This window comes from Lolium rigidum, chromosome 2 (assembly GCF_022539505.1).
Source record: "Lolium rigidum isolate FL_2022 chromosome 2, APGP_CSIRO_Lrig_0.1, whole genome shotgun sequence".
NCBI lineage: Eukaryota > Viridiplantae > Streptophyta > Magnoliopsida > Poales > Poaceae > Lolium > Lolium rigidum.
In genome coordinates this window covers 185,224,456-185,291,436 of record NC_061509.1, presented here as the reverse complement: position 1 = coordinate 185,291,436, position 66,981 = coordinate 185,224,456, and the positions used below count along the sequence as shown (strand labels likewise).

Here is a 66,981-nt window from a genome sequence, read left to right as displayed (position 1 = left end):
TCTTGCAAGCATATGAATAAGTTCATAAGAGACCACATACCACGGTACGAGTAAAGAGTACTTGTCAAGAGACGAGGTTGAACAAGGTATAGAGTGATACCGATGATCAAACCTCGGACAAGTAAAATATCGCGTGACAAAGGGAATTGGTATCATATGTGAATGGTTCATTCGATCACTAAAGTCATCGTTGAATATGTGGGAGCCATTATGGATCTCCGAGATCCCGCTATTGGTTATTGGTCGGAGTGAGTACTCAACCATGTCCGCATAGTTCACGAACCGTAGGGTGACACACTTAAAGTTGGATGTTGAAATGGTAGAACTTGAATATGGAATGGAGTTCGAATATTTGTTCGTAGTCCCGGATGAGATCCCGAACATCACGAGGAGTTCCGGAATGGTCCGGAGAATAAGATTCATATATGGCAGGTTCTAGATGGTTCTAGAAAAGTCCGGAAGAAATCACCATGGAAAGTAGAGTCCCGGAGGGACTCCACCTTGCATGACCAGCCAACCCTAAAGGGGAGGAGTCCAAGGTGGACTCCCCTAGGGTGGCCGGCCAACCCACCTCAAGGAAAGGTGGGAGTCCCACCTTGGGTAGGACTCCCTCCTTGAGTAGGTTTCCCACATATGGGAGGTTTTAGTGTTGGGGTCTTATTCGAAGACTTGGACTATAACTCTTGGTGCTTCCACCTATATAATGAGGGGCATAGGAGAGGGGGCTGACCACTTCAAGCCTCAGCCTTGGCCGCACCCCTTAGAGGGCCGGCGCCCAACCCCCCTCTCTCCCCAAACCCTAGCGGTCTCTCTCCTCCACCACTGACATGGGCATACCCTTCGGGTATCCATTATTAGTATACCTGGCTCGGCCCAATATGGAGAAGACCAAATATGGAGAAGGCCCAACAAGGCAACCCGAAGAAGTAGTCGACTAGGACTCTTGTAAAACCCTAGGCTGGTTGCATATATAAAGCTAGCCAGGGCACCCGAAAGAAGGAGGAGAACAGATAGACATAATATAGACAACATAGCTCCGCCTATGGCGGCACCCTGTAAACACATCTATGATCATATACTGGATTGCTAGCAGCACGTAGGGATCCTCCACCGAGGGGACCCGAAGCTGGGTACGTCGTGTGCCTAATCTCGTCCCCGGAATCTCCATCGTCGCTCTCTCCCGAAACCCTAGTCTACAATACGTAGGCATTGCCGAGTAGTACAACTTGAGCCTATGCCTAGGTGCAAGCACCTGCTCATAGGCTCGGGGGCTACTCTTATCGAGAGTAGTGTTCACCCTCCCGACAAGAAAAAGGAAAAATTGTGGAGTCAATAACAAGCAAGTTGAGCCTACACCCAAGTGCAAACACTTGGCTGTAGCCTCGGGGGCTACTCCCATCGGGAGCGCTGGTCGCGCACCCAATAGAAAAATAACTTCGACGACATCTACGACAATTAAGGTTTGTAGACTCAACTCGATTCTACAACTCGAGTGGAGCCTACTCCCATCGGGAGCACATGGATTTCATCAAGTTTTCCAGAAATATAGTTAAGTTCTTCATCGAGTAGTACAACTTGAGTCTATGCCCAAGTGCAAGCACTTGCCCATAGACTCGGGGGCTACTCCCATCGGGAGCGCTGCCGCGCACCCGATAGAAAATTAACTTCGAGAATCGTCGACATCATCTACGCTACACATGATCTACGGCATGGACCTCGCCTTGTATTTTCTTCGACTTCGGAGATTGTTATGCTTGGAGTTTCTACGCAAGTCTGCGACTTCCCTATAAACTCGGGGGCTACTGACATGGGCATACCCTTCGGGTATCCATTATTAGTATACCTGGCTCGGCCCAATATGGAGAAGACCAAATATGGAGAAGGCCCAACAAGGCAACCCGAAGAAGTAGTCGACTAGGACTCTTGTAAAACCCTAGGCTGGTTGCATATATAAAGCTAGCCGAGGCACCCGAAAGAAGGAGGAGAACGGATAGACATAATATAGACAACATAGCTCCGCCTATGGCGGCACCCCGTAAACACATCTATGATCATATACTCGGATTGCTAGCAAGCACGTAGGGATCCTCCACCGAGGGGACCCGAAGCTGGGTACGTCGTGTGCCTAATCTCGTCCCCGGAATCTCCATCGTCGCTCTCTCCCGAAACCCTAGTCTACAATACGTAGGCATTGCCGAGGTGATCCCTCGTCAACCACATCCCGCACGCTTAAGCGAAGCTCCGCCGGATTTCTCCACCACCACCGACACCACGCCGTCGTGCTGTCGGATTCAAGAGGAGCTACTACTTCCGCTGCCCGCTGGAACGGGGAGGTGGACGTCGTCTTCATCAACAACCGAATGTGTGACCGAGTACGGAGGTGCTGCCCGTTCGTGGCGCCGGAACCGATCGTGATCAAGATCTTCTACGCGCTTTTGCAAGCGGCAAGTGAACGTCTACCGCAGCAACAAGAGCCTCATCTTGTAGGCTTTGGAATCTCTTCAAGGGTGAGACTCGATACCCCCTCGTTGCTACCGTCTTCTAGATTGCATCTTGGCTTGGATTGCGTGTTTGCGGTAGGAAATTTTTTGTTTTCTATGCAACGTTATCCTACAAAAGGTACCTCCAGCAGCTGAATCCAATAAATTCCGCGAAGAAAAAATTTAGTCCTGCATAGAAGGTTTGGATGATCATCCAAGTAGTCAGTCCATGGGTTGGGCAATTTTTAACCAAAGATTTCATTCTTTCCCAAGCTTGAGCAACATGTTCATTATCCAATTGTTTAAAATTCATTATGCTACTCCTCAAAGATATAATTTTAGCAGGGGGATAATATCTACCAATAAAAGCATCCTTGCATTTAGTCCAGGAATCAATACTATTCTTAGGCGAGAGATAGCAACCAATCTTTAGCTCTTCCTCTTAATGAGAAAGGAAACAATTTCAATTTAATAATGTCACCATCTACATCTTTATACTTTTGCATTTCACACAATTCAACAAAATTATTAAGATGGGCAAGCAGCATCATCGGAACTAACACCGGAAAATTGCTCTCGCATAACAAGATTCGAGTAAAGCGGGTTTAATTTCAAAGAATTCTGCTGTAGTAGCGAGTGGAGCAATAGGTGAGCATAAGAAATCATTATTATTTGTGGTTGTGAAGTCACACAACTTAGTATTTTCAGGGGTGGCCATTTTAGCAGTAGTAAATAAAGCAAACTAGATAAAATAAATGCAAGTAAACTATTTTTTTTTTGTGTTTTTGATATAGCAAACAAGATAGTAAATAAAATAAAACTAGCAACTAATTTTTTTTTTTTGTGTTTTGATATAATGCAGCAAACAAAGTAGTAAATAAAATAAAGCAAGACAAAAACAAAGTAAAGAGGTTGGGAAGTGGAGACTCCCCTTGCAGCGTGTCTTGATCTCCCCGGCAACGGCGCCAGAAATTTGCTTGATGCGTGTAATTGACACGTCCGTTGGGAACCCCAAGAGGAAGGTGTGATGCGCACATCGGCAAGTTTCCCTCGGTTAGAAACCAAGGTTTAATCGAACCGGTAGGAGTCAAGAAGCACGTTGAAGGTTGATGGCGGCGGGATGTAGTGCGGCGCAACACCGGAGATTCCGGCGCCAACGTGGAACCTGCACAACACAACCAAAGTACTTTGCCCCAACGAAACAGTGAGGTTGTCAATCTCACCGGCTTGCTGTAACAAAGGATTAACCGTATTGTGTGGAAGATGATTGTTTGCAAGAAAACAGTAAAACAAGTATTGCAGCAGATTTGTATTTTAGTATAAAAGAATGGACCGGGGTCCACAGTTCACTAGAGGTGTATCTCCCATAAGATAAAAGCATGTTGGGTGAACAAATTACAGTCGGGCAATTGACAAATAGAGAGGGCATAACAATGCACATACATGTCATGATAAATATAGTGAGATTTAATTGGGCATTACGACAAAGTACATAGACCGCCATCCAGCTGCATCTATGCCTAAAAAGTCCACCTTCGAGGTTATCATCCGAACCCCTTCCGGTATTAAGTTGTAAAACAACGAGACAATTGCATTAAGTATGGTGCGTAATGTAATCAACAACTACATCCTTAGACATAGCATCAATGTTTTATCCCTAGTGGCAACGAGCAATCCACAACCTTAGAACTTTCACGTCACTCGTCCCGGATATCAATGGAGGCATGAACCCACTATCGAGCATAAATACTCCCTCTTGGAGTTAAGAGCAAAAACTTGGCCGAGCCTCTACTAATAACGGAGAGCATGCAAGATCATAAACAACACATAGGTAATAACTTGATAATTAACATGACATAGTATTCTCTATCCATCGGATCCCGACAAACACAACATATAGTATTATAGATAGATGATCTTGATCATGTTAGGCAGCTCACAAGATCCAACAATGAAGCATAATGAGGAGAAGACAACCATCTAGCTACTGCTATGGACCCATAGTCCAGGGGTGAACTACTCACTCATCACTCCGGAGGCGACCATGGCGGTGAAGAGTCCTCCGGGAGATGAATCCCCTCTCCGGCAGGGGGCCGGAGGAGATCTCCAGAATCCCCCGAGATGGGATTGGCGGCGGCGGCGTCTCAGTAAGGTTTTCCGTATCGTGGCTCTCGGTACTGGGGGTTTCGCGACGGAGGCTTTAAGTAGGCGGAAGGGCAACGCGGGGGGCCACACGAGGGCCCCACACCACAGGTCGGCGCGGCCAGGGCACGGGCCGCGCCGCCCTATGGTGGCGGCGCCTCGTGGCCCCACTTCGACTCCTCTTCGGTCTTCCGGAAGCTTCGTGGCAAAATAGGACCCTGGGCGTTGATTTCGTCCAATTCCGAGAATATTTCGTTACTAGGATTTCTGAAACCAAAAACAGCAGAAAACAGCAACTGGCTCTTCGTCATCTTGTTAATAGGTTAGTTCCAGAAAATGCACGAATATGACATAAAGTGTGCATAAAACATGTAGATATCATCAATAATGTGGCATGGAACATAAGAAATTATCGATACGTCGGAGACGTATCACATATATGAGCATCTTGTCAAGTTTTATTCTTGTCAAATTTCTAATATTAAAGCATTCTTCAAAATATTAAAGGACTCAAGACAATCATAATAAAAATAAAAAGGAATATCCTTTTGCACAATATTATTAAGAGGCTTTCATATTTTAGAGAAATCTTTAATAAACCTTCTATAGAAACCAGCATGACCAAGAAAGTTTCTAATACCTCTTATATCCCTAGGATATGGTAGCTTCTCTATTGCTTCAATCTTGGCTCTATCCACTTCAATGCCTCTACATGAAACACGATGTCCAAGAACAACACCTTCTAAAACCATAAAGTGGCACTTCTCCCAATTCAATAATAAATGTTGGTCCTCACACTTCTGCGGAACCGTGTTGAGGTTGTGCAAGAAATTATCGAAAGAGGTATCATAAACAGAAATACCATCCATGAATATTTCCATAATCTTTTCAATATAATCAGCAAATATAGCATGCATGCATCTTTGAAATATAGCAGACGCATTACATAGACCAAAAGGCAATCTTCTATGAGCATACCAAAAGGACAAGTAAAAGTTGTCTTTCCTTGATCATCCTTATGGACAGGTATAAATCACGTGTCACTTATATAGCATGCAAGCTTCAACCATACGTCGAGGTTAAATTTTATCGTGAGTCGAATAAAACTACAAAAACGTCCCATGTGGAGGACACTGATACCTTATACATCGATGTTAATATGAGAGGGATTTTGCTGGTGTTGTGCATGGAGTTGATCATATCGTGAAAGATCAAGCCGCCTATTCACACGACTTTAGTGTCTCGCTAGTTATAACTTATATCATGTAGTACCAAATTTTCGGGGTGATCACGCTACTATTTTGATCAAGATGTCAGGAACCCTCAAGGAGGAGGCTGATGCAGTTGATCTGAATGAAGAACCGTTACATGTATATGCTGAAGATCTTGTTGAGAACATGCACAGGGAATTGAACCTCACGTGTTATTTTTTTTCCTTTGGTGCCACAACAATCTAAGGACGAAGATGTATAAAAGATTTGATGATACTTGTTGAGAACATGTTGGGGCTAGTACCAGCAGAGCAAAATCCACGACCGACCACGCCGCCATCGCACGATGGCTGAGTAGGCGATCATCCTTTGCCGACACAACCACCGGCACAAGTTGATGACCATGTCAGCGACACTAGCATGAACACGATCCTCAAGCTGAAGCTCTGGCCATGGTGATGCGTACGACTGAGATCGTTGCAGTCAAGTTGCACGAGTTCATATTGGCGACGACATTGGACACGCGAAGATATTAATTCAGACATTGTTTGGAAAGCATGGGACTCCCGGGGTGCTTTGGGCCTTTGGCGTCCTCCCATGAACCCATCGGCTCTGCCGAGTGCTGATCGCTGACGGCCACCTGGTGGTCTCCAGGACCTGCCTGTTTCACTGAAACGTGGGCCCGTCATTAAATGGTCAACGGGTGCTCACGAATCAACCTCGGTTTCGACGCAAAGTGCACGCAAACGTCGCACGGAAGCATTGACTGACAGGTGGGCCGTCGCGGTCCGACCTACTCCAAGTGCCACGGATGTGACAAATCACCCTCTCTCTCCCTCTTCCACTGCCACGCAGACCCCACCTGTCAGCTCGGTCTCTCCCCCAACCTTCGCAGCTCTGCTCCGCGCACCCCGATCGGGCCCACGCGGCATCGTCTTCCCCAATTCCTTCTCTTCTCTTCATCGGCGATGGTTTGATCGGATCCACCACCCCAGATCCAGCGCCGCCATGGCCGACCACTCCGACTCCGACTCCTCCCCCAAGTCCTCTTCCTCCTCCTCCTCCGCTCGCCGCCGCTCTCCGCCGCGCGTCCGGGCGCACTCCGACGAGGGTGGCAGCAGCGACGGCGTCCTCGTCGAGCTCCCCTCACAGGTATCATCACCACCGCCCGCTCCGCCGTATCCATTTCGATACTTGGGTCCGCACGCACGAAACGGCTTACGGAAGCTCCTGCCTCTGCTCCCGTGCAGGAAGCGCGGAGCCCCGGCGCGGACCCAGACGCCGGCATCTTCGTCAGCATGCCCGCCGACGACGCCACCAGCGGCGAGACCTTCGAGGACGCGCCCGACGACCTCAACACCGGCGGCTTCCGCACCGCCCGCTCGCTCGACGAATCCATCGCCGTCATCGACTACCCCGACGAGTCCAGCGCCGCTGCCGAGTGCCGCAAGTACAAGGTACCTGCCGCCCTTGCCTCTCACGCCAGTTCACTTTCACGTTATTTCCGTACGAATCGCAAGGTGATGTGAACCGGGTCTTCGTTCAGGAAGAGAGGGAGGTGTTCGCGCGGGACACAGCGGCGCTCCGGAGAATGCTGCAGGGCCTAGTAGGGCAGGATGCGTCAAGCTCCTTGCACGCGGAGGATCCCGACGAGAGGGTGCTGGCGTCGCCCACGCCGCTGCACTCCATGCTCGACGATTGCTCGAGGCTCGTGCTCGAACTCAACTCGGTGGCGCGCGCAAGGGAGCAGGAGGTCGACAGCCTACGTTCTAGGGCCGCGGAGGCAGATGTCTCCAGGGTGGTTGTGGACGCGTACCTTGGTTCGTGGAGGGAGGTGTCGGAGCTAGCAATTGCCCGAATGGTCGCATCGGTTGATGCCGTGGTTGGGAAAGAAGCCATCGGTTCCGAGGGCGCTGATCAGGACGGGATATCTGTCTTCGAACGGAAGACTTTGCTGCTAACAGAGCGGTACAGGCAGGTCGTACTGGGCATCGAGCAACTTGAGCAGGTTTTAGCAGCGGTTAAGCCTGATTTTGTTTCCGTGGGCCAGTGTGACCATGCCACCATCTTAGGTATTGTTTCCGAGGAATTGGTCAGTAGCAAGAGAAATGAGGCAGATTTCATGCATAAGCTCAACACTTTCGGAGAAGAAAACAAGGCTCTTAGTGAAGAGCTTGAGAAAGTGAAAGCTGCTCGAGATGCAGCAAATGCTCAAGCGGGCAAAGCAAAGGCAGAGTTTGAGCAGATGGAGCATAAGTTCTCGACAACTAAGGAGAAGCTCAGCATGGCTGTCACAAAGGGCAAGTCCTTGGTGCAGCATCGTGATTCCTTGAAGCAGATGCTGGCTGAAAAGACAGGTGAGCTGGAGCGGTGCACAGTGGAGTTGCAACAGAGGTCTGATGCCTTGCAAGCAGCCGAGGGCAGAATCGAGGAGCTCAAGGTGTTGCTAGATGAAAAGTCGGCCGAACAGGAGAAATGTTTGGATGAGCTTAGAGAAACATATAGTGCGTGGGAAGCTGCCAAGGCAAGCATCGAGCAACTGAATGAAGAAAACACTTCACTTGCTTCTGTTCAGGCCTCCCTTTCACTAAGTGATGGGGTTCTTCAACGCATTGAAGAGGTAATGTCAGAGGCAACATTTCCAGAGGATTTACTTTCTTTGGAGGTGACTGATAGACTGGAATGGTTGGTTGAACAAAAGAAAATTGCTGATATGATCTTCTCGGAGCACCGCAAAGTTAAAGACATCCTCGGCTCGGTTGACTTTCCACACTCAGTCTTAACTGGTGAACTTGATTCACAAATCACTTGGCTAGTCAACTCGTTGAGCCAGGCCAAAGGTGATGTAGTGCGGATACAGAACGAATCTTCTGAAATTCTTCACAGACTGTCCGCACATGAATCAAAACTGGTCTCAATGCACGAGGAAATTGACCGCCTGACCATAGTTCTACTGGAAGAGAAACAGGAAAAGGACATACTTGTAAATGAACATTCTGAATTAATGTCCCTACACAATGCAGCTGTTGATAAATTATCTGTTATCTCATCCCAGAATACTGAGCTTGTAAAGGCATTTGCAGTGGTTTCTGATGTTGAATTGGGGGTCAATGAGCCCCTGGAGAGTGCCAAATTAGTAGACCAGTGCCTAAGCAACATCCAACGAAGAGAAAAATCCTCTCCTATTGATTGCGAAAGTTTTGAGAAGTTGCGAACACTAGTGTATACCTTAGATCAGGAATTAACTCTATGTAAGATAATTCTTGAAGAAGACATGACTGATAGATCTGAGAGGATGAGACTATCTGGTGAACTACAAAAAATGAAAGAGGCGATGTATGGTTTGAAGAATGAAAAGGACTCGTTACAGAAGGAGTTTGAACGGGTGGAGGAAAGATCATCTTTGCTTAGAGAGAAGCTGTCAATGGCCGTGAAAAAGGGGAAAGGTTTGGTACAGGAGCGTGAGGGACTCAAGCAAGTTGTGGATACGAAGAACTCTGAGATAGAGAAGCTAAAAAATGCTCTTGATGAAAAGATCTCTGAAACGGAGAATGTAAAACGTGCTTTGGATAGGAATAACTACGAGATAGAGAAGCTGCAACATGCTCTGGGTGAAAACAACTTTGAGTTAGAGAAGCTAAAACAAGTTCTGGATGAAAATAACTCTGAAACAGAGAATCTAAAACAGGCTTTGGATGTAAAGAACTCTGAATCAGATAAGCTAAAACGAGATCTGGAAGCAAGGAACACAGAAATGGAGAATTTGAAATATGAGATAGTGTCAAGAGAATCTGCAAATACGGATCTCAGAGAACAGATTGAGAATCTATCTTCTCAGGTTACACATTTTGAAAGGCTGCAGTTAGACATTATTTCTCTTAGTGAGGAAAAGGATAAAGTAGAAAGAATGTTGGAAGAAGCTGAAGTTTCCCGGGGCATTCTAGTTGATTCAATATCAAACATTGCTATTCCTGTTGATCACCTCTTTGAGGATCCTGTGGAGAAAATAAGCCAGATTGCCCAATACATCATGGAATCACAGTCTGCTAAGGATCATGTGGCACTTGAGCTAGACAGAGCAAATGAGCAAGTTACCATGCAAGCTGGCAGGCTTTCTGATTCCCTTTCTACTATAAAGATGTTAGAAGATGAGTTAAGTAAAGCGAAGGACTATGTTTCTTCTACTTCTGAAGAGAAACACCAAATACAATTGCAGACTGCTGCTGTAGAGAAGGAGTTGGAGAAAACAAATGAGGAACTGGCTCATAATGCCAACAAACTAGAAGATGCCAACACTGCTATTAACTCACTGCAAGATGCATTGTCACAAGCTAAAACAGATCTCACTATTCTTAGTGCTGAGAAGAATGAAGCTGAAGCCAAACATGAAATGGAAACCAGCGTTCTTAATGCTAAGCTGGCCGAATGTTTGGAAGAGTTGGATAAAAGTCATGGAAGCTTACAAACTCGTTCAACTGAACAATATGGTTACCTTGAAAAACTTAGCACACTTGTAATGGATAATAGTATTGTACCATTGATGGTAGAAGAATTTGGAAAGAATATCTGCAGCTTGAGAGATATGAGCCTTACACTGAAGAGTATGCATGAACAACTCGCTGCAATGGGGATCCAGATTGATCCAGTTATGGAGGTAAATTGTTTTTATGATTATATAATATTTGTTGAGAATAGTTTTTCTTAGTTTCATATGTTGTAATTCATTTAGTATTTTATCAAACATACTGGTGTTCTAGCATTACTGTTCAGTCAGGACCCTGGTACCTACAATAATACAGTTATTGTGGTATTGGACTTAGTTGGGTGCTTCCCTTGTCCCTGCAGAAAAATGCTTCATTTGTCATTATAGTTACAGCTCTGTACATGTTTATAGCGTAGCTACATTGTTGTATTGGTGCCATCAAATTTGTAAAATAGCTCTTATCTATGTAACCAATGGACTAGATTGCTGGATGACTTCTCATTTTGACCTGCCACCATGTCGTGTCTTGCCTTGTTAGTAAAATAGCTAAGGAAAATAGAAGAAGAATGTACCTATGTTCTAGCTACTCAGTTCAATTTCTTGTAGTACTTTGAATACCGGTCCACAGTTCTGCATGCGACCAAAGAAGTGTGTGGTATTTCTCTCACTTCCTTCCTTTGCGCGTGCGTCTCTCCTATTCAAGTTTTTGCCTTACTTGGTATTGGAATTCTTTGTCAAGTACAAAGATTGTGCTTAATTTACCTCATTATTCTCAAATATAACCTGACCATTTAATATACTCATAAGCAGGATCCAGAGTTTGGCACACTTTTCTCTCTTACGGACTACGATAACTTTGTTGCTGAAAGAATGCTTGTGAGCAAAACTACAATGGGGAATATTGATGACACTTCATCCTTGAGTACTATTGTTGAACAGTTGAGCAATCAAGCTGAACATTTCTCTGGTTTTTATAAAGATTTGGCAGGCTACATGAATAGCAATATTATACTGCTGCGCCGTGCTCTGCAGTCGGCAAACAACAACTTTTCTCGTACTTTAGAAGAGCACGGCCGCTTGAAGATTGAATTGGGGAACAAGGACACTCAGAACAGATCTCAAGAAGCTGAATTGCTTTCGCTGCAAACAGAGCTCAGGGCAATGTCATCAAAATGTATTTATTGCACTGAAGAGATTCAAATTATTTTTAATGGCGTGCTTGATCTAGGCTATGCAATAGAGTTGGCAACAGGCAACTCCAGCATTGTACCAAAAGTAGAAGGAACTTTTTCTGTTTTGAAGGATGAAGATTCTGGTGATTATACAAAGGTGGTGGACAGTTTACTATCTTCAGTGAACAAACTGAAGTCAGAGTCTCAGAGGTTATCTGAGCTTAAAGGCTTAGTGATAACTTTGTTTGATGAGTTGAAAATGAGACTGAAGCAAGCTGAGGAAGCTGCTGAAACTGCTTCAAGTGATAACCACTTGTATGTGAAAAGAGTATGTGAGCTGGAGAAAGATCTCAAAACAGCACATGATGAGTGTAGTGCAATGGAAATTAGGATTCAGGAATACCAGGAAAGGGAGGATGTGTTGAAGGCAAGAGAGCTAGAGTTGCTGTCACTTGATCACACTCAAACTACAGTAGAAAGAGGTATGTTCCAATGAAACTGTTAAGACATTTATGTATGGGCAACTTTTGTTCCGAACTTGTTTTTTTACTTATGGTGTTCTTGCCTTAACAGGTATAACTGATGAAATTTCAAAGGATCAGCTGGAGGCAATTGTTGAAAAAATAAATAAACTAAATATACCGTCAGGCGAGTCACGTTTGCATAGGGAAGTGGCTACCTTCTCTAGTCCCATTGACAAACTCTTCTTTCTTATTGATGAAGTTGATGCACTTCAACGCGAGGTGGAGACCTTAAGATACGAAAATGAAGATTTACAGTTAAATCTTGAATCCCATGCTCGTGAAAATGAGCAGCTAAAGGAGGTTTGCAGAAACACTGACTCAAATCGTAGGGAGTTGGAATCAAAAAGCAGCGAACTGCTTGAGGTAACAGTCAGTATGGAGCGAATGATTCAGCGGTTAGGATATCTATCTGGAAAAGATGCGCTGGAAGATAACAAACCTACAAGCACCCAATCACTCTTATCAAAGCTGGAAAAACTAATAATCGCCTCAAGTATGGAATCTGGGAATGCCAAGTCTGTAAAACAGGAGCTGGGAGCAAAGTTGCAGGCCAGGGAAAAAACAGTTGATGATTTATCAGCAAAAGTTAAGATGCTTGAGGACTTGTATCATTCTCGGCTTGTGCAGCCAGAAATTAGTAAAGACAGAGAATTTGAAGCATCTTCCTCAGCAATTGGTTCAGACATATCTGAGATTGAAGATTTGGTAAACCCTATTTGTCTTGTGCTTTACATTTTATGCAATGAGATATGTCAATGATGTTCAAATGTTTTTATTTTATACTTTTATAGTAATACTGCTGATCTTTCATTCTGATTTGCCTGGCCATGGATATTATGCTTTCATTCTTGTTATGGTGTTTCTCATATTAGTAATTGTATATAACAGCAGGAGCTCTGTTTTGCATATCAGCACATATCTTGGCAGGTGTATAAAAATTGCATATACACTGGTTGTAAAAATATTTTTTATTCTCTGTAGGGACCAATGGGGAAGGCATCAATATCATCTGCCCCTAGCGCCGCACATGCTAGAGTAATGCGAAAGGGGTCATCCGACCATCTTGTTCTGAATATGGGAACAGAGTCTGAACGACTAATTGCTGCGGATGATTCGGATGACAAAGGTAGCATTAGCCTATATTTTGAGTTATTTCGGTTAAAGCTTTTATGTGTTAATGACAGTGCCACATTTGTTGTTTTGAAGGGCGTATTAAATCACTGCATGCGTCTGGCTTGATTCCAGCACAAGGAAAGCACATCGCTGACAGAGTTGATGGCATCTGGTAAGCTATTTCCAGATCAGCAAGTAGTGCTAATAAAACTCAGATGGTGTTTGGGAGAACCAAAAGGCATAGCTTTGCAATGTATTCGAACTTTTGTCTTTTCTTTCATTTTCGTTTTAATAATATTCAAGTACAAAGATATGTGTTTCCTCTTCCTTTTTTCTTCGTTTTCTTAACACAAACTCAATCTGAGTTTGGAGTTTTATCTGGATTTATCATGAACCAAATAACTTGCACAATTGCACCTAGCTATTAGATGCAGTAGATATTACTGCACTCTCTGGAAAGAACAGTTATGTTCAGATCTGCGCCACCTCAGATTTATTCCAAGAGGGGAAACAAAGAACCTTTTGCTACATACATTATCCTGGTTGTTTGTTTCTCATCACTGACGACTCTCATGGCTGTGTTGGAATGACAGTACTGCATATTACATATACACAAGTTGTTGATTTTATTCTTATCTGCCTTGTATTGTATCTTACTGCAGGGTCTCAGGGAGCCAAATTCTGATGAACCGGCCACGAGCAAGGCTAGGACTCTTGGTGTATTGGGTCTTCCTGCACTTGTGGTTGGTAGGCAGCATCTTGTGACACTGCTTGTGGATAACCACCCCCCTCATAGCATAATTGTAAAATAGCATCTATACAAAGGTTTACCTATTGTTTTCTTCTTTTACCATAGAAATGCCATTCTTTCCATCTCCTGCCCCCTTCTCAAATTTGTGCTCGAGCAGTATGTGCTGTCCGGAACAGGATGTAATATGTGCAGTAGATAACAATGCCATTCTTTGTTACGCTGGAGAAGCGAATTTGACCATGCGAGTTTATCGTGTTTCCTTTGTGAAGCATGATGTTGAACTGGCTATATAGTTGGAAATGTTACTGACCGAATTGTATGTAAGGCTTTGATGACTCAAGCTTGTTTTCTTGTTTACCATTGTTCATGGAGATGTGTTCTATTTGGCTGGAATTCAACTAATTATGCGGTGACTAAACCGATATCCATTTTGTCTCTGACAAAACTCTCTAAACAACATGAAGGTGCATCATCACTGATGACCTATCCAACATTTTTTTGTAAGTTGAGGGAAGGACGTAAGGAATGTATCATCACTTATGACCTATCCAGCATTTTCTTTAAATAGTTAAGGGAAGGACGTAAGGGCATTTCTGCAGCATGGTCAAAATGTTTTGGTCCGCGTAGACAGGGGGGGCGTTGTTTTTTGGTCCAGCCACACGGACTGACCCATTCCTAGCCCAAATATATGCCAGAAATGTGGTCGTGCGCACAAAAGGATGGTGCCTCCCGTAATGCGAGAGGACATGCCGCCGTGCTAGAACCACTGTCGGGGAGGTGCTGCTACTGCCCGGACCTGTGGGGCAACCCCGCCTATGACCCAACCATCCCATGTGGGACATGTGGCTCGGGTTGGAGCACGACCTATGGGTTGTGGCGCCGCGCCTGCTTCGTAGGCGACACACTGAAGGAGTCCCCCCCCCCCCCCACAAGGAGCAGGAGAACGACGACGAAGTGCGCGGCGAGGAACCGTGCAACGACACGAAGGACTACAAGGCACTCGTCAGGCTCGGGTTGTAGGCGGCAACCGTCGAGGAGGAGGACGCCCCGGGCTGCAACCGTACGAGCTATAGCCGAGGATGAGGTCCCCAAGGTCGCCCTCGAGCAGTTCGAGTTGGAGGAGCTCGACAGGTGGGACGGGCTCACGAAGATCATTCGACGTCGACTTGGCACAACAACGTCATCTCGCGGCTCCGGTGTGGGTGGCATTAGCGCTAGCGTTTGCCACCTAGTCCAAGCATGGCATGTGCCACCAAGGCCACGCTTCGTTGGAACTGGAGCCACCTGGAACGGTGGTTCACCCTGGACCCAAACGGACCATTAGAGGACACTACGCCAAATTCGGTCCACGCGCCATCCTAGGAGAAAAACAAATAGATCTCTGAAATCGGTCGGTTGCTAAGTCTAGAGAAGAGGGTGGACCAGACACATATATAGCAATGTCGCGTATTGGCCCTAATGCGCCATTAGTACTGGGGCTACCAGAGGAGCACCTGATCGTGGTGGGCCACTGCGCTATATAGCATAGCACACCACTACCACCTTGCGCCACCACTGCTAGGGATATTACGACTAAGCCTTTTTCTAGTAGTGTAAAGATGATGTAAGGCATCGTCAGGATTTAGAAAACTTAGGAATGAAAATCATTTGCTTCGAGAGATACCGAAGAATACTCGGTTTGGATAAAGTAACTTTTGAGGTTTTATTTAGACTTTCGAACAAAACACCCGAAAAGGTTTCCTTTTTTGTTTAGATTGTTTTACAATGTCTTCTAGATGGTGATGCGGGGCTACACCCTGCTCTATCCTTACTCCGGTGGGTGTGTCTAGCGTCAACGAAGGCCACATGGAGTCATGTGTCGAGGAGATCTCCTGGCATCTGATCGATATTTGTGTTCGTTGGTATGGTTGTACATCAGTCTCTTTCGATCAATGGTTGTCATCATTGCGATAGTTGCAACTTTGGTGCGCTGGTTCTTTGGGATTTTAGCACGATGATTTTTCTTCTACTACAACAAATTTACTACGAAAAGGTTTATCCTGCTCCGGTGATGAATGAGCGGAGGCAGCGGTGCGCCTTGGGCTCGCGCTAGTGTTGTGGTTGGGGGTCTAAAGGGCTATTTGTAGCTCTTTTTTTAATACTTCTGACATTTTTATACCACTTTTAATTATTATTATTACTAATAGATTGGTGGAATTTGGCAAAATAAAAACAAATCTGTCTGTATTTTTCTTTTGACAGTAAAACAAATCTGTTTGTAAAACACACACACACTTCAAACTCTGGTACCGATAGGCTGTATTTTTAATACTTCTGACACTACTCTGTATTTCTGTAGCTCCAAAAGGACCAAAACCCCCCGCAACCCCTCGAACGCTCTCGTCCTCGCCTGTTCCCACTTCTCTCCCCTTTGCTTCTCATGGCAGCCAACGCCGCGGCCGCGGCCTCCCCGGAGGGCGGAGGCGGAGGCGCGCGCCTGGAAGCCGTAGCCATGGACAAGGTGGCGGAGGCGGCCGACGCAGTCGCCGCAGCGTCCACCGCCGGCGAGGTGGTCCGCGCGATCCACGCCGTCGCCGTCCTCCTCTTCCCCGTGGACTCCGCCACCGTCGCTGGTGAGGCTCCGAATCCTAACCCCCCTCAACCCCATCCCCATCTCTCAGTTGCGCCCTCCAGAGGCCTCTGACGCGCTCTCTTCCGCGTGCGCTCCCCTGCAGGTACCGTGGACGAGCCCTTCAGAAGCCAGGTGGGACCCCAAGCCTCAGTTTCATTCATTCGATCACAATTTTTTTGAGGGTTTCGGTTGATTCTGTTGCTGGGAAGCACGGTAGGAGGGTCTATGGAGAATTGGGAGGCCCTCTCTGTGTTTTCACTTGCAATCGGGTAGGATTGTAACTGTAGGAATGCTAGTTTTATGCTTCTAACCATGAGGCTGTCTATTACAAATCAGGATAGAACGGAAAATACAGTTCGCCTGGAGAAATAAGAGATAGCATAAGACGAATTTAGCAAGCTAGCAATACCTTTGCACCAAGCTTAAATGACTGAGAGCTATTATAGGGACTGTTCTAAGCTATATGTAAGAATTAAGGAAGTCGAATGTACAATCTAGGTTTGACTTCAGAAAAATGACTCTGGAAGGAATTACTTCCTTAAAATATTGGAGCATTCATAATTTCTTTCAATAGATAGGTATAAACAAACCTGAGAACATGAATGGTCATATAGAGGGCAAGCAAATTGCAAGATCTGTGAAGCGCCGAACTACTAGTTTTAGGTTATATGTTTATATTATTAATTCATAAAAGTCTGACTGTCTCTGAATGTAGTTATTTTTTTCTGTTTTCATTATATATATTTTTATTTAAACATAATCCACACGAGGTCTAAAAAAGATTGCTTCGGGGAGATGTTATCGTATGCATTTAATGCTTTATAGACCTGAGTCCTTGGTAATGCACACATTACAGAGGACTAGGTTGCATATTTGAGAGAGAGAAAATCAGAGTTCTAGCCTTATAGGCCATGATAGAGCTGGGGTGATGCATCTATTTTCTCTGTTTTCAGATTACCAGTGTTGTCAGCCTCACCCATGATGAAAGGGAGTCTTGGAGGCGCGCTTTTTATCATGGCCCAGCATTTCCTACCATGTCTAAGATATTACTTGGCAGTAAGCTCACTCCTCAAACCTCTCACTGTATGCATATACATTATTACTGAGGTATTTGACACGCATAATGTCCTCATTTGCACATAAGTACTCAGTCTCGTAAACATACACCATTAATGTCATCTGCGAACTGTGTCATACAATCATTTTTTATCTGTTCGACTCATCAGTGTCATGTGTATATGCATTGCTTGACTAGTGATTGTGCCATTAATCAAAACCTGAACCTGGAACTCATAGAGTCTGTTAAAAAGTTATGGTCATAAAATACTATTAAATTATTTCATGCTCAGGTCCATCCTAAAATCATCTATATATATTCACTATACCGTGGGTGGCAGGCAAGAGTGAAGAGAGATTTGCAGCAGAAGTGTTTAGTATTTACTGGATTATACTCGTCGTGTCACATCTGTTTATAATGAAAGAATGCATGTTTGCTCATGTCACTAAAATAGGAGGACTTGGGTAATCTAACGTTCTTTGCCAACTAGTTTTTCATATCGACCCTTTCTTTTTTATATGCTTATTATGTTCTCATAGATTATTATAGTGTTCAGCGGTACCTCATTCACTAAGCTTCTTGCAGTTTGCTAGTCCCATGCAAATGGTTTCTGTTTATAATCCTACTTTTGCACTTTGTTTGTCCAGATATTGCTTTGAAGTGGCTACGGCAGATCCGCAGCTCTACGAGAAAAGAAATCTACGATTCATTTTTTGTCAGAGGTCCTCCTACTGAAGTGATTCAGGCTCTTGTTCCAGCTTTATCTCAAAATGAAGGCTCTAAGGAGGATCATAACATTTTCTGTTTGAACATTGAAAGGTCTATTCTTAAGCAACCCTCTACTTATGATATGTCATCACACCTGAATCTTGTGTCAGTTAAACTGTTTTGGTCTGGACAATTATCAAGCTTTTTTTATTAGACATCAGATAACCCCAACAATTCTCTCTTAGAGCAAGTCCAACAGCACCCTTATAACCACCCCTATACCAAATATAGGGAAGAAATAAGAAAAATATGGCTCCAACAGCTCCCCTATAGCCTCCCCTAAATATTGGTGTCCCCAACTCAACCCCCCTCTCTCCCCTATGCATTGGGGTTGTGGAGGTGCCCCCTATACATGCCCCAATCCATGTTTATGTCTTGTTATAAATCTTACATGTGGGCTCTACATTATTAAAATATATGTGAATATGACATTGGGGAGGAATTATAGGGGAGCTGTTGGAAAGAAGAAAAATATAGGGGAGGAATCTTTTTAGGGGTGTCCCCTACATGAAGATATAGGGAAGAAAATGTAGGGGTGCTGTTGGACTTGCTCTAAGAGCAAGTCCAACAGCACCCTTATAACCACCCCTATACCAAATATAGGGAAGAAATAAGAAAAATATGGCTCCAACAGCTCCCCTATAGCCTCCCCTAAATATTGGTGTCCCCAACTCAACCCCCCTCTCTCCCCTATGCATTGGGGTTGTGGAGGTGCCCCCTATACATGCCCCAACCCATGTTTATGTCTTGTTATAAATCTTACATGTGGGCTCTACATTATTAAAATATATGTGAATATGACATTGGGGAGGAATTATAGGGGAGCTGTTGGAAAGAAGAAAAATATAGGGGAGGAATCTTTTTAGGGGTGTCCCCTACATGAAGATATAGGGAAGAAAATGTAGGGGTGCTGTTGGACTTGCTCTTAGCACACACAAATCTTGCATGACAGTTCAACACTTGAACTATGTAAGTCTTAACTAGTACTCCCGCCGTTCCTGAAAGTAAGGCCTATAAATTTTTTCAAAAGTCAAAACAGTGTAAAGTTTGACCAAGTTTTTAGAAAAAGGTCAAAGTTTACGTCCTTTGACTTCCGAAGAAATTTATAGGCCTTATTTCTGACGAACGGAGGGGGTATCATGCCTTCTTTTTTCTCCTGATGGTTGGTTTGTATTTTTACTGAATCACTATGCTTCAGCCATGTGGTGCCAAACAATTCAGCATGCAGAGTTTTGTGCAGATCCTATCTTGCACTTCCGAGTATTGTATTTTATGTAGCTATAGCAGAAGCAACATGGGAACATTTTCTGATAATCTATTATCAGGGAAGGTTGCTGAGGAAGAGGAGATAACACAATATAACCAAACAAAAAAAGTATACAGATGCAGATCACACTTCATACTCAACCTGTTCTCTTCTACTTGTCATTTAAGAATGTGCACAACTACAGCTAGACATAAAGTATTTGGATTTGTGAGATGAAAATTACTATGTTAGATATTTTCATCAAAAGCATGCTATATTGGTTAATTTTGCTAGCAATAATTAGAAAAAACATTGGCCAAAGATGTGTGGAGACTATTGATGTCCAAAGTTGTCCAGTTAAAAATAAAAAGGGAGGTAATCGCTTATATGATATCTTAATATATTTAACTGGTCGTTTCAAGTTGGCTCTTGAAAGCTGCTGAACGATTTAGCGGAGCTAAGGGGCATATGTGGTAAGGACAGATGGAAGTGTGGAACAATTGAATGGAGACAACATAGTGTCATGAAGAGCAATTGATTGCACAATTCAACAATCTGTAATTATTATTTTAACTCCTAAAGTTAACCAAGATTAGTTTCTGATGTATGAACTCCTTGAAGTTTGTTCCTATGGTATTTCTCCAACTATAATCTTAAGCAAGAAAATATTGTAAAAGTAAAAAGCAGGCCACTCTATATCTCTTTGACCACTCGTCTACCCCATAAGACAATACTTGATGCATTCCTGCTAGTTGTTTTTGCTTTGTTATTGATATTTTTATGATTTTCCCTTCATTGTAGGATATTAGTTCTATGCTTGATTGAGAATAAGGGGGTGTGCCAGATTGTTGAAGAGTTTACCTTTTCCAATAAGCAAGATGATGGCATTCTCAACCCAGAAAAATCGACTTTCATCTCAAGGGTTGCACAATTACTTGCATCTATTCCAGATAAAGCAACAATGGGAGCCGCATCTGCTCTTACATCATCGTATCCTTGTTGTATCTGCTGTATATCTTCAAGTCTAAATTAAATCACTCAGGGTTCTTCCCTGCTTAATTTTCTCATTCCATCCTTCTAGCATGTTTCAATGTGAGTGGGTCGCAAGTATAGAATGGTCTAAATGCGGGTTTGGTTAGGGGGTGGGGGAAGGACTTAATTAATTAATTTTCTCCATTATTTGGCACAATATTCACTTGAAATTTGAAGTCCTTAACACAAGCAAGATCATTCTTCAAGAGTGTTGTCAGCCAACTTCTTGTTCGAGCTGAAGAAGCAGCTATCGAGTCATCTGCTGACAAAGATGGCAATGAACAGGGTGTGCTAAGTCCCGTGTTCCTCTTTGTGGGTCAAGTGCTATCGCGTATTAGCCGTCGTGGGTCTACTGGTGAGATCTCATCTCTCAGAATGCAAATTCATGTGCGCTGTTGACTTGCTTATTCTTGAAATTTACATTTACAAATTCTCAAATCATTTCGACAAACAGTGTGCCCAATTCTGGTTGTGACAGTAATGATTCTGCCATGTCGTTTGGTAGGATACAATAATTGTAGTACATTCAACTCCTTATGCTTCAGGTTGGCATCTTGATTCTGCATTTATGTGATCTACTACTATGGCTTGGATGAGGAGGCAGCTTCTTTTCCACTCTTTGTAATGCTTTTGACATGGATATGATTACTACCACTACAATCGGTTGGTTGATTTGATTTAAAAGTAAATTTCAGTTTACACTCGGTTCCTGTTTTTAGCTGTTGTCTGCAATCCCAATTTCTTCGAAGTTGACCAGACTTGGGCCAATGGATTGGATCTCCTGATAGTTAGCATATCAAGTACCTGGTCCACAACAATTTATATTTCATAAGATTTTTACCCTTTTTTTACTATCGTTATGGCACATAAAAGGCATCAGGATCTTCATGTCTGATAAGACACATTGATCTTTTCAGGCGTTTTAGTTGCTGAATTGATTCCTATGATCCGTAATCATTTACAGAGATGTGTCGCATCAGATCGTAAGACGATAATTCCTGACATGGTCAAGAATGTTTCTCAGTCTCGATTTTGGTTCAATGTGGTTGAAGCATTGAGAGATCAACATTCTATTGAAAGATTGACTGAAGAGATGTTGCTCCAACTCGCATCACAACATATAAGTGATGAAGAAGCTTACTGGATTTTGTGGACGCTGTTTAATCAGAGTATCATGCATATGACTGTTATGAGGTGAGATAGTACCTATGACCACTTTAATTGTACTAAATACTGTAAGTGCTTGTTCTAGCTTAGCTACTTCCTTAGTCCACTGTCTATTTGGCATGCTATGTTACTATGTGAAAGGAAGTATACTTGAAAAGGCTTCCTTGGCCAGGATTTAGTTCACAAATTTCCAATTTGACAAGTATGCAAACCAGTATTTGTCACTGCAGGGTTCCCTTTTTCTCTCTGTGAAGATTGTTGTGTGGATGCTGACTAGTACTCCCTCTGTCCCATAATATAGGATGTTAGTATATTGGTTGTAATAAGATCTTATATTATGGGACGGGGGGGAGTACATGTTAATCTGCCCGGTATGTGTTCATTAAATTTGTTGAATGCGTTGTATGTGGTTTAGTTGTCAATGGTTACAGATTATTTTGTGATGATGTCTTTTGCATGCCATCATTGCCATATGGTTCAGCGTTGCATGTTCAGGTAACATCCAATAAGCTTGTCCGTGATATGTTTGGTGTCTGCCACGATGTTCCTTCATGGAATGGTGGACATGTAAGGTATAGATGTTGAAGACAGATATCTAGGAAAAGCATGGATGTATAAGCATAAGTTATAGATGTCTAAGCATAAAGTAATATTTGCTCATATCAAGGATCTAACATTTGCTTCGATTGGAAAGCTATATTTTCTTGATATGTTGTCATGTCTAAGGCTCCAAGCTCTTCTTTTTTCTAATTTTCTTTAGTCTGCATGTTAGGTGATAAGGCAATTAATATTGTTCAGGCCCTTTAAAAAAAATAATTTACTGTTGCTGTTTTACTATGATGGACAAACACATGGTCCATGTATGTTCAACTATTATTAGATCGTCCAAACCTGCATGACTTTGAAAGCAATTTATTAAATTGCTTCTTTCTTATAAATTATACCCTTTTCTTTTGCTTAACATAAATTTTGCTGTGCTTCAGGGCAATGTTTATTGACAAATTTTTGCTCTGGAAAACATTTCCTTTATGCTGCCTGAGATGGATTCTTCACTATGCTGTCTTTGAGTTTCCACCAAATTCAGTCATGGAAACTCAGATTCAAAAGACATCAAACTTCATAGTTACATTGCAAACCTTAGTTAGTATTTGGTCCAAGAAAGAGTTTGTTCAGTCATATTCAGTGGAGCAACAAGCTTGTATCCTTTGAGGCACTTAAAACTATATTGTTCATTTTTTTTTAAATGTATATTGTTCATTTATCAATGCAAGTTATCATCTGGCATTCTTCTCCTTAAGCAATATGCAGATATCACTGCAGCAATAGGGTTATGTTTGGAGAACATGTCAAAAAGAGAATTAGAGATGACTAAAGATGTATTGAATTGTATTCTTCAAGGAGTAACCTGTAAGTACTTCTCTTGCCTTGCATCAGCTTACCAGAATGCGGTTAGCAGTTTAGCACAATCATAATATCTATTCAATGAATGTTGTTTTGATTATAGGTAGGTTAGAGAGCCCAATTGATTTAGTCCGGAAGATGGCCAGTGCCGTTGCATTGACATTTTCTAAAATTGTTGATCCGAAAAATCCTCTTTACCTTGATGACGACTGTTCTGAGAATGTTGACTGGGAGTTCGGGGTTCTTTCCCCAAAGAGGATCAAAGCTCCTTCACATGATGTAGAACTTGGAAGCAAATCAAAACCATGTTCACGTGATGAGAACAGGAGAAATGCTGGTGAGAAAAAGGCAAAGGCTATCAGGCATGATATTTCAGACAACAGAGTAAAAATCGTAGAGATCAAATCATTAGATTCTGATGAAATGTCTGGTGCTGCTACAAATTTTGAGGAACACTGTGATGAGGAAAGCATGGACATTGATGCTTCCAGTGATTCCTCGCTGGAGCCATATGATCTATCAGATGATGACACAGATTTGCAGAAGAATTTCACACATCTAAGTGATCTTGCTGCTGCACTACGAAAACCTGACGATCTGGATGGTGTAAGTTTCCACTTACTGTTACGAATACTTCATACAAAACTACTGCACAATCCTGACCTTTTTTTTTTTGTCTTCACAAGGTTGAAAGAGCTCTTAGTTCTGCTGAAAAACTTGTGAGAGCATCACCTGATGAATTGCGCCACAACGCAGGCGACCTTGTTCAAGCACTGGTGCATGTACGTTGTTCTGATGCTGCAATGGAAGGCGAGGAAGATTCTGCTGAAGAAAAGCGACAGAAGGCATTAGTCGCCTTGCTGGTAACCAACCCATTTGAATCATTAGATGTTCTGACCAAATTGCTATATTCATCGAGTGTGGATATAAGTCAGCGTATTTTAGTTATCGATGTTATGACTGAGGCAGCGCAGGAGCTTGCTGAAACTAAAATTATAAATAAACAACAGCGGCATGGGAACTTAATTTCTGATACTTCCCCGTCCTGGTTGGTTCCTAGTGACAGAGGACCTCTTGGCGCAAGCCCTTGGAGAGAGGTCTCAGAACCAGGATCACTTTTGAGTTGGTCACACCGTTATGAAAGAGAAGTTCCATCTAGATCAGGTCAGGTTAAATCAGGAAAATCTCGCAAATGGGGTCTCAGGAAAGCAAAAGATTTGCAGGTGGAGGGGTCAAAAAACAAATTTCCTTTGTATGCTGCTGCATTTATGCTCCCTGTTATGCAAGGATATGACAAAAGAAGACATGGGGTGGACCTGCTCAATCGGGACTTTGTTGTCCTCGGTAAATTGATATACATGCTTGGTGTCTGTATGAAGTGCATGGCCATGCATCCGGAAGCATCAGCTCTTGCCCCAGCTCTTCTGGATATGATAGGATCTAGGTATTCCATGTCAGGATAAATATTTTCGCTGTTAGGGACCTTATGTGGTAACGAATTGTCGTTGACATGATTTTTTTTTCTTCAGGGAGATTTCGCAGCATGCTGAAGCATATGTGAGAAGGTCTGTGTTGTTTGCAGCTTCTTGTATATTGATTGCTTTGCACCCGTCGTATGTGGCATCCATTCTTATAGAAGGCAACCGGGACATTTCTACTGGTTTAGAATGGATACGCACATGGGCCTTGCAAATTGCTGAAGCTGATCCTGATACAGAGTGCACATCGGTGAGTACTCCTACCATCTTGCAGAATGAATCAGTTCTTGGTCTCTTCTACGCCATCTGTATTAGCCATGATAGGATAATAAGCACATAGCAAGCGTTATATGTAAATTGACCATTATTGTACAATATTTGATTTTTGACTGCACAAATATCTCTGATAATGTAAACTAAGCTAACTACTAGTTCGTCTGCTATTAACCTTGTATTGTCTCAGTCTTTTTACTTGCTAAGTAGGAGTAGCTAACCATCTTTATATTCGCCGGGTACTGTTCTCTCGGTAATGTGTGAAGATAAACCAATTACTGATATGTTTGATATGCAGTTACTCTTTCCACTTGTTACTAAATATTGACTCCCCATGTTTGTTTCCTAGATGGCCATGAACTGCCTGCGACTACACTCCGAGATGGTCCTTCAGACATCACGCTCTTTGGAATCTGCGGAACATTCGAAGGCTGGCACCAGGGCCCTATCTTCTAAGCTTGATAACATTATAATACCATTTGCAAACATGATGTAGTGGTAAAATTGTAAAGCGAATTTTGCTCATTTGTATTAGTACACGTACTACAACTTTTTTGTTTGTTTAGGGTGTATACTAGAGCAGCGAATTCTGCCTAGAGGGTTTATGCCTTTTCTCTAGCTAGCTATTAACTTTTATAGGGAAATAGGGTTTATGTCTCAAACTAGAGCAGTAGCGCCTGGTCTTGGACTTCCATACTCTTTAACCTTATATGGTCAGTTCAGTTGGTCTAGAATGTTGTCCACGATTTTGAGCGTAGACTGTCTTTTTGAAAACTGTTGAGCCTAACCTGTTCCACATTGGTATGAAATCTTTTCAATATACGAGTATTAAATAAAACTGTGATAAAATCTTGTACTCCATGTACATTTAGTTATTTCAAAAGCATAACACATACATTTTCCACATATTTAGAATACTACCTCCATGCATAAATAGACGTCTAAGATTCGTCTAAATCTAATGTATCTAGATGCTATCTCGTGTTTAAATACATCCAGAGATTTAGACAAACCTCGGAGATCTATTTATAGACGGATGGAGTATTTCAGTAGTTCTTTTTAATCCTTTGCCCTCTTCCTCTCGTGAGAGGCAGCGGCGACGCTGGACTCCTTCCAATCTTCGGCTAGGGCGTTGGGCCTGGTTCCATCTCCCTCCGCTTGCCGCTCTGGTGGCGGCATGAGGAAGGGGGGACCTCGTTCCTCCGTTCTGGCTGAGTAGTTAGGGTTAGGTTTTGTCTTCCATGGTGCATCGCCCGAACGAATAAATCTGCCTTGATTCTACTCCCACACTGGTGATGACCTCTTGGGCGGTGTCTCGGGGTTGATGGCAACGTGTGTTGTTCAGTCCTCCAGATCGGCATCATGGTCTTCTCGCCGGTCTTCAGATCTAGCAAGATCTAGTGGTCTGTTCAAGCGGGGATGGCGTGGCAACGGTGGCATCCTTGTGGTGGACTTGTGTCCTCATGCTCTGTCATTGCGATGGCGCTCGCTCCAGCGGCGGAGCGGAGCTCCGAAGGGTTTTCAGGACTGTAATTTGCAGTTGCGATAACTAGAAGATGGTGAATCTTGTGCTAGGTTTGTGGTTGGAGGCAGACAAATCTGGATTCCTTCTCCGACACCGTCGCGCGAGGGTGCAAGATCTGGAGCTCGATGCTGATTCTTTCAACGGCAATGGCTCTACCTTTGGCAGGCTACCTTGGAGATCCGCAAAGCTGCTGGACATCGATGGAGCCGTATCGAGCTCGGGTGAAGAGGTAGTCCGTCCACCTTTCCTTGGGTGGTTGCTACGGTGATGCCAGAGGTTGAGTGACAGACATTCGTATTTTGCTCAAGGGTTGTTTCTTCGGCCAGGATTGTAATTTTCTTTTCTGGCCGAGGGTCTAGGGTTCTCCTATCCTTTCAGTTCTACCATGTCGATGTTTACGTGGCTTGTAATTTGAGTATTTGTATTTTATAAATAATACACGTATTACCTAAAAAATCCAAATATGTTTAATCGTAATTGCATTACGAATTCCTTTAGATTTCAACAAATAGCATATATCAATGTGAAATATAGGTCTCTCACACGGACAGGAGTTAAGCTCTGCCACGAACCGGAAGTCACACGGGCACGGTGCCGGCAGCGCGGCCTTCCCGGCTATTGATCACGACGCGTTACAATAGGTCGGTTGGTTGAAGTAGAAAAGGCCGACGCGAACTCGGACTGTCGCAGAGAGATCTGTTTCTTCTTTTTACGAATTGGTTGTTTGAGAGATCCCGTTGGCGCCACGAAAAAGAAGATGACTGGTACTAATACGCATGGAAGAAGAGTCGGACACGATCGAGCCCGAAGGAGCATATATGGATGCTGCAGAACAGTCACGAACTCACAACCCCTGCCCTTCCCTGATCACACCGTGTGACCAGCACAATAGCAGGAAAGAATCCACCTTTCATCCCTCGATCGGCGGCGATGATGCAGCGCGCCGTGAATCCCTGGGCCTTTGCTCGCCCTCCGCCGCCCGGCTTCGGATTCTCCTTCGCTCGGCAGCCCGTCGCCGACTTGCCCGCACGTCGTCGACCTCCGCCCCCCGGCTTCGAATTCTCCTACGCTCGGCAGCTCGTCGCCGACTTGCCCGCCCGTCGTCGACCTCCGCCCCCCGGCTTCGAATTCTCCTACGCTCGGCAGCCCGTCGCCCGTCTTCGAACCCCGCCCCCCAGCATCGGATTCTTCTGCGATCAGCTGCCCGTCGACGACGTGCCCGCCCTGCTCCCGCCATCGCCCAGCGAGATCCCCGTGCAACCGAAGCTCCCAAAGCGCGCGGCGCCGCCGCCCGTATCCACAGCCGTCTCCGAGAACGAGAAGCCCTCCACTACGAAGCGCCGGCGGGTGTGCTCCGACTACGAAGACGACATCGAAGCCAACCTCCGGAGGACGGAGCGGAGCCCCAAGGAGCGGCCGCGGCCGGACTACCTGAAGACGGTGCAGCAGGACCGGGTGAGCCCGTCGGACCGCGCCCGCATGATCGACTGGATGGACGACTTCGTCCGGAACCACGACCTCGTCGACGGCACGCTCCACCACGCCGTGGCCTACGTCGACCGTGTCCTGTCGGTGCGAGCCATGAGGAAGCATACCGACCACGAGCTCCGCCTCCTGGGCGCCGTGGCCATCTTTGTTGGAAAGTAATCAAACTTGTCTGGGTCCTAATTGAGACCGGTTAGATTATTTTCAGCAATGTGTCTTAGTACTAGTTGTAGTCGTTTGGTTTAGTCTAGATAGGAAAGTCTAGTCTGAGTCGGTTTGCTATTCCTATTCCTGTACGTGTCAAGCAGTTTTGCTGCTATAAATAAAATCCAAAAACAACCGATGAAGCTTACGGGCTGAGGAAAAACAAATCGTGTTTCGTGGATTGTGTTTGCTCGTCGAATCGCTGGGTGTGTTGCGTTTCCGGCCGGCCGACGTGCAAGTTTAGCTAGCTGAATCGATCCACCTGCCAGGGTGCTAGCTATTTGGAGCGTACGTGCAACTCGACGTAAGTGCTCGTGTAGGTACGTTGTCTTGCCGGACTATACTCGTCAGTAGAAGCTGCGCCAACAATTGGTATCAGAGCCGCCGGGTTCGACGTCGTCGGGGGGAGCGACGACTAAGATCATGGCTGCGGACGGAGGTATCATGTTTGGCCAAGTTCCAATGCTGACGAAGAGCAACTACTCGATTTGGGCGATCAAGATGAAGGCGTTGATGCGCGGTGCAAAAATCTGGAACGCGGTAGAGCCAGAGGATGGCAAGGCCGTCGACGAGACGATGGATCAGAGAGCTTTGACGGCCATCTATCAAGGTGTCCCAGAAGATTTGATTCCCTTGATCGCCGAGAAGAAGACGTCCGCGGAAGCTTGGGAGGCGATTAAGACAAATCGGTTGGGAGACGATCGCATCAAGGAGGTGAGGGTGCAAGCGCTCAAGTCCGAGTTCGATAGGCTCCAGATGAAGGACACTGAATCAGTTGACGACTTCGCTCTCAGGATGACAACCATCACCAATGAGATACGTCTGCTCGGAGAAAAGTTCGAGGATTCAAACTCTGTCAGGAAATTTCTCCGAGCCGTGCCGTCCAAATTTCTCGAGATTGCATCCGCAATAGAGCAATTTGGCAATCTCAAGACAATGACCATGGAGGAGGTTACTGGAAGGTTGAAGGCTCACGAGGAACGGCTTCGAGGCTCCGCTGATGAAAAGGATGATGGGCAACTTCTCTTGACTAGATCTGAGTGGATAGCAAGAGAGCGTCGTGGCAACAATCGCCGCGATAAATCCAAGGACGAGTGCTTCAAGTGTCATGAACTTGGACATCATGCTCATGAGTGTCCTGAAAAGAGGATCGATTGGAAGAAGAAGAACGTGGCGGGTTGCTATCAAGTATTTGAGGATGAACCGGCATTGCTCTAAGTGTTGAGTAATGAAAAGAAAAAAAGAAAAAAAGAAAAAAAGAAAAAAAGAAAAAAAGAAGAAAAAAATAGTAGGTAGGTGTGTCGTCGAGTCAAGTGTTTAAGGTGTGCACGGTGTTCCGTGAGTTGTGTCCATGTCCTCGTGGAGCGTCCTGGTTGCGGCCAGCAGGGTTCGGTGAGATGCCGAAGGCGGACGGTGCTAGGTGAAAGGTACCGTAAAGCGAGGAGGTGTGCAAGCAGTAGAAGGAGAAGCTACTGCAAGCAAGTACAAGAGGAGTATGGTGCGAACCGAGTGCGAGGATGCCAGCAATAGCGGTGGCACATAGGTGCGAACCGAGTGCGGCAGGGGCCGAGCAATGGCGGTGGCAAAACATTGCAGAGCAAAGGAGGTGCACTGCATGTTTCCTGCGTGGTCATACTGACTGTACGGATACATGTTAGACAAGTTTAGATTAGGGACAGATTGTTGGAAAGTAATCAAACTTGTCTGGGTCCTAATTGAGACCGGTTAGATTATTTTCAGCAATGTGTCTTAGTACTAGTTGTAGTCGTTTGGTTTAGTCTAGATAGGAAAGTCTAGTCTGAGTCGGTTTGCTATTCCTATTCCTGTACGTGTCAAGCAGTTTTGCTGCTATAAATAAAATCCAAAAACAACCGATGAAGCTTACGGGCTGAGGAAAAACAAATCGTGTTTCGTGGATTGTGTTTGCTCGTCGAATCGCTGGGTGTGTTGCGTTTCCGGCCGGCCGACGTGCAAGTTTAGCTAGCTGAATCGATCCACCTGCCAGGGTGCTAGCTATTTGGAGCGTACGTGCAACTCGACGTAAGTGCTCGTGTAGGTACGTTGTCTTGCCGGACTATACTCGTCAGTAGAAGCTGCGCCAACAATCTTCGTGTCCGCCAAGTACGAGGACGGCCAGCGCACCTTGGCGAAGCTGGACCCCGACAAGATCTCCTGGTACGTCGGCGGGTCCGCCACGAGGGAGGAGGTGCTCGACGTGGAGCGCCGCATGGTGGTGGCGCTCGGGTACCAGCTCGGCGGCCCCACGGCGCACACCTTCGTCAGCCGCTTCACCAAGCACGCCCAAGGAGAGGAGGAGCTGAAGATCCAGCGAATGGCGCATCGGCTCGCCGACGAGTCCCTGCGCAACTACGCCTGCCTCGGGCACCTGCCATCCGTCGTGGCGTCGTCTGCAATCTTCCTGGCGAGGTCTGCGCTGCTCAACCTGCCGGACGTACCGGCGTGGAGCTCGGAGATACAGGAGCTCACGGGGTACGACGTCACGAACTTGGCCGGATGCCTGCATGCTATGCGCCCAGTCGCTCACTTGTGAGTTGTGACCCAAAACCGAGAGCAAATTTTGGCAGATCGTACAAGTGTAGAAGAATTGTAAAATCTCTTTGTAAAGTTCGTGCATATGCATCTGAAACAGAGCAATTGTTGGGAATATTGTCTCTCCCTGTGAATTGAACTGCTGTACATCAATCTCAGCTTTTATTGCTGGTTATATATATTTTTCCATTTCATTTGCAATGGCCAAGATCTAGGTGATTTATTTCTAATGCATTCAATTGTGACGTTTTGAATTTTCGAGTAGGAACTTCTAGTACTAGCTTTGTTTGTGAGAACTTGTGAGCTTTATTAATTCAAACACATAGGGTTACAATAAGCCAAGAGGTTATGTTCTAAACACTGATGACTCACCCCAGACCCAAAGAGACCACATTATTGCATGCAAATTTAGCGTAATTGCGAGCTGAATGGTTTGCTGTGCGGTGGACTAAAATAAAAGATTCAAAAGAATAACTAGCTCATGAACATCATATAGGATCGGCAAAATAATTGACTGATCTTTTCGTTCTGCTTCGAGATACACACTAACTCAGCACAATCTACCTCAAAGAGTTGCCAATTATAGTCCTTATCCACCGCGAGAGAAACAGCATCTCGCGGAGCTAGAGCTTTCATGGTTAAGAGGATCAGAGAATCCCGAGTACACCTTGCAACATGCCCAATTTTTTGTCTTTTGATGCAAAAGTGGTTTCCTTGAGTTCCTTTTTATTATTTTTAGTATTTTGAAATATTTTGAATGTTAGCCACTTAAGCAACTCTTTGAACATTTGCGACTCTAATTTATTTGAAGTTTTGATAGTGGATTGAATATTATCTTTATGCCACTAATGTCACCCCACAAAAAAGAGACCTGAGAATGTTCTGTGTGGAGGTTTGTTTTGATAGGGATCTGATGGTTGCAAGTGCACAACTAGTTTCGAAATATGAGTATCGAACCACAGAGAGCTATCGGTTGAGGTCTTTATCCCCCTCATTACTATCTACCAAAGGATACTTGTAAGTTGTCTTTGATCTCAAGTAGGAGTGTTTAAAAGAGGGGTTGTGTTTGTTTGCGAGAAAGTAAATGAAAGCAAGTAAAGTAACAAGTGCGTTGGGATTTGTGTTAGAACTCAATAAGGCTAAAATGTTCTCAGGATGTAGGATATACCACTAGCATGTGAGAATTAATTATGATTAGGATAACCTATATTTTTCGTCATGATATGTGTGGCACTAGTAGAAAAAGAGGCTTCCATACGCCCCCTTTAGTCCCCAAAATGTCCGAACCGCGACTAATGGGGTCTTTAGTCGCGGTTCGGGAGGCGACCCGCGACTGAAGGTTTGGGCCTAGCGGGCTCGGTCGACAGCTGGTGGACGGGAGGGGCTTTAGTCCCGGTTGGCCTGGACAACCACGACTAAAGGTCCTCAGGCCTGGCCCGAAGGCCTTTAGTCGCAGTTGGCCAGGCCAACCGGGACTAAAGGCCCATCCCTATAAATGCACTTTAGCACACTTCACTTACCAACTTGGCGTGCCACTTCCATTCACTAAAGCATGTAGCGCACGACGCCCTGTCGGAGGAACAAGATAAAGGAGAAGCGGCGCCGTGCCTATAAAAGGAGCATCGATACGCCTTGGCAAGCAGACCAACAAGCCAACCTAGCATCGATACGCCTCGGGAAAATTTTCATGCAAGCCCGTGAAATACTCCATCTCCTCTAATAGTGTTGGGGAAAGGGTTGGAAAATCTCCCGTGGCGCAACTTCTCGAAGATGTCGTTGGTGCACACGCCCTATGGCATCTTCGGAAGTTGCGCCTCAGGAAATTTTTCCTGCAAACCCGTGAAAGACTCCATCTCCTCTAACAGTGTTGGGGAAAGGGTTGGAAAATCTCCCGTGACGCAGCTTCGCGAAGATGTCGTTGGTGCACACGCCCTACGGCGTCTTCGGATGTTGCGCCTCGGGAAAATTTTCCTGCAAGCCCGTGAAAGACTCCATCATCTCGTCTAACAGTGTTGGGGAAAGGGTTGGAAAATCTCCCGTGGTGCAGCTTCTCGAAGATGTCGTTGGTGCACACGCCCTACGGCATCTTTGGAAGTTGCGCCTCGGATATTTTTTCCTGCAAGCCCGTGAAAGACAGAGGCGGGAAGAAATGTCGGGAAGACAGAGGCGAGAAGAAATGGCGGGAAGACGGGGCGGGAAGACAGGAGGCGTGAAGACTGAGGCGGGAAGAAATGGTGGGAAGCGGGGGGCGGGAAGACAGGAGGCGGGAAGACAGATGCGGGAAGAAATGGATTTTTCTGAATTTTTTGATAAATTATTTGTATTTTTCTGATTTTAAAATGAATTAGTTTTATTTTTATGAATTTTTTGATATATTATTTGTATTTTTCTGATTTTGAAATGAATTATTTTTATTTTTATGAATTTTTTGATATATTATTTCCATTTTTAAGATTTTGAAATGAATTAGTTTTATTTTTCTGAATTTTTTGATATATTATTTGTATTTTTAAGATTTTGAAATGAATTATTTTTATTTTTCTGAATTTTTTGATATATTATTTGTATTTTTAAGATTTTGAAATAAATTAGTTTTATTTTTCTGAATTTTTTGATATATTATTTGTATTTTTAAGATTTTTAAATGATTTACTTTTATTTTTCTGATATTTTTTTTAAACAGAAAAAACACCTTTAGTCGCGGTTGGTGGGTTTTTTCCGCGGGAACCAAGAATTCGGGCGAAAAAACCACCAACCGCGACTAAAGGGGCGCCCCTATAAATTTGCGCGGGCACGAACGGCCGCGCCACATTGTCTTCTCCGCCGAAGTTACAGAGTACGCTGCCCCCTCCGTATATGCGTGGGGTAGTCAGTGTTTCTCTCTCTCCTCTCTCTCGCCTTTTCGCCACTGCCCTTTCGCCACCGCCACCTAAAAGGATCGTATGCCGCACCTAGAGGGGGGGGGTGAATAGGTGCTAACCAATTTTTAGTTCTTTTTCAATTTAGGCTTGACACAAAGGTAAATTCTCTAGATATGCAACTAAGTGAATTTACCTATATGACAAGGTAACCAACTAAGCAAGATATAGCTACGCAATATATAGGAGATAGAATAGGATAGAGGTAACCGAGAGTGGAGCACGCGATGACACGGAGATGATTCCCATAGTTCCCTTCCTTTGCAAAAAGGTACGTCTACGTTTGGAGGAGTGTGGTTGCTACGAAAGCCAAACCAACAACCACGAAGGCTTCACTCAGATCTCCTATGAGCAACGCCACGAAGGCCTAGCCCACTTCCACTAAGGGATTTCCTCGAGGCGGAAACCGGGCCTTTACAAGGTTCTTGGGGCACACATCCACAACCGAATTGGAGGCTCCCAAATCTGTAACAACACAACAATCAACAACAATACATCAACACAAATCAACTAGGGATCCAAAGAGGAACACTAGCAAGAGGGCCCTCAAACAAATGAGGGGGAAATGTAAATCGCTTCGGTGAGGATGTAGATCGGTGTCTTCTCCTTCGAATCTCCAAAGATCAAGAGCTTTGGTTGGGGGAGGAAGGAGATCTTGCAAATCTTGTGTTCTTGAGGTGGCTCTAATGGTGGTGAAGCTTGGCAGATTTTTGTGCAATGATTGAGCAACTTGTCCCATTGGAGAAGAGAGCTATTTATATGATTGGAGCTCTTAGATCTTACCGTTTGGACGTTTTTCAGTAACACCGTAAGTTCTGGCCAGGAGGGCTGGAAGTTCCGGCCAAGAGGACCGGAAGTTCCGGCCAAGAGGACTGAATTCCGAGCGGACAAGTCCGGCAGACTACTGAGGTTGAGGCGGAACTCAGGGCGGAACTTCCGGTGACCGGAAGTTCCGGCCAAGTTCCGGAATTCCGAGAAAACCATACTTGGACATACCGAGCCACAAACTTGCACGATTCCGGAACTTGCCCGGAAGTTGGGCGGAAGTTCCGCTGGCCGGAACTTCCGGCCTGCTTCGCCGGAACTTCCGGCCAGCCTACGAAAACTTCCAACTGAGTAGGAGCGACGATGGCTCACGCGAGCGGAGCAACGGGGCGGAAGTTCCGCCAGCGGGGCTGGAACTTCCGCCAGAAATGAAAAACCTGCATAGCCTTCAGGACAGACATACCATACCACCAGCCAAGTATATATCTTGAAATCTTGTACCTGTCTACATCAACACACATAAATATATACCTAGTGTTGACATCAAACACACAAAACCCAAAAGGGCGGGAAATGTTCTTTCAATCTCCCCCTTTTTGGTGTTTGATGACAACACAAGTATTTGCAAGGAATGAATAATGTAAACAACAAGAATGTGAGAGATATAGAGGAGCTCCCCCTATTTATGAGCAATACAACATAAGAAGCTCCCCCTATATCTTGCATCCGTCTTCCATGGGTTAGCAATACAACATAGTGATAAGCATATATATAAATAGATCATGCACACATAGATAACCATAGAAGACTCACATCCGGAGTTTACCATACACAACGATAAGGTTCCATACACATAGATAAGGTTCACAAACCACATAAAAACTAAGAACATAGTTCGACACCACAAAATATAAATGGAATCACAAGCGATAAAAATCAAAGCCAACACGAGCTTGTGACTCCCCCATGCAAATACCCAACGGAGAGCAACCTAATAAGGTCTCACTCTCCCCCTTTGGCACCAAGGCACCAAAAAGGGACAGGAGAAACTACACGTCCCAAGGGTCGGCGTTAGCCCAGCCGGGAGGAAGATCCGATGGAGCGCCAGGGTAGGGTGGAGTGCGAGGAGGAGACTCGATCTCGAGACCATCTGGAGGGAGAGGAACACCATGCTGAGAAACCCACTCAGCCTCCGGAGTGATATTCTCCTCGGATCCGGGAGGAGACACGTCCACATCGAGAGCCCTCATAATGCTCTTCTGACGAACCCGAGACTTCTTGGCCTCAACATGCTGCTGATACTGACGGTGATTGACAGCCGAGGTGAGACAAAAGATCTGTCGCATGCGGCGAGCAAGCTTAGAAGCCCAGCTAGGTGGCTTCTCATCCATGGGGGGAACATCTTCTATGGGCGAGTTGTGGCGCTTGACCCTAAGAACCTTCACTTCATGAGATGTGATGTTGAGAGGAATAGAGTGAAGAAGAGTAGTCTGACAAGTAGCAACCCAAGTGTCTTCAATGAGCTTCATAATGTAAGGAGCAAATGAGGGAAGCTTCTTCTCCATCACACATGACCACATCTCATTGTAGATGTAGTCCATCACATCAAGCCTCTCACCGGTGCCCTTCTTAGCAAAGGAGTTTGCCATAAGATCCACTTCATATAAATGCAACTCATCAAGGTTGCCACCCTTGGGTCCAATGGTTTCCCGGTAGACACGAAGCATGATGTCCCAAGTAGGGAGAAGATCCGCACTCTTGCCCGGAATACCCCAACCTTTGATATAGAGGTGTTCCAAGACTTCCTTGGTTTGAGCAAATGAACTATCATGACACCTCCAACCATTTGCATTCACGCCCGGAGAGTGAGGGTATCCAAGAGCATTTCCAAAGCTTGCCAAGTTAGCCTCAAGGAGGGTGTCATGAGTCATCCACCGGAAAGTTCTAGCTTCATCTTGTTCAAAGTGAACGGTGGCATAGAATTGATGAATCAAACCGATGTCAAAGTCCTTGTTGAGCTCCATAATGGGATAGAGCCCAAACTCACCACACATAGCATAGGCTTCTTCAAAGTATCTTGTGGCGGCCATCTTGGCGGTGTCAATGGCATGTTGAGGGGCTACCCCCTTCTTGAAGGGCACATAGACCTCATAAAAGATCTCCTCTTGAGTCTTATTGTGGAAGCGCTTATCCGTAACCCTATTGTTCCGAGGGATGAGGTAAGGGTTCACATCCCGGAGCTCCTTGTACTCAAGATACTGCATGCTCTTCACCGACACATGAACTTGCTTGCCACGAACTGCGGGTGACTTATGCCTTTGAGCGGATTGTTGACGGGCCGTGAGCTTGGATGGTCGAGTGCGCTCAACCTCTTCTTCAATCTCATCCACATGATCCTTGCCTCTCTTCTTGGAGCCACCTGGGATACAACCATGATGATAGGAAAGATAAATGAGTGCACACAAGCAAGGAGGTCAAAAACCAGAGCCTGCACAGAATATTGAGTACACAGCAGAAAACAGGCCAGGCCGGAAGTTCCGGTGAGAACCGGCGGAAGTTCCGCCCCGGGGCAGAAGTTCCGGCGCAAAAGGCCGGAACATCCGGCTGTTCGAGGACATCGAAATTTCTCACCAGATTCGCGGCAATGGCATTGTTAACTGCACTACCACAACATCCTATGCAAGATCTAGTAGGGAAAAGACATCTAGAGATATTCTACCATAGCTTAACCTAGAGTATGCCCTATAGTTCATCTAGTGAGGTCTACCCACACATAGAGAGGGAAAGGGCACAAACCGGGAGGAGCCATGGTGGAGGAGAGGGAGGGGATGCCAATCCACGGAGCCGATCCGGCGGAGGTCGCCGGAGGAAGCAGATCTGGCCGGAGAGGTTGCAGCCGCCACAGGGAGAAGGAGAGCACGGACAGATCTTGGTTTGGGGGAAAAGTGGGGGGCTGGAACTGCCTCCCTGTTCCCGACCGGTTAAGTGGAAGAATCGTAAGGGCGGAAGTTCCGCTCGTTGGAGCCGGAACTTCCGGTCCCACAGAAATCGCACCAACAGATCAGGAACAGCGGGCAGATTCTGGCAGGAAGGATCCAGCCGGAAGTACCGGCCGTAACGTCCGGAACTTCCGGTGAAGCGGAAAATATTGCTAGAAAAGGTATTTGACAGGGAATTGGTGCACTCGGAGAGGGAAGAGGATATGGCTTAGATGAGATAGGCTTAGGACAGAAGATCCAAACTGTAAGATGGTACATGATCACTCATTTTTGCAAATAATGCAAATGAAGGCCAAAAGTGAGCGATTTCCCATAAAAACAAGGAGATGTCAATAAAATCCAATGAAGATCCAAATTACTCCAACTCTTCACAAAGAAGAGTGTGGTGGCCTAGGCCACCATATATGAGTGTTATGGCATGGCACCGCGAAGATATATCTTGGGTCCAAACCACTACTCATCATTGAAGCTCACATATCAACATATGATATAACGAGAATGATTTCTTAATGTTGGCATTATGGGGGAGGGATAGCTCAATAATTTAAACCGCACCCCCCTATTTCCATGCCCACATCTAAACCAAATAAAGTTTTGAGACAAAGGTGTGTTTGCAAGATGGTCAAGCTATACTCCTTGAATCAATGATATTTAGCTCATTCCTCAAATAGCAAAACCTTGCTTCATCAAGAGGCTTCGTGAATATATCGGCAAGTTGATCTTTGGTAGGAACATAGATAAGCTCAATATCACCACGGGCAACATGATCCCTAATGAAATGATTCCGGATCTCAATATGCTTCGTTCTTGAATGTTGCACCGGATTATAGGCAATCTTGATGGCACTTTCATTGTCACATAATAGAGGCACTTTGTCACAAATGACACCGTATTCCTTTAAAGTTTGCCTCATCCATAACAATTGAGTGCATCCACTTGCGGCGGCAACATATTCGGCTTCGGCGGTGGAGAGAGATATACAATTTTGCTTCTTAGAAGACCAACACACCAAGGACCTACCAAGGAATTGGCAAGCCCCGGAAGTTGATTTCCTATCATCCTTGTCTCCCGCCCAATCCGCATCGGTGTATCCATTGAGAATAAAACTTGAGCCTTTGGGGTACCAAATACCATATCTTGGGGTATCAACCAAATATCGAAAGATTCTTTTGAGAGCCATCATGTGGCTCTCCTTAGGAGAAGCTTGATACCTTGCACACACACCAACACTCAACACTATGTCCGGTCTAGATGCACAAAGGTAAAGCAAGGATCCAATCATGGAGCGATATACCTTTTGATCCACCTCTTTACCATTGGGATCAAGTGCAAGATGACATTTGGTAACCATAGGAGTGGCCACACCCTTCATCTCGGTCATCTTGAACCTCTTGAGCATGTCTTGGAGATATTTTGCTTGATTGATGAAGGTTCCTTCTCTCAATTGCTTGATCTCAAAACCAAGAAAGAACTTCATCTCTCCCATCATAGACATCTCAAACCTATCGGTCATAAGCTTTGAAAATTCATCATTGAAAGCTTTGTTAGTAGAGCCAAAGATAATATCATCAACATATAATTGGCAAACGAAAAGCTCCCCATTGACCCTCTTAGTAAAAAGAGTGGGATCGATTAGCCCAACATCAAATCCACGGTCTATCAACAATTCCTTAAGGTGCTCGTACCAAGCTCTAGGAGCTTGTTTGAGACCATAAAGTGCTTTATCAAGCTTATAGACATGGTTAGGAAAGTTGAGATCCTCAAACCCCGGGGGTTGCTTAACATAAACCTCTTCATGCAAAGGACCATTAAGAAATGCACTTTTCACATCCATTTGTTGTAACTTAAAGTTATGATGCGATGCATAAGCAAGAAGGATACGGATGGACTCAAGGCGAGCCACGGGAGCATAGGTTTCTCCAAAGTCAATTCCCTCAACTTGAGAGAACCCTTGAGCCACCAATCTTGCCTTGTTCCTCACAACATTTCCAAACTCATCTTGCTTGTTCTTGAAAATCCATTTAGTGCCTATAACATTGCGGCACCCCTTTGGCTTCTCTACTAAGGTCCACACTTTGTTGCGCTTGAAGTTGTTGAGTTCTTCGTGCATAGCTTCCAACCAATCCGAATCTTCAAGGGCTTCAAATACTTTCTTGGGTTCCACTAAGGAGATATAAGCATGATGATTGCTAAAGTTAGCCAATTGCCTTCTTGTGGAAACTCTTGCCCTTACATCACCAAGGACCTTGTCATGTGTGTGTTCACGAGTTTCAAGGTTCCTATCTCTTCTTGCTAGACGACGGGCCTCGATCTCCTCCTTGGTTCTTCTTGGCCTTGGAGGTATCACTTGATCAACTTGATCATTTGGGTCCCCGTCTTGACCTTCAACTTGAGCATCCTCAATTTCTTGAGAGTGCTCAACATCATGTGCTTGATCTTGGACATCATTAGGTGAGGAGCAAATATCAAATGGATACTCGTCGGAGCCATCATGAATTCTTGGTTGATCTTGTCCTTGATCTTGCACACAAGAGGGAGGGTCTTGTTCTTGTTCTTGGGTTGGTGCATCATTTGCTTCACTAGATGGGGTTTGTTGATGTTGAGAAGATGAGGGCTCCACCGTGGTAGAGCATAGTCCTTCCCGAGATGCCACACCGTGTCCCTCAATGGGGCGGAAAAATCCCACACCCATTCTTACTATGGCATCTTGAGGTATTTCATCACCTGCACAAACATCAACTTGCCCCACTTGGGAGCCATCATTTTCTTCGAACCTCACACTACAAGATTCGATGATAATCCCGGAGGATACATCAAAGACTCTATAAGTGTGAGATTCGGCACCGTAACCAACAAATATACCCTCCAAAGCTTTAGGAGCAAATTTAGATAAACGAACTCCTTTGATTTTGTAGAAACACTTACACCCGAACACCTTGAAGTATGAGATATTAGGCTTGTTCCCGGTGAGTATTTCATATGGAGTCTTGTTCAAGCCCTTGCGGAGATAGAGCCGGTTAGAAGAGTGGCAAGCGGTGGAGATGGCTTCGGCCCAAAAGTTATAGCGGGATTTATACTCCGCCATCATAGATCTTGCCATATCCATAAGAGTCCGGTTCTTCCTCTCCGCAACACCATTTTGTTGAGGGGTGTAAGCAGCGGAATATTGATGACGAATCCCCTCATCACTAAGAAAATCATTGAGTGTATAGTTCTTGAACTCGGAGCCGTTGTCACTTCTTATTGCCATAATGAGGAGGTTGTGTTGGCGTTGCACCTCGGTAGCAAAGTCAATGAATATTTGTTGAGTCTCATCTTTCGTCTTGAGAAAGTAGACCCAAGTGTATCTTGAGTAGTCATCAACAATCACCAAGCAATGTTTCTTCGCACCAAGACTTGCATGAGTAACGGGACCAAAGAGATCCACATGAAGGAGCTCCAAGATCCTCTTGGAAGAGATGATAGTCTTGCTTGGATGCGGAGAGTCATGCATTTTGCCTTCAACACAAGCCCTACAAACACGATCTTTGGCAAAAGACACATTTTCCATTAGTCCCACAATATGGTTCCCCTTGTGAAGACTTTGCAAAGTTCTCATGTTGACATGGGCCAAGCGGCGATGCCACAACCAACCCACATCCGCCTTTCCGAATAGGCACATCGCACTTGTCGTGGTGTTCCCCGAAAAGTCCACCACATACAAGTTGTGTTCGCGATACCCAACGAAAGCGACTTTTAGAGTCTTGCTCCACAAGAGGACCACAATATCATTATCAATAAAGACGGCGAAACCCATCTTGCCAAGGGCGGAAACGGAAAGTAAATTGTAACCAAGGGTTTTGACAAGCATGACATCCACAAGAGTAATGTTGTGTGCAACCACAACCTTGCCAAAACCCAATACCTCGGATGTAGAATTATCGCCAAAGGAGACGGTGATATTATTTATGTTGGGCCTCAACTCCTTGACGAGGTTCTTGCCGCCGGTCATATGACTTGTACATCCACTATCAAGTACCCATTTTGAACCTCCGGCGGCATAGTCCTACATGAGATCAATTCTTGGATTTAGGTACCCATTTCTCAATGGGTCCTCTTTTGTTAGCAACAAGGGTCTTTGGGACCCAAATAGACCAAGCAACATAACCATCATATGGGCCAACATATTTAGCATAAACATCACCATAATAATCTTTAAATAGAACATAGTGAGGGTTAGCAATTCCCGCATCATCATCATTAATGGTTTTGCCCTTGGGGGCTTCACCATTAGTGATAGCTTTCTTCTTTTCTTGTGCGGGCTTGGCCTTTTGCTTGTTTGCCTTCTTTGCCTTGGCATTATAACCAAGGCCCTCCTTCCCATTGTTTGATCTTTGCTTACTCAAAAGATCATCCAAGGAAAGTTTACTTTGGGGAGAGGAGGCCTTAGCAAGTTCATCCTTCAACCTAGCATTTTCCTCAATAATATTTGCATGATCACATGAAGGAGTAGAGGTACTAGGTATGTCATATGAAGCAAGCCTAATTTGAAGTTGCTCATAAGACTTGGAGAGGAGAGAGTATTCACTCTTCAAGGCTTTGTGTGCCTTGTCTAGTTCATCTAGATCTTTCACAAGTTTCTCATGATCAACACCAAATTTGGCCTTTTCCTTTATAAGCACTTTAGTCTTAGCTCTAGCAAGATCTCTAGCTTTAGTGAGCTTGTTAATTTTATCTTGAGGCTCTTCAAGATTTTCTAGCCTCTCTTCAAGAGAAGCTATAGTTTCTTGACTTTCCTCAAGAGCATTTTTAAGAGCATGAATTTCAAGAGAGTCTTCTCTCTCTATTTGACATTTTTTCTCAAGAGTATCATTTAGTTGAGCTATACGAACCATGAGATTTGAAACATGCTTTTTAGTGTTACCTTGTAAGTTAAGAATGAACTCATCAAACTCTAGCATTTCTTGTTTCACTTTTAGACTAGCAAGATCAACCCCTAGATCATTTGATATGTCTAGGCATAGAGGGGTTAGGAGATGATACCTCGGAGGATTTAGCCATGAGGCAACTTTCTTCCTCCACATGAATGACTTCATTGGGGGATTCACTTGGTGATGAAGAGTTAGTGGAGAGGGAGGCAAGAGCAACCAATCCATTTGAGGTTGCATCTTCTTCATCATCAACATCATCATCTCCGGAGGTATATTCTTCTTGAGTTGATAGCACAATAGATGTGTCCAAGGTGGACCTTGCCATGAAGCAATGTGCATTCTTGATATGAGGATTCTCATTGGGGGATTCAAAGAGAGATGAAGAAGGAATGTTGGTAGTGACAATGGCGGCCACTTCCTTTGAGCTTTCTTCTTCATCATCACTACAACTTTCAACTTCATCGGAAGAATATTCTTCCTTAGTCACTAGCACAATCCTTGAGGGCCTCTTGCCTTTCTTGCTCTTGTTGTAGAATTTCTTGTTGGGGGCCTTTGAATACTTTCCCTTTGAGTCTTTGCTCTTGTCCTTGGGAATGAGCCTTCCACCATGAGTCTCCCTATTCTCATAGGGGCATTCGGCGATGAAATGGCACTTGTCATCACAGTTGTAGCATGATCTTGTTCTTGGACCCATGCTAGAGAACCCACTTTTGTTGTTTCTCTTGATGTTGTCTTCCTTGGCCTTGGAAGGATCAACCCAAAAATATTTTGCATGAAAGGCCATGTGATCTTTGTAGTGGAGTTCCAAGTCTTCCGGATAGGACATACTCCAAGATGCCCTGTATGATTCTTGAGGGTTCACTTCTTCCATGGAGTTGACCGCCAAGGCAAGGTTGGACCCTTTTGACATCCCAAGAGCACGGTTGCGAGAATCATGAGAGTTTTGCTCAAGAACCTTGAGAGCTTGCATCTCGTGCACGGCTTGTTGAGAGGTGAGAGAGGGAAAGCATTCTCTACCGACAAGAGTCTTGCCATCAATGGGTTCAAACGGCATCATGCAATCGATGTACTTATCCTTGATCCAAGAGTCATTGATGTGGGTGGCACCAACATTCCGAAAAGCATCGGCAACGGTGAGAAGTCTTCCATACATGACTTCATGATCTTCATCCGGTAGCCTCAAGAAACCTTCGGCTTTATTCCGAAGAGCATTATACTTGTTCCTTCTCATGCTCTCACTTCCAATGCAACTAGCAGCCAAACCATCCCAAGCTTCCTTGGCGGTGGTAAAATTCCGAACACGAGACAAATCCTTTGTCCCCACACTAGTTTGAATCATGTGCAAGGCGGTGTTGTTGAGTTGACTATCAACCGCTTCTCTTCTAGTCAACTTGTCGGGGTTGTAGGGCTTGAAGCCTTCCACGATGATTCTCCAAAGTTCATTGGAGGCACTTCGAACATGAGAGCTAAACTCAAATTGCCAAGTATCGAAATCATTAACGGAAAACTTAGGAGGGTCGCCCCGAATGTTTATATGAGGATGGGGAACCGGTATATCGGGAGATAGGAAAGGTGGAGGTACTCGATTGTAGCTCTCACCTCCACTAGTTCCCCTAGGAGATGCAATGGGAGATTTGATAGTGTTTAAGTTATCACCATCCACGGGTTTGGTAGAGGAGGGTAATGCCGAACCATCTCCCTCTTCTAACGCACCGTGTCCTTTACCTCTACGATGGGAGCCTTGGGAGGGACCGGAGTCAAAAGCTCGAAAATCATTTTTCTCATGCTTTCCATTTGAGCTTCCATGGAGGACCTCAACGAATTGATGTCATCCATGGACACCATCTTAGCGGCCCCTTCCGGAGGCTCCTCGTCCGGCATACTCTTAGGCGGTTAAGCCCGAAATAAGAGCCGAGGCTCTGATACCAATTGAAAGGATCGTATGCCGCACCTAGAGGGGGGGGTGAATATGTGCTAACCAATTTTTAGTTCTTTTTCAATTTAGGCTTGACACAAAGGTAAATTCTCTAGATATGCAACTAAGTGGATTTACCTATATGACAAGGTAACCAACTAAGCAAGATATAGCTACGCAATATATAGGAGATAGAATAGGATAGAGGTAACCGAGAGTGGAGCACGCGATGACACGGAGATGATTCCCTTAGTTCCCTTCCTTTGCAAGAAGGTACGTCTACGTTTGGAGGAGTGTGGTTGCTACGAAAGCCAAACCAACAGGCACGAAGGCTTCACTCAGATCTCCTATGAGCAACGCCACGAAGGCCTAGCCCACTTCCACTAAGGGATTTCCTCGAGGCGGAAACCGGGCCTTTACAAGGTTCTTGGGGCACACATCCACAACCGAATTGGAGGCTCCCAAATCTGTTACAACACAACAATCAACAACAATACATCAACACAAATCAACTAGGGATCCAAAGAGGAACACTAGCAAGAGAGCCCTCAAACAAATGAGGGGGAAATGTAAATCGCTTCGGTGAGGATGTAGATCGGTGTCTTCTCCTTTGAATCTCCAAAGATCAAGAGCTTTGGTTGGGGGAGGAAGGAGATCTTGCATATCTTGTGTTCTTGAGGTGGCTCTAATGGTGGTGAAGTGATGCGTGTAGTTGACACGTCCGTTGGGAACCCCAAGTGGAAGGTGTGATGCGCACAGTAGCAAGTTTCCCTCAGTAAGAAACCAATGTTTAATCGAACCAGTAGGAGTCAAGAAGCACGTCGAAGGTTGATGGCAGCGGGATGTAGTGCGGCGCAACACCAGGGATTCCGGCGCCAACGTGGAACCTGCACAACACAACCAAAGTACTTTGCCCCAACGAAACAGTGAGGTTGTCAATCTCACCGGCTTGCTGTAACAAAGGATTAGATGTATAGTGTGGATGATGATTGTTTGCAGAAAACAGTAGAACAAGTATTGCAGTAGATTGTATTCGATGTAAATGAATAGACCGGGGTCCACAGTTCACTAGAGGTGTCTCTCCCATAAGATAAATAGCATGTTCGGTGAACAAATTACAGTTGGGCAATTGACAAATAGAGAGGGCATGACCATGCACATACATGATATGATGAGTATAGTGAGATTTAATTGGGCATTACGACAAAGTACATAGACCGCTATCCAGCATGCATCTATGCCTAAAAAGTCCACCTTCAGGTTATCATCCGAACCCCTTCCAGTATTAAGTTGCCAACAACAGATAATTGCATTAAGTATGGTGCGTAATGTAATCAATAACTACATCCTCGGACATAGCATCAATGTTTTATCCCTAGTGGCAACAGCACATCCACAACCTTAGAACTTTCTGTCACTGTCCCAGATTTAATGGAGGCATGAACCCACTATCGAGCATAAATACTCCCTCTTGGAGTTAAGAGTAAAAACTTGCCAAAGCCTCTACTAATAACGGAGAGCATGCAAGATCATAAACAACACATCGGTAATAGATTGATAATCAACTTAACATAGTATTCTCTATCCATCGGATCCCAACAAACACAACATATAGCATTACAGATAGATGATCTTGATCATGTTAGGCAGCTCACAAGATCCGACAATGAAGCACATAAGGAGAAGACGACCATCTAGCTACTGCTATGGACCCATAGTCCATGGGTGAACTACTCACTCATCACTCCGGAGGCGACCATGGCGGTGAAGAGTCCTCCGGGAGATGATTCCCCTCTCCGGCAGGGTGCCGGAGGCGATCTCCAGAATCCCCCGAGATGGGATTGGCGGCGGCGGCGTCTCCGGAAGGTTTTCCGTATCGTGGCTCTCGGCATCGGGGGTTTCGCGACGAAGACTATATGTAGGCGGAAGGGCAGGTCAGGGGGCCACACGAGGGGCCCACACAACAGGCCGGCGCGGCCATGGCTTGGGCCGCGCCGCCCTGGTGTCTGGCCACCTTGTGGCCCCACTTCGTAAGTCTTCCGGTCTTCTGGAAGCTTCGTGCAAAAATAGGCCCCTGGGCGTTGATTTCGTCCAATTCCGAGAATATTTCCTTACTAGGATTTCTGAAACCAAAAACAGCAAAAAACAGCAACTAGCTCTTCGGCATCTCGTTAATAGGTTAGTGCCGGAAAATGCATAAATATGACATAAAGTATGCATAAAACATGTAGATATCATCAATAATGTGGCATGGAACATAAGAAATTATCGATACGTCGGAGACGTATCAGCATCCCCAAGCTTAGTTCCTGCTCGTCTCGAGCAGGTAAACGATAACAAAGATAATTTCTGGAGTGACATGCCATCATAACCTTGATCATACTATTGTAAGCATATGTAATGAATGCAGCGATCAAAACAATGGTAATGACATGAGTAAACAAATGAATCATAAAGCAAAGACTTTTCATGAAAAGTACTTTCAAGACAAGCATCAATAAGTCTTGCATAAGAGTTAACTCATAAAGAAATAAATCAAAGTAAAGGTATTGAAGCAACACAAAGGAAGATTAAGTTTCAGCGGTTGCTTTCAACTTATAACATGTATATCTCATGGATATTGTCAATGTAAAGTAATATAGCAAGTGCAATATGCAAGTATGTAGGAATCAATGCACAGTTCACACAAGTGTTTGCTTCTTGAGGTGGAGAGAGATAGGTGAACTGACTCAACATAAAAGTAAAAGAAAGGCCCTTCGCAGAGGGAAGCATTGATTGCTATATTTGTGCTAGAGCTTTGGTTTTGAAAACAAGAAACAATTTTGTCAACGGTAGTAATAAAGCATATGTGTTATGTAAATTATATCTTACAAGTTGCAAGCCTCATGCATAGTATACTAATAGTGCCCGCACCTTGTCCTAATTAGCTTGGATTACCGGGATTGTCATCGCAATACACATGTTTTAACCAAGTGTCACAAAGGGGTACCTCTATGCCGCCTGTACAAAGGTCTAAGGAGAAAGCTCACATTGGATTTATCGCTTTTGATTATTCTCAACTTAGACATCCATACCGGGACAACATAGACAACATATAATGGACTCCTCTTTAATGCATAAGCATGTAGCAACAATTAATGTTCTCATATGAGATTGAGGATATATGTCCAAAACTCGAAACTTCCACCATGGATCATGGCTTTAGTTAGCGGCCCAATGTTCTTCTCTAACATTATGCATGCTCTAACCATTAAATGAGTGGTAAATCTCCCTTACTTCGGACAAGACGAACATGCATAGCAACTCACATGATATTCAACAAAGAGTAGTTGATGGCGTCCCCAGGAACATGGTTATCGCACAACAAGCAACTTAATAAGAGATAAAGTGCATAAGTACATATTCAATACCACAATAGTTTTTAAGCTATTTGTCCCATGAGCTATATATTGCAAAGGTAAAGAATGGAAATTTTAAAGGTAGCACTCAAGCAATTTACTTTGGAATGGCGGAGAAATACCATGTAGTAGGTAGGTATGGTGGACACAAATGGCATAGTGGTTGGCTCAAGGATTTTGGATGCATGAGAAGTATTCCCTCTCGATACAAGGTTTAGGCTAGCAAGGTTATTTGAAACAAACACAAGGATGAACCGGTGCAGCAAAACTCACATAAAAGACATATTGTAAACATTATAAGACTCTACACCGTCTTCCTTGTTGTTCAAACTCAATACTAGAAATTATCTAGACTTTAGAGAGACCAATTATGCAAACCAAATTTTAGCAAGCTCTATGTATTTCTTCATTAATAGGTGCAAAGTATATGATGCAAGAGCTTAAACATGAGCACAACAATTGCCAAGTATCAAATTATTCAAGACATTTTAGAATTACTACATGTAGCATTTCCCGATTTCAACCATATAACAATTTAACAAAGAAGATTCAACCTTCGCCATGAATACTATGAGTAAAGCCTAAGGACATATTGGTCCATATGCAACAGCGGAGCGTGTATCTCTCCCACACAATGAATGCTAGGATCCATTTTATTAAAACAAAAACAAAAACAAACCGACGCTCCAAGCAAAACACATAAGATGTGATGGAATAAAAATATAGTTTCAGGGGAGGAACCTGATAATGTTGTCGATGAAGAAGGGGATGCCTTGGGCATCCCCAAGCTTAGACGCTTGAGTCTTCTTAAAATATGCAGGAGTGAACCACCGGGGCATCCACAAGCTTAGAGCTTTCACTCTCCTTGATCATATTGTATCATCTCCCTCTCTTGATCCTTGAAAACTTCCTCCACACCAAACTCAAAACAACTCATTAGAGGGTTAGTGCACAATTAAAATTTACATGTTCAGAGGTGACATAATCATTCTTAACACTTCTGGACATTGCACAAAGCTACTGAAAGTCAATGGAATAGAAAAATCCATCAAGCATATCCAAACAGGCAATGCGAAATAAAAGGCAGAATCTGTCAAAACAGAACAGTTCGTAAAGACGAATTTTATTGAGGCACCAGACTTGCTCAGATGAAAATGCTCAAATTGAATGAAAGTTGCGTACATATCTGAGGATCACTTACGTAAATTAGCATAATTTTCTGAGTTACCTACAGAGAATTAGGCCCAGATTCGTGACAGCAAAGAAATCTGTTTCTGCGCAGTAATCCAAATCTAGTATGAACCTTACTATCAACGACTTTACTTGGCACAACAATGCACAAAACTAAGATAAGGAGAGGTTGCTACAGTAGTAAAAAACTTCCAAGACTCAAATATAAAATAAAAGTATTGTAGTAAAAATATGGGTTGTCTCCCATAAGCGCTTTTCTTTAACGCCTTTCAGCTAGGCGCAGAAAGTGTATATCAAGTGTTATCAAGAGATGATGCATCGACAGCGGGGTTTGGAGTTTTCTCAACCATGCATAGTATTTTGGATACATAGGTTTCAGCGGCTCCCTTTTCATTAGTCTTGGGCTTGCTACTCTCATCAAACAAATTTTCAGGAACAAGCCAAGCATAATTATCATCTAGAGCTTCATGCATCGCTAGGAGCTTACATGGTATTGGTGCTTTAATCTCCCCACCATCATTAACACTATTAGTGTACTTAATTCTATCCATATCCATTTTTTCAAGTGTTCTTTTAAAATCGGTGATCGTACCAAGCCTCTCATGCTTACTAAAAACTTCTCTAGCTTCTTTAGCTATATCTGCAAATTCTCGCACTAAGACTTTTAGAACAAAATCTCTCTTCTCTCCCCGCTCCATATCAGAAAGTGTAAGAAATATGTGTTGTATCATGGGGTTGAGACTAATAAATCTAGCTTCCATCATGCGTACCAAACAAACAGAGGCATCTTCATAAGTAGGGACAGCTTTTGCAAGGGGTATATCTTTAAGATCTTCATGCATACTAACATGGGTGAAAAATTCTTCTATATTATCTCTTCCAATTATAGACCCTTGTCCCACAGGTATATCTTTTACAATAAAATTAAAAGGAAACATGTTGAAATAAGTAAAGCAAATGCAAGTAACTAATTTTTTTTTGTGTTTTTGTTATAAAGTGCAAGACAGTAAATAAAGTAAAGCTAGCAACTAATTTTTTTGTGTTTTGATATAATGCAGCAAACAAAGTAGTAAATAAAATAAAGCAAGACAAAAACAAAGTAAAGAGATTGGATTGTGGAGACTCCCCTTGCAGCGTGTCTTGATCTCCCCGGCAACGGCGCCAGAAATTTGCTTGATGCGTGTAGCTGACACGTCCGTTGCGAACCCCAAGAGGAAGGTGTGATGCGCACAGTAGCAAGTTTCCCTCAGTAAGAAACCAAGGTTTAATCGAACCAGTAGGAGTCAAGAAGCACGTCGAAGGTTGATGGCGGCGGGATGTAGTGCGGCGCAACACCAGGGATTCCGGCGCCAACGTGGAACCCGCACAACACAACCAAAGTACTTTGCCCCAACGAAACGAGTGAGGTTGTCAATCTCACCGGCTTGCCGTAACAAAGGATTAGATGTATAGTGTGGATGATGATTGTTTGCAGAAAACAGTAGAACAAGTATTGCAGTAGATTGTATTCGATGTAAAAGAATAGACCGGGGTCCACAGTTCACTAGAGGTGTCTCCCATAAGATAAATAGCATGTTGGGTGAACAAATTACCGTTGGGCAATTGACAAATAGAGAGGGCATGACCATGCACATACATGATATGATGAGTATAGTGAGATTTAATTGGGCATTACGACAAAGTACATAGACCGCTATCCAAGCATGCATCTATGCCTAAAAAGTCCACCTTCGAAGTTATCATCCGAACCCCTTCCAGTATTAAGTTGCAAACAACGGACAATTGCATTAAGTATGGTGCGTAATGTAATCAATAACTACATCCTCGGACATAGCATCAATGTTTTATCCCTAGTGGCAACAAGACATCCACAACCTTAGAACTTTCCGTCACCGTCCCGCATTTAATGGAGGCATGAACCCACTATCGAGCATAAATACTCCCTCTTGGAGTTAAGAGTAAAAACTTGGCTAGAGCCTCTACTAATAACGGAGAGCATGCAAGATCATAAACAACACATCGGTAATAGATTGATAATCAACATAACATAGTATTCTCTATCCATCGGATCCCAACAAACACAACATATAGCATTACAGATAGATGATCTTGATCATGTTAGGCAGCTCACAAGATCCGACAATGAAGCACATAAGGAGAAGACGACCATCTAGCTACTGCTATGCACCCATAGTCCAGGGATGAACTACTCACTCATCACTCCGGAGGCGACCATGGCGGTGAAGAGTCCTCCGGGAGATGATTCCCCTCTCCGGCAGGGTGCCGGAGGCGATCTCCTGAATCCCCCGAGATGGGATTGGCGGCGGCGGCGTCTCCGGAAGGTTTTCCGTATCGTGGCTCTCGGTACTGGGGGTTTCGCGACGAAGACTATATGTAGGCGGAAGGGCAGGTCAGGGGGCCACACGAGGGGCCCACACAACAGGCCGGCGCGGCCAGGGCTTGGGCCGCGCCGCCCTGGTGTCTGGCCACCTCGTGGCCCCACTTCGTAAGTCCTCCGGTCTTCTGGAAGCTTCGTGCAAAAATAGGCTCCTGGGCGTTGATTTCGTCCAATTCCGAGAATATTTCCTTACTAGGATTTCTGAAACCAAAAACAGCAGAAAAACAAGAATCGGCTCTTCGGCATCTCGTTAATAGGTTAGTGCCGGAAAATGCATAAATATGACATAAAGTATGCATAAAACATGTAGATATCATCAATAATGTGGCATGGAACATAAGAAATTATCGATACGTCGGAGACGTATCATGAAGCTTGGCAGATTTTTGTGCAATGATTGAGCAACTTGTCCCATTGGAGAAGAGAGTTATTTATATGATTGGAGCTCTCAGATCTGACCGTTTGGACGTTTTTCAGTAACACCGGAAGTTCCGGCTGGGACCGGAAGTTCCGGCCAAGAGGACCGGAAGTTCCGGCAAGGTGAATCCGAAGCAGACAAGCTGGCATACTGAGGTTGAGGCGGAACTAGGGCGGAACTTCCGGTGACCGAAAGTTCCGGCCAAGTTCCGGAATTCCGAGAAAACCATACTGGACAACTAGAGCCACAAACTTCACAATTCCGGAACATGCCCGGAAGTTGGGCGGAAGTTCCGCTGGCCGGAACTTCCGGCCAGCAGCACCGGAACTTCCGGCCAACCTTCGAAAATTCCAACTGATAGGAGCGCTGATGGTCTGCGGAGCGGAGTAATAGGGCGGAAGTTCCGCCGGCAGGGGCCGGAACTTCCGCCTGAAATGAAAAACCTGCATAGCCTTCAGGACAGACATACCATACCACCAGTCAAGTATATATCTTGAGATCTTGTACCTGTCTACATCAACTCACATAAAAATATAACTAGTGTTGACGTCAAACACACAAAACCCAAAAGGGCGGGAAATGTTCTTTCACCACCGCCCTTTCGCCACCGCCACCGCCCCCTCTTCCGCCAACACGCGTACGCGCGCGCGTCCTCTCACGCGCCACTAATGTTTCTTTACTTAATTAGTTTTTACTACATGTCTTCAAGAGTGACATATGACGGACGGTAGAGCTGACCTGATTCTGGAAAACTATGATCCGGAAGCCGAAGCACATATAACCGCCCTCATAAACGGCGATATTGAGTATGTGCCAGAAGAAGATAAAGAAGATGTCTCTTCTTATCTGAACCTTGACGGTGAAGGCGGAGGTGAAGGTCGACAAGGTGATGACGAAGGAAGAATGGAAGTTATTGAATCGTTTGCCTCCGGAGGGCAAACGACAAACGACAATCTCGAATTAGCAACCACCTCCGGCGAGGTATATATGTACATTTAGCCTCTGGTGATACAAACTTACTGATTTGAATAAATATGTATTAACACGACTCTCTTTCTTTTTTTAGGCCTCGGCCGGATCATCGAAAAAATCGAGTACGACAAAGCGTGGCAAAACCAAGACGATGAGACAAGGGGAAACATATACCATCGATGTTGTCAGTGAACACGGCAAGCCGCTGGAGCCCCAAAAGCACTACACAAAGTTTATCAACCAATGCGGAGTCGTTGTTAGAGACAACGTCCCGATCACCGTCCAGGAGTGGAATGAGCCAAAGAAGGCACGTCTTGGTTTCAGTTTTGTCGACAAGAGAACGAAAAAGGATTGCTGGAGAAAGCTTATGGAACATTTCATTCTACCTCCGGAATTCAACTAACGCGATGTAGAGGGTAATGAGATTTCGGGTGGACGTGAGAGGAGGAGGCTAGTCAAAGAGTTCGATCTTCAGAAGATGGCTGAAGCATTCCGGAACTTCAAGAAAAATTTAGCCCGTGATTATGTCAACCAGAACAAGACTCCGGATTTCAATGGACAATATGAGAAACTGAAAGATGATTGGCCAGAATTTGTGAGGCAAAAGAAATCGGAGCATTTCAAGGCCATATCGCAAAAAATAAGGAAAATGCGGCTAAGAAAGCGTACAATCATATTATGGGGCCAGGAGGATATCGCCTTTCGGAGCCTAAGTGGGAGAAGATGGAGAACGACCTGAGGGAGCGAGGAATCCCTCTAGGTACAGAGGGATGGGACCCAAGGGCCAAAAGCTGGTGGTACAGGCATGGGGGATCGCTAGACCCCGTGACAGGGATGTGTGTTCACGGGAAGAAAGTGTTTAAACCCACCCAAGCCCTTATTGACGCAATGACCCAAGCTCAAGAGGGGAAAATCAAGTTCAACAGAGAGAACGACGCGCTGACATTAGCCCTCGGGAATCGTGAAAACCCAGGACGTGTATGAGGCAAAGGCGCCATTCCGTGGAAAGTAGGGTTTTCCCAGGACAATGACCCGTACAGTTACAGAAGCCGTAAGAGAAAGACGGATCAGGATGCAGATCTTGTGGGGCAGTTGGCATCGGAACTCTATGAGGTGAAGCAGATTGTGAATGAACTAGTAAAAGAAAGATCGGCAGGGCCCTGATGCGTGTAGTTGACACGTCCGTTGGGAACCCCAAGAGGAAGGTGTGATGCGCACAACAGCAAGTTTCCCTCAGTAAAAAACCAAGGTTTATCGAACCAGTAGGAGCCAAGAAGCACGTTGAAGATTGATGGCGGCGGAGTGTAGTGCGGCGCAACACCAGGGATTCCGGCGCCAATGTGGAACCTGCACAACACAATCAAAGTACTTTGCCCCAACGTAACAGTGAGGTTGTCAATCTCACCGGCTTGCTGTAAACAAAGGATTAGATGTATAGTATGGATGATGATGATTGTTTGCAAAGAACAGTAAAGAACAATTGCAGTAGATTGTATTTCAGATGTAAAGAATAGGACCGGGATCCACAGTTCACTAGTGGTGTCTCTCCCATAAGATAAACAGATGTTGGGTGAACAAATTACAGTTGGGCAATTGACAAATAAAGTAGGCATAACAATGCACATACATATATCATGATGAGTACTATGAGATTTAATCAGGGCATTACGACAAAGTACATAGACCGCTATCCAGCATGCATCTATGCCTAAAAAGTCCACCTTCGAGGTTATCATCCGAACCCCTCCAGTATTAAGTTGCAAACAACAGACAATTGCATTAAGTATGGTGCGTAATGTAATCAACACAAATATCCTTAGACAAAGCATCGATGTTTTATCCCTAGTGGCAACAAGCACATCCACAACCTTAGAACTTTCGAGTCACCGTCCCGGATTCAATGGAGGCATGAACCCACTATCGAGCATAAATACTCCCTCTTGGAGTCACAAGTATCAACTTGGCCAGAGCCTCTACTAGCAACGGAGAGCATGCAAGAACATAAATAACATATATGATAGATTGATAATCAACTTTACATAGTATTCAATATTCATCGGATCCCAACAAACACAACATGTAGCATTACAAATAGATGATCTTGATCATGATAGGCAGCTCACAATATCTAACATGATAGCACAATGAGGAGAAGACTACCATCTAGCTACTGCTATGGACCCATAGTCCAGGGGTGGACTACTCACACATCGATCTGGAGGCGATCATGGCGATGAAGTGACCTCCGGGAGATGATTCCCCTCTCCGGCAGGGTGCCGGAGGCGATCTCCTGAATCCCCCGAGATGGGATTGGCGGCGGCGGCGTCTCTGGAAGGTTTTCCGTATCGTGGCTCTCGGTACTGGGGGTTTCGCGATGAAAGCTTTAAGTAGGCGGAAGGGCAGGTCAAGGGGCGTGCCGAGGGGCCCACACAATAGGCCGGCGCGGCTAGGGCCTGGGCTGCGCCGCCCTGGCGTGTCGCCACCTCGTGGCCCCACTTCGTTTCCTCTTCGGACTTCTGGAAGCTTCGTGTAAAAATAGGCCCCTGGGTGTTGATTTCGTCCAATTCCGAGAATATTTCCTTACTAGGATTTCTGAAACCAAAAACAGCAGAAAACAACAACTGGCTCTTCGGCATCTCGTCAATAGGTTAGTGCCGGAAAATGCATAATAATGACATATAATGTGTATAAAACATGTGAGTATCATCAATAAAGTAGCATGGAACATAAGAAATTATAGATACGTTTGAGACGTATCAAGCATCCCCAAGCTTAGTTCCTACTCGCCCTCGAGTAGGTAAACGATAACAAAGATAATTTCTGAAGTGACATGCTATCATAATCTTGATCATACTATTGTAAAGCATATGAGATGAATGCAGCGATTCGAAGCAATGATGAGGATAATGAGTAAACAAATGAATCATATAGCAAAGACTTTTCATGAATAATACTTTCAAGACAAGCATCAATAAGACTTGCATAAGACTTACTCATAAAGCAATAGATTCAAAGTAAAGGTATTGAAGCAACACAAAGGAAGATATAAGTTTCAGAAGTTGCTTTCAACTTCAACATATTTATCTCATGGATAATTGTCAACACAAAGTAATATAACAAGTGCAATAGGTAAACATGTAGGAATCAATGCACACAATTGATACAAGTGTTTGCTTCTAAGATAGAAAGAATAGGTAAACTGACTCAACAATAAAGTAGAAGATAGGCCCTTCGTAGAGGGAAGCATTGATTACTATATTTGTGCTAGAGCTTTTCATTTTGAAAACAAGAAACAATTTTGTCAACGGTAGTAATAAATCATATGTGTTATGTATAAGATATCCTATAAGTTGCAAGCCTCATGCATAGTATACCAATAGTGCTCGCACCTTGTCCTAATTAGCTTGGATTAACATGGATTATCATTGCATAGCATATGTTTCAACCAAGTGTCACAAAGGGGTACCTCTATGCCGCCCGTACAAAGGTCTAAGGAGAAAGCTCACATTGGATTTCTCGCTTTTGATTATTCTCAACTTAGACATCCATACCGGGACAACATAGACAACAGATAATGGAATCCTCTTTAATGCATAAGCATTCAACAACAGTTAATATTCTCATAAGAGATTGAGGATTGATTGTCCAATCTGAAACTTCCCCCATGAATCATGGCTTTAGTTAGCGGCCCAATGTTCTTCTCTAACAGTATGCATACTCAAACCATTTGATCATGAAAATCTCCCTTACTTCAGACAAGATGAACATGCATAGCAACTCACATGATATTCAACAAAGGTAAAAGTTGACGGCGTCCCCGTAAACATGGTTACCGCTCAACAAGCAACTTATTAAGAAATAAGACACATAAGTACATATTCTTCACCACAATAGTTTTTAAGGCTATTTTTCCCATGAGCTATATATTGCAAAGACAAAGAATAGAAATTTTAAAGGTAGCACTCAAGTAATTTACTTTGGAATGGCGGAGAAATACCATGTAGTAGGTAGGTATGGTGGACACAAATGGCATAGTTATTGGCTCAAGGATTTGGATGCACGAGAAGAATTCCTCTCAATACAAGGCTAGGCTAGCAAGGTTGTTTGAAGCAAACTCAAGTATAAAACGGTGCAGCAAAGCTCAGATATGAACATATTGTAACTATTATAAGACTTTACATTGTCTCCTTGTTGTTCAAACACCTTAACCAGAAAATATCTAGACTCTAGAGATCAATCATGCAAACCAAATTTTAACAAACTCTATGTAGTTCTTCATTAATGGGTGCAAGGTACATGATGCAAGAGCTTAAACATGATCTATATGAGCACAACAATTGCCAAGTATCAAATTATTCAAGACATTATACCAATTACCACATGCGACATTTTCCGTTTCCAACCATATAACAATGAATGAAGTAGTTCAACTTTCGCAATGAACATTAAGAATAAAGCTAAGAACATATGTGTTCATACGAAACAGTGGAGCGTGTCTCTCTCCCAAACAAAGAATGCTAGGATCCGATTTTATTCAAACAAAAACAAAAACAAAAACAAACAGACGCTCCAAGTAAAGCACATAAGATGTGACGGAATAAAAATATAGTTTCACTAGAGGAACCTGATAAGTTGTCGATGAAGAAGGGATGCCTTGGGCATCCCCAAGCTTAGACGCTTGGGTCTTCTTAAAATATGCAGGGATGAACCACGGGGGCATCCCCAAGCTTAGACTTTTCACTCTTCATGATCATATTGTATAATCCTCCTCTCTTGACCCTTGAAAACTTCCTCCACACCAAACTCAAAACAAACTCATTAGATGGTCAGCGCATAATTCATATATTAAGAGGTGACATAATGATTCTTAACACTTCTGGACATTGCACAAAGCTACTGAAAGTTAATGGAACAAAGAAATCCATCAAATATAGCTAAACAGGCAATGCGAAATAAAAGGCAGAATCTGTCAAAACAGAACAGTCCGTAAAGACGAATTTTTAAGAGGCACCAGACTTGCTCAGATGAAAATGCCCAAATTGAATGAAAGTTGCGTACATATCTGAGGATCACGCACGTAAATTGGCAGATTTTTATAAATTTTCTACATAGAATACTGATCAAATTCGTGACAGCAAGAAATCTGTTCCTGCGCAGTAATCCAAATCTAGTATTGACTTTACTATCAAAGACTTTACTTGGCACAACAATGCAATAAAATAAAGATAAGGAGAGGTTGCTACAGTAGTAACAACTTCCAAGACTCAAATATAAAATAAAGTGCAGAAGTAAAATAATGGGTTGTCTCCCATAAGCGCTTTTCTTTAACGCCTTTCAGCTAGGCGCAAAAAGTGTGAATCAAGTATTATCAAGAGATGAAGCATCATCATCATAATTTGTTCTAATAATACAATCATAAGGTAACTTCATTCTCTTTCTAGGGAAGTGTTACATACCTTTGTTGAGAGGAAATTGATATTTAATATTACCTTCCTTCATATCAATGGTAGCACCAACAGTTCGAAGAAAAGGTCTTCCCAATATAATGGCACAAGATGCATTGCATTCAATATCCAAGACAATAAAATCAACTGGGACAAGGTTATTGTTAACCATAATACGAACATTATCAATTCTCCCCAAAGGTTTGTTTATAGCATTATCAGCAAGATTAACATCCAAATAACAATTTTTCAATGGTGGCAAGTCAAGCATATCATAGATTTTCTTAGGCATAACAGAAATACTTGCACCAAGATCACATAAAGCATTACAATCAAAATCATTGACCCTCATCTTAATGATGGGCTCCCAACCATCTTCTAACTTCCTAGGAATAGAAGTCTCAAGTTTTAGTTTCTCCTCTCTAGCTTTTATGAGAGCATTTGTAATATGTTTTGTAAATACCAAATTTATAGCACTAGCATTGGGACTTTTAGCAAGTTTTTGTAAGAACTTTATAACTTCAGAGATGTGACAATCATAAAAGTCTAAACCATTATGATCTACAACAATGGAATCATTGTCCCCAATATTTTGAAAAATTTCAGCAGTTTTATCAGTTTCAGCAGTTTTAGCAGTTTCAGGCAATTTTGCACGCTTTGCACTAGGAGTAGAAATATTGCCAACACCAATTATTTTACCATTGATAGTAGGAGGTGTAGCAACATGTGAAGCATTATCATTACTAGTGGTGGTAATAGTCCAAACTTTAGCTACATTATTCTCTTTAGCAAGTTTTTCGTTTTCTTCTCTTTCCCACCTAGCGTGCAATTCGGCCATCAATCTAATATTCTCATTAATTCGAACTTCGATGGCATTTGCTGTAGTAACAATCTTATTTTCATTATCCTTATTAGGCATAACTTTCAATTTTAAAAGATCAACATCAGAGGCAAGTCTATCAACCTTTGAAGCAAGAATATCAATTTTATCAAGCTTTTCCTCAACAGATTTGTTAAAAGCAGTTTGTGTACTAATAAATTCTTTAAGCATGGCTTCAAGACATGGGGGTACACTCCTATTATTGTTGTACGAATTCCCATAAGAATTACCATAACTATTACCATTAGCAGAAGGATATGACCTATAGTTGTTACCAGAATTATTCCTATAAGCATTGTTGTTGAAATTATTACTTTTAATGAAATTCACATCAACATGTTCTTCTTGGGCAACCAATGAAGCTAAAGGAACATTATTAGGATCAACATTAGATCTACCATTCACAAGCATAGACATAATAGAATCAATCTTATCACTCAAGGAGGAGGTTTCTTCAACAGAATTTACCTTCTTACCTTGTGGAGCTCTTTCCGTGTGCCATTCAGAGTAATTTATCATCATATCATCAAGAAGCTTTGTTGCCGCCCCCAAAGTGATGGACATAAAGGTACCTCCAGCAGCTGAATCCAATAGGTTCCGCGAAGAAAAATTCAGTCCTGCATAAAAGGTTTGGATGATCATCCAAGTAGTCAGTCCATGGGTTGGGCAATTCTTCACCAAAGATTTCATTCTCTCCCATGCTTGAGCAACATGTTCATTATCTAATTGCTTAAAATTCATTATGCTACTTCTCAAAGATATAATTTTAGCGGGAGGATAATATCTACCAATAAAAGCATCCTTACATTTGGTCCATGAATCAATACTATTTCTAGGCAGAGATAGCAACCAGTCTTTAGCTCTTCCTCTTAAGGAGAAAGGAAACAATTTCAATTTTATAATGTCACCATATACATCCTTATACTTTTGCATTTCACATAGTTCAACAAAATTATTAAGATGGGCAGCAGCATCATCAGAACTAACACCAGAAAATTGCTCTCTCATAACAAGATTTAGTAAAGCAGGTTTAATTTCAAAGAATTCTGCTGTAGTAGCAGGTGGAGCAATAGGTGTGCATAAGAAATCATTATTATTTGTGCTAGTGAAGTCACACAACTTAGTATTCTCAACAGTACCCATTTTAGCAGTAGTAAATAAAGCAAACTAAATAAAGTAAATGCAAGTAACTAATTTTTTTGTGTTTTTGATATAGAGAACAAACAAAGCAGTAAATAAAATAAAGTAAAGCAAGACAAAAACAAAGTAAAGAGATTGGATGTGGGAGACTCCCCTTGCAGAGTGTCTTGATCTCCCCGGCAACGGCGCCATAAATTTGCTTGATGCGTGTAGTTGACACGTCCGTTGGGAACTCCAAGAGGAAGGTGTGATGCGCACAACAGCAAGTTTCCCTCAGTAAGAAACCAAGGTTTATCGAACCAGTAGGAGCCAAGAAGCACGTTGAAGGTTGATGGCGGCGGAGTGTAGTGCGGCGCAACACCAGGGATTCCGGCGCCAACGTGGAACCTGCACAACACAATCAAAGTACTTTGCCCCAACGTAACAGTGAGGTTGTCAATCTCACCGGCTTGCTGTAAATAAAGGATTAGATGTATAGTGTGGATGATGGTGATTGTTTGCGAAGAACAGTAAAGAACAATTGCAGTAGATTGTATTTCAGATGTAAAGAATAGGACCGTGATCCACAGTTCACTAGTGGTGTCTCCCCCATAAGATAAACAGATGTTGGGTGAACAAATTACAGTTGGGCAATTGACAAATAAAGAAGGCATAACAATGCACATACATATATCATGATGAGTACTATGAGATTTAATCAGGGCATTACGACAAAGTACATAGACCGCTATCCAGCATGCATCTATGCCTAAAAAGTCCACCTTCAGGTTATCATCCGAACCCCTCCAGTATTAAGTTGCAAACAACAGACAATTGCATTAAGTATGGTGCGTAATGTAATCAACACAAATATCCTTAGACAAAGCATCGATGTTTTATCCCTAGTGGCAACAGCACATCCACAGCAAATTGTTAGTAGTAATATTATGTCTCTTAAACATAAGGCCATAGCCTGCCTTAAATTAATAAAGCTGTTGCCGGCAGAGAGATACAAGGTGCTGAAGATCATCTAACAGGAACCGAAGAACAACCAGCAAACAAAAGAAAGGAAAGAAAAAACAGCTAGAGCTTCGAATCCATTGTCCCGTCATGTCGTCCCGCTCAAGAAGACGCGAAGTTGGAGAAGGAGGACGTCCTTGAGGTACTCACCCTCGCCAACCTCCAGAGGCTAACCCAAGCCACAATGACATCCGTTTCCGAAATGTTAGAATCTAACAAGGTTAATCTACCACCAGAGGATGCCGCGTCACATGCCCATGTATCAAGCTTCTTAACCATCTTTTGCATCTAAAAAGTCCCAATTAAAGTTTTTAACATTGCAAACGTAACGGGGACCCCTAAATATTTCATAGGCAATCGCCATCTTGGCAATTAAACAAGTCATTATAAAACTTCGGAAATTTCGCAGCATGCTGAAGTTGGTAACGAATTGTCGTATTTTGACATGATTTTTGTTTTCTTCAGGGAGATTTCGCAGCATGCTGAAGCATATGTGAGAAGGTCTGTGTTGTTTGCAGCTTCTTGTATATTGATTGCTTTGCACCCGTCGTATGTGGCATCCATTCTTATAGAAGGCAACCGGGACATTTCTACTGGTTTAGAATGGATACGCACATGGGCCTTGCAAATTGCTGAAGCTGATCCTGATACAGAGTGCACATCGGTGAGTACTCCTACCATCTTGCAGAATGAATCAGTTCTTGGTCTCTTCTACGCCATCTGTATTAGCCATGATAGGATAATAAGCACATAGCAAGCGTTATATGTAAATTGACCATTATTGTACAATATTTGATTTTTGACTGCACAAATATCTCTGATAATGTAAACTAAGTTAACTACTAGTTCGTCTGCTATTAACCTTGTATTGTATCAGTCTTTTTACTTGCTAAGTAGGAGTAGCTAACCATCTTTATATTCGCCGGGTACTGTTCTCTCAGTAATGTGTGAAGATAAACCAATTACTGATATGTTTGATATGCAGTTACTCTTTCCACTTCTTACTAAATATTGACTCCCCATGTTTGTTTCCTAGATGGCCATGAACTGCCTGCGACTACACTCCGAGATGGTCCTTCAGACATCACGCTCTTTGGAATCTGCGGAACATTCGAAGGCTGGCACCAGGGCCCTATCTTCTAAGCTTGATAACATTATAATACCATTTGCAAACATGATGTAGTGGTAAAATTGTAAAGGGAATTTTGCTCATTTGTATTAGTACACGTACTACAACTTTTTTTGTTTGTTTAGGGTGTATACTAGAGCAGCGAATTCTGCCTAGAGAGTTTATGCCTTTTCTCTAGCTAGCTATTAACTTTTATAGGGAAATAGGGTTTATGTCTCAAACTAGCGCAGTAGCGCCTGGTCTTGGACTTCCACACTCTTTAACCTTAGGGATTTCTAGTTTCGTGCCCCTGGTTCGTTAGTTGTACTCAGTTTTCCCCAGCCTCTTAACTTTTCCTCAGTTTTCCCCTCCCTCTAGTTTGAAACCCCTTCCAGAGGCTCGGACGGGAGGGTTGCCGTCTGTTCAGAGGCCTTCCGTTACCGGTGACGGCTAGGGAGCCGCGGTGGTTTTGACTTGACCGTTGCTTTCGAAATGTGTTGACTATTGACTGGAAGAGCTGACCCAAAGCTTTCCCCTCCGTCCGAGGACTGGAGGAGCTCACACACCGCCCCTCCGCCGCCACGCCATCCTGCCCACCTACCTTATGGCGTCGTCCGCCGCCGAGCCGGCCCCGCCCCCACCACCACCCCCGGGCTCCGCCTCCACCAGATCTGGATCTACCCCTGTCCTCTTTGTAATTCCGTCTGGTGCGCAGACTATTCCCGCCCGCCGTGGAGAAGATTGGGAATCGGAGGGATCTAACGCATGGATTCCATCTGGGTAAGCATCGTCTGCCTATCCCATGTGAATTAACAGTAGGCAGTTTTTGAGCGCCAATCGTTGTTGCTCAACTAAGCTGCGTTGCTTTTCGAATAGGATGGATCCAGCGCTGGCTTTTCGGCTGGTGGTTAGGCTGGATTCTAGCTTTACGCGTGATTCTAAACGCCGTAAGACTGGGTTTAACTTCCCTGCGGTGGTTGCAACCACCATCTCGTTAACGGATTTCAAAGCTAACATCTACGATAACTACACCTGGAGCTCTCTCGATGCAGTTCATTTCGAATATTTCAACAGCTCGGAGGGAAGATTTGTTCCACTAATTTCCGAAGAAGATCTGGGATTTCTTTTTGCTTTGAATGCTTCTTGCCGGTTCGGTAAAATTCGTATCCATGTGGACAGGGGCCAGGCATCATCTGGTGCTGGGGCATCATCAGGTGGTCGGGCATCATGTCTCTCTACTGCTGCTGCCTCTGCTAATAGTGTGCGCCGTGGCGCTCCTTGTAGGTCCACAACAGCACCATCTGTCCCCAGTGCTAGTGGTAGCCAGATCGTTCGTACGGTCGATGTGGAGGACGATGCAGACATTGAGGATCAGCCTCCTCAAGATGATGAGGATGAGTTGATGTTTCCTGAATTGGTAGATCGATGCAGTAAGCGAGCAATGGAGGATCAATACATGGAAGATATGGCTTTTGGTGCCAGATTTGATGACACTGATGATGAAGAGAAGAATGAGAATGATGACAGCCTCGTTTTAGCCGATTACGAAGGTGAAGACTTGCCAACAATTGAGTGGAACAGGGAGAAACCCCAGCTTGTAGAAGGCACCGTGTTTCAAACGATGATGGACTGCCGTAATGCAATTACTACATATCACATTCTCACTAAGAATAATTTCGAGGTTATTAAAAGTGAGCCAGGTAGGTTCACAATTAAATGCCCATACCCAAGGTGTAGGTTTAGGCTGCATGCATCCACAATGCGCGAAGCGGCTTGGTTCAGGTACTACGCCAACCGATTGTGTATTTAGATCACGGTGTAAAATTTGTTATCTATTATCGACATCCCTTATCATTATGTTTCAGATAAAGAAGAATAATGAGATCCATAGGTGTCCACCTCTAGGGGAGAGCCGAGCTGAAAACAAAGCTAGCGAAGACTAGGTGGTTGGCAGATGTAATCCTAGATTGGGTGAGAGAAGAGCCTTCACTTGGTGCAACGGCACTCGTAAAAAGGTGGTTGAGAAGTATAAAATGGAGGTACCTTACATGAGAATGTTCTATGCAAAGGAAATGGCTCTTGACAAGATCAATGGTCCATGAAATGAAAGCTTTCGGTTGCTTTACACTTTCAAAGCTGAAGTGGAGATGGCTAGTCCGAGCGATGTTGTAGCGATAGACAAGCATACAGTTCCCTACAAATTGAAAAGCGGGAAGGTAATGCACAAGGAATGTTTCAGAAGGGCTTTTGTTTGTTTCAAAGCTTGCTGGAAAGGCTTTTTGGACGGTTGCAGGCCTTATTTGGCCGTGGATGCATCAGCTCTTCATGGCAGGTTTAAAGGACAGCTAGTTGCTGCTACTGCAGTTGATGGACATAATTGGATGTTCCCTGTTGCTTATGGGGTTTTGGAGGTTGAGTCACAGGAAAGTTGGACTTGGTTTCGCGACCTTATAGGTCATCCAACAGGACTTGTTATCCACACAGACGCTTGCAAAGGTTTGGAGACTGCGGTAGAAGCGATATTCCCCGGAGTGGAGCATAGGGAATGTATGCGACACTTGGTACAGAATTTTACAAAGAAATTCAAGGGTAAAGTTTTTACCGACAACCTATGGCCAGCTTCATACACATGCAGCTCTAGGAAGCATCTGTTTCATTTGGATGTGTTGTATAAACAAAAACCTCGGGGTGAAGGAGTACTTGGATGAACATCATGGTAGGGTGTGGTCAAGAAGCCAATTCAATGAAATTTGCAAGGTAGACTATGTAACAAGTAACCTTGCGGAGAGTTTCAATTCAAAGGTCAAGTCATTGAAAGGGCTTATGCTTGTGGCAAATATTTGATAAGATTAGGCAGATGATCATGATAAAGATCGATCCGCGTCAAAGAATTGCATCCACAAATTATGTTGGCCATCTCATGCTCCCGTCTTTGATTAAGTCTTTGCATGCCAGGGCAAAACAATTGAGGATGCAGTGCGTCAGAAAAGGAATGGAGGCTGAGGTAACCTACACTGACAAAGAAAACAGGCAGTGGAGGTATCCAGTGAGTTTGGTTGATAGGACATGCCATTGTAGGGGATGGCAGATCCGTGGGATACCCTGCATACACGCATTGTTTTTCATGAGTGTTATAGGGGTGAAGATGGTGAAGTTGATCAGTATGTGTCGAGTACTTCTCTGTTGCCAAATTTAGGGCTGCATATGCTATGAATGTTCCTACCTTGTTGGGAAAAGACCAATGGATGAAAGTCGATCCGAGGCTTCAAAGCTCGTACTCTCCGGTATTGACTAGACCGGCAGGTAGGCCGAGGAAGAATAGGATCGAGCTAGTGCAGAGGGTGGTGCACCGATTCGAAAACGTAAGTGCAAACGTTGTGGAATCCCTGGACACATTGCTAGGCTTTGTAAAAATGGAGTTGACCCAGCTTTTGGAATGGAAGATCGGGCGGGAGCGAGAAATGCGAGAGGAGAATGAAGCAGACAATTCAACTTGAGATTGAAGCAGCGAGTTCAACATGATGTGATTGAAGCAGACAAATGCGAGAGGAGATTAAAGCAGCAGTTCAACATGAGGAGATTGAAGCGAGCAAATGCAGAGGAGATTGAAGCGAGCAGTTCAACATGAGGAGATTGAACCGATGGATCGAGAGCGGGGGGAACGGATGGATGTAGAACTGCTTGAACCATTGGATGGAGAGCGAGAGGGAAAAGATGGATATAGAATGGCTTCAACCGATGAGTCTAGAGGAGAGGGAACAGTATAGTCGAGAATGCCACGAAAGTGGTAAGGCCATGATACAAGCTAACTTCGAAGAGTGCATGGCAGAAGAAAAAGCACAAGCTTTGCAGAAGAAGAAGAACAAGAAAGAGGGCAAAAGGAAGGTAGACACCGGTAATATCCCCGTTAGGGTTACCCGGAGTAAGGTGGTGGCCCCGGCGAGTCACACCAGGAGCAAGAGAAAGATTTTATTCTGAACAACTAATTTGAATTTGTATGAACAATTTGTATTGGGGTTCCCTTTGTATTGGCGATCCCTTTGTGTTGAACAATTTGTATTGGGGATGCCTTTGTGTTGAACAATTTGAATTTGTATGAACAATTTGTATTGTGGTTCCCTTTGTATTGGGGATCCCTTTGTGTTGAACAATTTGAATTTGTATGAACAATTTGTATGCCACATTTAAGCCACATTTATCATTTTAGGGTTTTAGGGTTTTAGGGTTTTAGGGTTTTAGGGTTCAATTCAAAATAATTCAAAACATGGTGGAACCTTCCCATGGAGCCTTATTATGTTACCTACAACCTAGAGAAATAATAATGGAAAAGGAAATATAGAGATATGAAGTTTTTATGCCAAAAGCTTCAAAACCACTTCCTAGTCCATGAGCTACTAGATATGAAGATGCAGGGCTTTCTGCTCAATACACCTCCCAAATACCCACTATGCTTACAAACTTTGTCCAAATGAGTCCAAATTCGTCACACTTGTGTATCTTTGAGTTGCAAACAATATCTAGTCGGCCAAAATGTAATATATTGTTCAAATAACACAATTTTACAATTTTTATGCCAAAAGCTTCAATTTCCCTTAGTCCGTTTATTATTTGGGTGCCCCTGTTTTACTTAGTGTTACTCAGTTTTCCCCCTCCGGGCCCACTTGTTTTACTCAGTCATACTCAGTTTTGCCCTTCCGATAAACATTTCCTCACTTTTCCCCCTCTTAGTTCTACTCGGTTTTCCTAACTTGTACTCACTGGCTGATCTCTGATTGGTCGAGATGTATGTCACACGGATCTTGGTTAGTTGAAAGCTCAACGAACGCTTGCACCGTTCGATCATTTATGATCGG

The 66,981-nt window shown here is 43.9% G+C and overlaps 3 protein-coding genes across 3 annotated transcripts; all 3 read left to right on the top strand.

Annotated features, from left to right (window-relative positions):
- Nucleotides 1-6,748: 6,748 nt before the first annotated feature.
- Nucleotides 6,749-14,200, top strand: LOC124692709 (trans-Golgi network-localized SYP41-interacting protein 1-like). Its single transcript, XM_047226139.1, has 8 exons — nucleotides 6,749-6,985; nucleotides 7,084-7,290; nucleotides 7,380-10,487; nucleotides 11,127-11,970; nucleotides 12,062-12,717; nucleotides 12,994-13,138; nucleotides 13,219-13,297; nucleotides 13,788-14,200. Exons 1-8 carry the CDS (start codon nucleotides 6,842-6,844, stop codon nucleotides 13,888-13,890), a joined length of 5,286 nt encoding a protein of 1,761 aa, XP_047082095.1. The 5' UTR covers nucleotides 6,749-6,841; the 3' UTR covers nucleotides 13,891-14,200.
- A 373-nt stretch (nucleotides 14,201-14,573) lies between these two features.
- LOC124690387 (telomere length regulation protein TEL2 homolog) lies at nucleotides 14,574-25,661 on the top strand. The gene is made up of 14 exons (XM_047223777.1): nucleotides 14,574-14,768; nucleotides 16,215-16,488; nucleotides 16,591-16,619; nucleotides 17,441-17,543; nucleotides 18,192-18,363; nucleotides 20,360-20,548; nucleotides 20,785-20,945; nucleotides 21,508-21,784; nucleotides 22,741-22,955; nucleotides 23,066-23,164; nucleotides 23,262-23,764; nucleotides 23,845-24,602; nucleotides 24,688-24,886; nucleotides 25,259-25,661. The coding sequence occupies exons 1-14, from the start codon at nucleotides 14,574-14,576 to the stop codon at nucleotides 25,403-25,405; spliced, it is 3,321 nt and encodes a 1,106-aa protein (XP_047079733.1). The 3' UTR covers nucleotides 25,406-25,661.
- Nucleotides 25,662-27,925: 2,264 nt separating this feature from the next.
- On the top strand, nucleotides 27,926-30,674 carry LOC124690386 (cyclin-F2-2-like). Its single transcript, XM_047223776.1, has 2 exons — nucleotides 27,926-28,052; nucleotides 30,217-30,674. The coding sequence occupies exons 1-2, from the start codon at nucleotides 27,926-27,928 to the stop codon at nucleotides 30,672-30,674; spliced, it is 585 nt and encodes a 194-aa protein (XP_047079732.1).
- The last annotated feature ends 36,307 nt before the right edge of the window (nucleotides 30,675-66,981 follow it).

Coding starts and splice junctions, on each gene's coding strand:
- LOC124692709 (XM_047226139.1), top strand. CDS start 6,842: ATGGCCGACCACTCCGACTCCGACTCCTCCCCCAAGTCCTCTTCCTCC. Junction 12,718..12,993: donor TATCTGAGATTGAAGATTTG/GTAAACCCTATT, acceptor TATTCTCTGTAG/GGACCAATGGGGAAGGCATC. Junction 13,298..13,787: donor GACAGAGTTGATGGCATCTG/GTAAGCTATTTC, acceptor ATCTTACTGCAG/GGTCTCAGGGAGCCAAATTC.
- LOC124690387 (XM_047223777.1), top strand. CDS start 14,574: ATGTGGTCGTGCGCACAAAAGGATGGTGCCTCCCGTAATGCGAGAGGA. Junction 20,946..21,507: donor TAGCCGTCGTGGGTCTACTG/GTGAGATCTCAT, acceptor TGATCTTTTCAG/GCGTTTTAGTTGCTGAATTG. Junction 21,785..22,740: donor ATGCATATGACTGTTATGAG/GTGAGATAGTAC, acceptor GCTGTGCTTCAG/GGCAATGTTTATTGACAAAT.
- LOC124690386 (XM_047223776.1), top strand. CDS start 27,926: ATGGACGACTTCGTCCGGAACCACGACCTCGTCGACGGCACGCTCCAC. Junction 28,053..30,216: donor CCACGAGCTCCGCCTCCTGG/GCGCCGTGGCCA, acceptor CGTCAGTAGAAG/CTGCGCCAACAATCTTCGTG.